The 72089-nt window shown below is 46.6% G+C and overlaps 2 protein-coding genes across 3 annotated transcripts; one reads left to right on the forward strand and one right to left on the reverse strand.

Moving 5' to 3' along the window:
- Nucleotides 1-24509: 24509 nt before the first annotated feature.
- LOC123426233 (putative deoxyribonuclease TATDN1) lies at nucleotides 24510-40137 on the forward strand. Of its 2 annotated transcripts, none has more exons than XM_045110032.1 (12): nucleotides 24510-24607; nucleotides 24771-24791; nucleotides 24905-25005; nucleotides 25130-25187; nucleotides 25293-25336; nucleotides 25441-25521; nucleotides 31235-31305; nucleotides 31377-31487; nucleotides 31689-31771; nucleotides 32022-32238; nucleotides 32751-32834; nucleotides 39918-40137. In XM_045110032.1, the coding sequence occupies exons 1-12, from the start codon at nucleotides 24580-24582 to the stop codon at nucleotides 39997-39999; spliced, it is 981 nt and encodes a 326-aa protein (XP_044965967.1). In that variant the 5' UTR covers nucleotides 24510-24579; the 3' UTR covers nucleotides 40000-40137. The 2 variants fall into 2 exon arrangements, with proteins under 2 accessions (XP_044965967.1, XP_044965968.1); XM_045110033.1 differs by having other exon boundaries at nucleotides 31689-31735.
- Nucleotides 40138-40332: 195 nt separating this feature from the next.
- LOC123426232 (RNA-binding protein CP33, chloroplastic) lies at nucleotides 40333-43692 on the reverse strand. Its single transcript, XM_045110031.1, has 4 exons — nucleotides 43195-43692; nucleotides 42965-43066; nucleotides 42410-42721; nucleotides 40333-40808 (listed from the first exon to the last, which is right to left on the reverse strand). Exons 1-4 carry the CDS (start codon nucleotides 43687-43689, stop codon nucleotides 40602-40604), a joined length of 1116 nt encoding a protein of 371 aa, XP_044965966.1. The 5' UTR covers nucleotides 43690-43692; the 3' UTR covers nucleotides 40333-40601.
- Between the last annotated feature and the right edge of the window lie 28397 nt (nucleotides 43693-72089).

Below are 72089 nucleotides of genomic sequence, written 5' to 3' on the forward strand. Positions count from 1 at the left end.
GTACCTTACATGCGTTTGTATATGTTGTGCTTCCAACTTGCTTATCTTGAGTAATCGAGTATGGGTATGTTGGTTTGCATATCATGTACATGTGAGTCTTGTATTGAGCCTTTTTGCATCTTGTTTATATTTTTTTGTTGGCTCTTGTGAGAGATTAATGGATTATCCCATTGTGGGGGAGTGATGTGCTTTGCACACCTCACAATCCTATAAATGTGTATACATGGGGAATACCACTTAGTTTTGATACTTCAAGATTATCTAGTTTCTATGTGGTATGTCTTACTCATGAGAAATTCAAATTCTATATGGTCCATTAAGTATCTCTTGTTGGTTTTAATTTGCCACTTGTTAATGTTGTTGGTTTATCACATTATGGGGGAGTAATATGCTATGTGCATATTACAAACCTAGAAAATGTGTACATTTGACGTGTTGCCACTTACTGTTGATATTGTAAATTATCTTGTTCCTAGGTGGCATGTTAGCTCCACAAGTGTCATTTGCTTGTGTTTTATGGGTAAAGATGATATTGGATATATTTGTGATCTACCAATGAGTATCACTTCGAAAATACTTCTTGTCCTTGACAATTGGTATTCCCATCATGTGATAGGAATTGCTAATCATCTTTACATTGGATTTTTTGTTTCGTTTGTCTTCCTTGCCTCTTATGAATCTATTTTAACATGTCTTGTGTTTTTATAGATATAGAGAAAGTGATGATCCCATCGTGTGCATTTTGTATTCAAATGCAAATTCTATATAATGCACATCCCTTGGGGGAGCTATCCTATTTTCTTTAGAACACTCTCTTTATTCACCCATCAGAAAATCTTTTGATCCCCATCAAGTGTGTGTTGATGGGAGGCAAGTCTTGCTCTTTATGATGCTTTGTGCCATCATGAAAATTTGTCGAGGGCTTGGTTTGTTGGAACCTAGCTCTCTTTTGGAAACTAGATACCTCGTGTTTGTTTTCCTTCAATTGGTTTCTTGTTGCCTTCTATTTGGCATGTGTCAATGGATATCTCATTCCTTGAGGTATCTTTTAATTGATATCCTTCAAGTGATAGTTATTTTTGTTTTAGGATCTTATTATCACTTGATACCTTGTATTTTGGTGACTTATCAACTTTGTGTTGAGTTGATTCTTGAGAGTCTTGAGCATGCGTATCTAGCTACTATATACAACTTCTTTTGCTTGCTTTCCTTCTTTGACCCAATATATAGGGGAAACTCCACCTTGTCATAAATTGGCTAAAGTGTGCATGAAATTCAAATTCATATCTATATGCACATATGTATGTGGAGTTTGTCCTATGTATTGCTGGTTTTCTAACTCTTTGGTCCCAATGAGTTTGGGCACCATTTTGTTTGTTTTGCTGTTCCAGGAACAACTGGAGATGCATTGGATGCTCGGCTCACCTATAAGGAAGGTGTTGAGACCATGTGATTATTGGAGCCAAGTTAGGATGATCAAAGAACAACTATCTACTACATCAATCCAATGTTGTCTCGGTAACAAGTATCCACTTCATGCATTCTTTTCTTGCAAAGGCCCCAACCTGTCTTTTCTTTTCCAGGTTGCATCATAGCATGAATCTCTTGATTCGTTCTTGTAGTACTTGTTTGCTTTCTCAAAGCATCCGAACGATGATGTCTTACTACTAGTTGGGATGTCTTTGATGTTCGTATGTTGGAAGTTCATATTATACAATAAGAAAATATTAGGCCATGTGTTATGCTTCCAAGCAAAAGATCTCATTGATATATTTATGACTTCCTTTTTGGATATCTAGTTTGTTCCTTCTTGTAACCATTTTGTGTGTATATCCTTCTTTGTGGATATATATCATCATGATTGTCTTCTACTTAGAATCTTTTACACATAAGAGAAGTTACATCTCTAATTGATATCATCTTTTCTTTCACGTCCATCGTTACATTTCCTTTTTCAGTTTTTTGTGGCTTCGTGAAAAGATTTGTTTTGAGTGCGTAGCTTATTTTCCTACATCTTGATGCACTCTTTGGCCATGAAGATTATTTTTCCTCATGCTTGTCTTGATGAGGGTTTTGCCATTTCAATTAGTATCCCTCCTCTTGATAAGGTTCTTACTTCCTATCTTCACAATGGGTTGCCACAAGCGTTGGTTCTTATTTTCTTTATTAGTAAGCTTGTGAACCCATTTTCTAGTATGTGTGTGTGGGAATGATATGTCTTGCACTTTGTATCTCATTTCATCAAGACTATGTTGATGAGTAATGCTCATCCTTATCTTAGTCTTCTCAAGTGCTTTGCCATGACTCACACATATTACTTTGGTTGAGCCTATTCTTAAGTTGCTTCTTTTACATGTTGCTCAACCATTTGTTTTGTGCAATCGATATGCTTATTGTCTCATCTATCTTCTTGCACTCGTTGTGGGTTTTTATTAATTTTGGGGGAGCAACGATCCTATTTTGTGCACCTGTATCAAATACAAAAATCTCATATTAGTGCACAAATCATGGGGAGCTTCTCTAGTTTTTGATAAAACACTTTGTTGCCTTTATCATAATATCTTCTATTCATGTGGTTCGAAGGACCATATGATTGTTTGTTCCATCAGGAATCTTTTGATTGCTTGCCTCTATTTTTGTATGTCTTTGTGGCATATGATCCTTTTATTTGCAATCTTTGGGTCCTCAATATAGTTTGTTTCCCTCCAACTACTTATTAAAGTATTTTTATATTTCTCTGCACTCATTTGCTGAGAAGTACACACCTTTTGGAGGACCACCTACTATATTGACTTTCTAAACTTTTTGTCCATTTTGGCAATCGATGCCAACGGGGGAGAAGTTTAGAGAGTTTACTTTGGATATGTTTAGAGGGTTTTGCTTTTATTGCGTAAACATTTACGTCTTCACGCATGCATTATTACCTTGTATGTGTGCGCTTGGTTATGCTTATTTCTTATATAAACTCTCTTGAAGTGGTTGTCTTCAATTACCAAAATGGGGGAGATTCTTAGAGCATATATCTCCATATGTGGTTTTGGTAATTGATGACAATTCCTATGGACTAATGGTTGCCTTAAGTTATATTTATAGGATTTGTCCATAGGCACTTCTTGAAGTCCATCTGTTGGGTTCAAGGAGTTAATATGATGACCAAGATGGTATTCAAGGTATTATCCAAAGAATGGTCATAGAGACACTAGGTTGATCAAGATCTTAGACAAAGAGTAAATCAAGATGATCAACACACAAAGCGTATAAGATGTACCGAGAGGGATCAAGTGATCCCATGGTATGGTAAGCATTGTACATTACGTGTTTGTGTACTAACCCATGGTCTTTGTGAGAGTCCTATGTGGGGGTTAGGTGTGCTTCCATGGGCTTGCGTCAAAAGGAAGATCTCATACAACCCATGAAGGATGACGTCAAGTGGCGATCGTCATCAAGATTGTGGTGTGCAAGTTCAAGTGGATCATCATGAATATATCATTGAAACTATTGTTAATGATCATGTGTTGATAAGGACAAGCTCGTGTGCTAACAAGGACAAGATCAAGATAAGCATTCATGAGCACTACATGCTTGATTCTTGTGGATGTTCACATGGTGGACAAATGAAGATGAATACATAAGCTAGGCTTTCCACATTGTGTATGGGAGAGCTACTTGAAGACTTCATCATGTCTTGCTTTCAAATTGAGCCAAGAAGGAACAACAACATCAAGCTCAAGTGAAAGGGCTAACTCAAAGGTATCGGTTCCTTTGACGTTAGTTGTGCGGAGTGATGATCAGCGAATAAAAGTATACACTCAAGTATGGATCATCAGTACCCCTTTTATGATTCTTGAGTCTTTAGGGATCCCACACTATTAAGAGGGGATCACAGGTTTTGCGATGAACTTGCTCAAACTACATCTCCACTCTTCTGCTCAGACCACATCTCCACTGCTCTGTTGTTCTCTGAAAATAGAACCAGTGCCTCGGACATCCGGCTTCCTCCGGACGTCCGAGGGCCGGACGACCGACTGCTTCAGAAATCCGGAATCCTAAACCAGAGAAATTAGAGCCATATAACTCGGACTTCCGGGTCCCTCCGGACGTCCGAGGCCCGGATATCCGACCAGCTTCGGAATTCCGGAACTATGAACCAGAGAAACTTGAGCCATATAACTCGGACTTCCGGCTCCCTCCGGACGTCCGAGGGCCGGTCAAGGGTCGGACGACCGACAGGCTTCGGAAATCCGGAGCCGTGCACCACAAGAACATGATCTCTATAACTCGGATTTCCGGCTCCCTCCGGAAGTCCGAGGGCCGGACGTCCGTCCCCTTTCGGAAATCCGGAACCTCCCACCAGAAGAAGTTGAGTCGAATAACTCAGATTTCCGGCCTTCTCCGAACGTCCGGTCGCTGTTCAATTCACAGTGTTTCCAGTCATAGCTACAGCCATCGGACGACCGACCCTTATCGGACGTCCGACCCCTTGCGAACGCCCGAACTTCCGAGAACTGTCGGACGTCCGGACCCTGTGTGACTTAAAGTGTCTCCAACGGTTGTTTTTCTCTCCCCACTATAAATACCCCTCTCCCACTTCGTGAGAGGGGGCCCAACACAGCCTTATCCTCATAAGAACACACTTCTACCTCACACACATTTGCTCACACCAAATCTTAGATCCCAAGAGCATTTGTGAGGCCCTTTGAGAGTTGTTCCAATCAAAAGATAGATCGTCTCCCTGTCCTCCTCTCAACCCAAGCTATTTAAGATTTGAGCAAGTTTTGAGCATTCCCCGTGATCTTGTTACTCTTGGAGGTTGGAGACTCCTAGGCGGTAGGAGTTCTTCGGAGAGGAATCAATCTGTGTGATTACCCCCCGGAAAAGTTTGTGAGGGTTTGGAAGCCACCTCAAAGGCTTACCACTAGTGGTTGAGAAACGCCTTCGTGGTGTTATCTCAAAGGGAGAATAGGGTGAGCCTTCGTGGCGTTGGTGTGCCTTCGTGGTAACATCCACCTCTCTAACGGTGACTAGCTTCCCTCCAAGGAAGTGAACATCGGGATACATCTTCGTCTCAGTGACCTTGGTTATCCTTAACCCTAACTCCTTACTTGTGGTTTACTTGTGTTACTTGAGCATACATACATTGCATACTGTTTGTGCTCATTATATTGTGTTGGCTATTTCTTGTACAAGATTAATCATTCAAGCATACCCTCTATATCCACACGTTCATACTTGCAGCCTTTGATATATCGTGTGATATAATGTGATCTAGTATCTTGTGTTGTTCACCTACTTGTCGTGTGATATAGCTCAAGTAAGTTTGTGTAACTTACTTGTGCTTGTTAGTAACTGTATTGTGTACATCTTGGTAGATCGTGTTGTTGATACACGTTGCAGTGCCTAGTGCATTTAGGATTTGTGCTTGACAAGTACCCTCTTAGTTTATTTCCTCATTAGTTTCAAGCCAAATCCTAAGAAGTTTTTAAATAGCCTATTCACCCCCCCCCCTCTAGGAGTCACCGAGGTCTTTTCAATTGGTATCAGAGCTAGGTCTCTCTTTAATTAGGTTTCACGACCTAGAGAGTATCGATGTCGACTATTGGATTAGTGCACAATGGCATCTTTGACTTTGATGGCACAAATTATACCCTATGGAGAATTCGTATGCTTCATCACTTTCGGGCCATGGGCCCAAATACTTTACGAATTGTTCTTGTAGGGATTGCCGACAAAAAGGATGATGCATCTTCATCTACTAATGAGATGTATCTTGGTTGTGAGGCTTTTCTTGCCATTCATCGAACCATAAGTCCTGAAGTGTTTAAGTCTATCTCGACTTGCAAGTCAGCTCATGAAGTTTGGACTAAACTTGAAGATATATATGGTGGGTCCAATCTTGATGAAGACGGTATTATGATGAAGGAGTTGGTTCATGAGCTCTTCACTCTTTACGATCTTAAAGAGTCCACCACTACTTCCATATCCGATTGCTTGCACACCTCAGCATCTTCAATCTCACAAGGTAATGACATGGTGAGTGAAGAAATATATGTTGATGAAAATGTCATAGCCTCTATGGACACGAGCATATCTAGCACCACACATAGTGTAAATTATTGTGCTGATAGGTCATGCATTTCACCTAAAGATCCCTCGACAAATGTCTGTGGTGATATGCCTGCTTCCTCGTGTCCTCTTGATCAAAATATCTTGTTTCTCCCTAGTTGCTCTATGACTAATCATTTAGGGGAAATCAAGAAATATGAAGTACCTTTGACTAATGAAGAATCTGATTCACCAAAAGAATCATCATCAACTCCTCCAGTTCACATGTGCCTCATGGCAAGAGGTAATAATGAGGTATCATCTTCCCTGTGCAATAACGATGATATTTGCGATGAGGATGAGGATGATGATTTGACCGAAAATATCTATGTGATCGGTAAAATTCTTCATAAAGCTAAAAATAACGCTCTTCAAAGATTCCAAGATGTTCTTGCTTACTTTGAAAATTGTAATGATTCACTTAATCATGAACAAGCTAAAAGTGAACAACTTGAACATGAACTTGAGAAGAGTCATCAAGCATGTAGAGACTTAAGATCTTCAAAAGGAGAGACTGAAGTTGCTCATGATAAACTTAAAAAGGATGTTGAGGTCCTTCTCCTTGAATGCAATAATGTCAAGGGAGAGCTCATCAAAACCTCTAAGATCTATGAGGAGCTTCAATCTACTCATGAGAAGTCTCTATTTGCTACTTACTCCTCTCATATTGTTGATGATACTTGTACATCTAACTCTACCTCATTTGAAGTATCAACATTGAAGGAGAATATTGAGCTACGTGCTCAACTTGATTTACTAACTAGCAATTATGGGAAGTTGGAAGAAAACCATGTAATGCTCACAAGCTCTCATGCCGATCCTCTAACATCCTATAATGTGCAAAAGTTAGCTCATGGGGCTATCATCACCAAGGTAACATCAAATAAGCCTCATGTGGACAATGGCACTACTTCTAGTCAAAGTACTATATTTCCATGTGTTAGCCCTCGTAATTCGTCTACTCATAATGTTGCTACCTCGTGTGATGAATTACTTTCCTTGCCTTGTTGCTCTAACAATGAAACTTACACTTCCTATAGTATTTGCATTAAAACTAACCATGCAGAGGAAATCGAAGAGCTCAAGGTCCAAGTCACTTCTTTGAAGAAAGACTTGGAACAGTGTCATGAAGGGATGTCCACACTCAACAACGTCCTGTGTGAGCAAACATCTCCAAATGACAAAAATGATGTTGGAGTAAACTCAAACAAGAACAAGAGTGGCCTAGAACGAGTTAAGAATTCGGCCAAAATCATTTGCTTCAAGTGCAAAGTTAAAGGGCACCATGTTAGATCTTGCCCTTTGAAGACGAAGTCTCAAAGTCACAAGCAACAAGGGAAGCGGACACAAACTCAATCACACACTCAGCTACAAGTTGAAGGAAGGCCTCTTCCCAATAAGACCCAAGCCAACACTCCCCAAGGTGAGAAATCAACTGGGAAGAAAACAAAGGGTAGATGTTGCTACTTATGTCGTGAGAAGGGTCACGTCACTTCGTCTTGCACGAGAGGTAACTTATCCAACCCAATCACTATTGATCATATCTATTCCCTTGGGAAGGATAAGGTTGGTAATGTGTTTTCCAAGTTTGTTGGTACTCAAAATGGTGTCAAGAAAAGAACCATTTGGGTTGCCAAGCCTATTGTGATTAACCTCTTAGGACCCAACGTAGTTGGGGACCAACAAGCTCAAACTTGATCAATAGGTGACTATGGAGGACATTAGAGACTTGGATACATAATGAAGAATTAAGGGATCTTCATCATTCATATTATCTCAAGCCAAGTCATTTGGATTATCGAGTTTCTATCTTATATCCAATGTGCCTCCTTACGGTAACTTATACTTAAATTGTTTACATTGTTAGGTGCTCGCCCCTTTGCATGTTCTGGTTTTGTACCTTACATGCGTTTGTATATGTTGTGCTTCCAACTTGCTTATCTTGAGTAATCGAGTATGGGTATGTTGGTTTGCATATCATGTACATGTGAGTCTTGTATTGAGCCTTTTTGCATCTTGTTTATATTTTTTTGTTGGCTCTTGTGAGAGATTAATGGATTATCCCATTGTGGGGGAGTGATGTGCTTTGCACACCTCACAATCCTATAAATGTGTATACATGGGGAATACCACTTAGTTTTGATACTTCAAGATTATCTAGTTTCTATGTGGTATGTCTTACTCATGAGAAATTCAAATTCTATATGGTCCATTAAGTATCTCTTGTTGGTTTTAATTTGCCACTTGTTAATGTTGTTGGTTTATCACATTATGGGGGAGTAATATGCTATGTGCATATTACAAACCTAGAAAATGTGTACATTTGACGTGTTGCCACTTACTGTTGATATTGTAAATTATCTTGTTCCTAGGTGGCATGTTAGCTCCACAAGTGTCATTTGCTTGCGTTTTATGGGTAAAGATGATCTTGGATATATTTGCTTGCGTTTTATGGGTAAAGATGATCTTGCATGTAGAGACTTAAGATCTTCAAAAGGAGAGACTGAAGTTGCTCATGATAAACTTAAAAAGGATGTTGAGGTCCTTCTCCTTGAATGCAATAATGTCAAGGGAGAGCTCATCAAAACCTCTAATATCTATGAGGAGCTTCAATCTACTCATGAGAAGTCTCTATTTGCTACTTACTCCTCTCATATTGTTGATGATACTTGTACATCTAACTCTACCTCATTTGAAGTATCAACATTGAAGGAGAATATTGAGCTTGTTAGTAATTGTATTGTGTCCATCTTGGTAGATCGTGTTGTTGATACACGTTGCAGTGCCTAGTGCATTTAGGATTTGTGCTTGACAAGTACCCTCTTAGTTTATTTCCGCATTAGTTTCAAGCCAAATCCGAAGAAGTTTTTAAATAGCCTATTCACCCCCCCCCCCTCTAGGCGTCATCGAGGTCTTTTCACCGTTGACATGTGTTATCTGAAATCTTAGTACACATGGTTATTCCTTTGCGGTACTATCATCAATCACCAAAATTACTTAGGCATAAACTATGCCCCCAACAATCTCCCCCTTTTTGGTGGATTGATGACAATACCGGATTTGCACAGAGAATAATATGAGAACAAAAAGATAGAGATATATGAAAGTAAAGAGCATATGACTCACATCATATGATGTAAATAAATCTCACATAAGTTCATGTCTCACGAAAGATAGCAAAATAGAAGCAAACCAAGTTCGAAGCAAAACACGAAAGATAAGCAAGGCTAAGCAAAGTTCAACTCTCAAAGCAAATCCAGCTCCTAGACTCTCTCCCCCTTTGGCACAAGACACCAAAAAGGATCACACCTAACGCCACAGGTGGTTACTCCTCATTCTCAGCATCGTCAGACTCGTCCGTACCCTCCGGATCGTCCTGCTCCTCTTCATTGTCCTCTTCCTCCTCAGCGCCAGACCACTGGTAACCTTGAGCCCGCATCCAAGCAGCCTCTGGAGTGATGTCGTCCTCTGATCCGCTAGAGATGTCCACATCAAGTGTCTCTGGTGGTTCTCCTTCTGAGCCACGTGCGTCTGATACTAGCCCTTAGCCTGCATACAGAAGAGAGTCTTCATCTTATCCTGCAGCTTCATGGCCCAAGATGGCATGGCAGAAGAGCGGGATTGAGAGGCGGTCCCTATGTCAGCAGCAGTCTCTGTGTCAGTGTCCATGTGCTGAGAGGAAGTTGATGGGTTGGCCCATTTGTCCTTGACGCGAAGCTTGACAGGATCGTGCACAATGTAGTCAGCCTGAATGTATAACTCCTCCTGCGGATGGGTGTCTTGCCACTTTTGACGGATATAAGCAAACAAGTAGGGCCCGTAGATGGGAACCTTGCGCATCATGATGCAGTTCCAGAGCTCAGTGAACATCACATCAGAAATATCAAGAGGAGCAGACTCCTTAGTCATAGCCTCCTCACATAGCAGTAGCATCTCAGCCAGAGAGCCATGTACCTCGTCAAAGTTGCCAATGCGAGGAAAGAGGGTGTTGCGGAAGATCCGATGCATGATGTCCAGATGCCTGGGGAGCACACCCTTCTTCACATAGAGTAGCTGCAATCTGTCCTTGGCGGAGGCCCTATCGGTGGAAGCTGCAGCGTGAGGACGCGACCCAAGTGGAGTGTCAGCTCCCTGGAAATCAACCTTGAGGAATGCCATGAATTCACGCCAGGAACCGGTCATCTTCTGAGTCCCAGTCATCCACACCATGGAGCGCTCGTCATCAGGAGAGAAGTGAACCGTGACATAGAACTGGGCAACAACATTGGGGTCAAAGTCTGTCTTGAAAGAGATGATTTCCTTGATGCCCGGTTTGTCAATCAGAGAGAGAGCATCGCCAAAGTAGTCCATGTTCCGCTGAAGGTGAGCCAGGTCAATCCACTAAACGGGGACAAAGTTCTTCTTGAAATGGTTGATGATATCACGGTAAATCCTGCAGTGATCCCTTATCCACACATGCTCGATATTCTTGATCATAGCCCGCTCTTGGAGATAGTGGTTTTGGGTGCGGAACCGCAAAAAATCCTTAGGGGGCATGGTGCGAACGTTGAGCCCCTTGTCCTTGTGAGCGGTCTTCTTGAAGGACTGCTTTTTGGGTTACAGACCTGAAGTGGCGGAGCCCTCTGGAGCCTCTGGGTTGCGATAATGCTTTGACTGTGTGTCCCGTGGGGGGTTCGAGCGGTGAGCACCGCCTGTGACACAAAACACACACCGAAAAAGAGCGACAAAAAGAGTCAAGGCAATGAACAAGAGAGGGCAGAAAAGTAAACACACATTGCCAAGCACATGAAAAGAATACACAGAGAATCCTCCTGGCGGTAGTACCGCTACCCCTGGCGGTAGTACCGCCGGGGTCCTGGCGGTAGTACCGCTGGGGTTTGATTTTTCAGATCTGAAATATGAATAGAACCCATAGAGAGGGCTACATGGATTTGATGAGGGTCATGGGTTGTGGAAGAACACTAAGAACTCCACCATAGCCCTAATCACATGAGGATCACAAGTACCATCTAAATAAGCACATGCCTAGTCATGAGAGAGCAGGTTTTAGATCTAATCCAAACATAGTCCAACTGCTTGATCTAAAACATGTAAATCCTAGGGCATGGCAAAATAAAAAGCACAGATTCATAGGACCTACACTCCCCTTGAACATCTCCTTCATGCCATCCAAGAACAAGGCACAATATCAAAAACATGGATCCAAACCACCAATGCTCCTAACCCTAAAGCAAGAACAACAATCAAAAGAAGAAGGGGAGGAGCTTTACCGGGATCCATGGCACTTGGAGGAGGAAGGAGAAGTGGGGCAAACCCTCCAACTCAATGGAGAGAAGGGGCTCCACGAATAGAGATCGAAATCGGGGGAGTTCGAGGTTGGGGAGGGAGGAGCCACGAGGAAGAAGGAGGAGGCAGAAAAATGGGCTCCCCCTCCTTTATATAGCCCAAGAGGTACGGGCCAGCGGTAGTACCGCTGTGGTCCCGACGGTAGTACCGCTACCTGGCGGTAGTACCGCTGGCTGCAGCGGTAGTACCACTGGGGTCCTGGCGGTAGTACCGCTCCCCCTGGCGGTAGTATCGCTCCCCCTGAGACAACCCTAAAAATGTCCTAGTTAGGTCGTGGTAGATTGGGATCCTGGCGGTAGTACCGCTATCCCTAGCGGTAGTACCGTTGGGGTCCTGGCGGTAGTACCGCTACCCCTGGCGGTAGTACCGCTACCCCTGGCGGTAGTACCGCTGGGGTCCTGGCGGTAGTATCGCTACCCCTGGCGGTAGTACCGCTGCAAATGTCACCACGGAGCCTAGGATAAGAGAAGAACGTGGGCAAATGACAAGTGAGTGGAAAAGAAGATATCACGAGCAAGATATACTGACTTGTCATTTTATATCCTTCCTGCTATGTGAGAGAACGGTGGGGGGGCGGTGGTCGAGGCCACCTATGTTTGAGATAGAGGTATGACACCGCGAAGAATTATCCTTGGGTTCATGACCAATGCTCGTCTTTGAAGCACAAGTGCCATTTGACAATGGCCAAAGTGAAAGACTAGATCGATTTATGCATAATGGGGGGAGGAAAAGTTCATTGAGAGAACAACACTCCTCCTATGTCCATGCCTACATCTAGACAAAGATATAATGCATAGTGAGGTGCAACGTGCCTAGCTTCAATCCACATTACTTGAATCAATGATATTTAGCTCATGCCTTAACTCCCGGAACCTTGCTTCATCTAGGGGCTTAGTGAAAATATCTGCAAGTTGCTCTTCAGTGTGGATGAAATGAACCTCAATATCACCTAGCTTGATATGTTCACGAATGAAGTGATGGCGAATATCAATATGCTTGGTTTTTCTATGATGAACTGGGTTGAGGGAAATCTTGATAGCACTTTGATTGTCACATAGAAGAGGCACTTTGTCACAAGTGACACCGTAATCCTTTAAAGTTTGCCTCATCCATAGCAATTTTGCACAACAACTTGCAGCTGCCACATACTCAGCTTCGGTGGATGATAGAGAGACGCAATTCTGCTTCTTTGAAGACCAACTTACCAATGAGCGACCAAGGAATTGGCATCCTCCAAAAGTTGACTTCCTCTCCACACAATCTCCTGCCCAATCTGAGTCAGAATAGCCAACTAGATTGAAGTTTGCTCCTTTGGGATACCAAAGGCCAAAGTTTGGGGTATGAGCCAAATATCGAAAGATTCACTTAACAGCCATATAATGACTTTCTTTTGGTGCGGATTGAAACCGTGCACATATCCCTACACTCAACATAATATCCGGTCTAGATGCACAAAGGTAAAGGAGGGATCCAATCATGGAGCGATATACCTTTTGATCCACTGCTTTACCATTGGGATCACTGTCAAGCTTGCATCTTGTTGGCATGGGGAACTTGACCGGTTTGACATCTTCAAGCTCGAACCGTTTGAGCATGTCTTGAGTGTACTTGGCTTGTTTGATGAAGGTCCCTTCTAGGCCTTGTTTAATCTCGAACCCGAGGAAGAACTTCAACTCTCCCATCATGGACATCTCAAATTTCTCAGTCATTAGTGCACCAAATTCTTCATTGAAGGAAATGTTAGGAGAGCCAAAGATAATATCATCCACATACAGTTGGCATATGAGCAAATCCCCTTTAACCCTCTTAGTAAAAAGAGTGGGATCTATCTTCCCAATTTCAAACCCACGATCTTGTAACAACTCAGTAAGATATTCATACCACGCACGTGGGGCTTGTTTAAGGCCATAGAGTGCCTTATTAAGTTTGTACACATGATTGGGGAGCTTGGGATGATCGAATCCCGGGGGCTGTTTGACATAGACCAACTCATTTAACGGACCATTAAGAAAGGCACTTTTCACATCCATTTGTTGTAATTTGAAGTTATGATGAGAAGCAAATGCAAGCAACAAGCGAATAGATTCCAGACGAGCAACAGGGGCAAAGGTTTCACCGTAGTCGATACCCTCGACTTGGGAGTAGCCTTGAGCCACCAATCTTGCCTTGTTTCGAATCACAATCCCATTGGCATCTTGCTTGTTCTTGAATATCCATTTGGTCCCGATGACATTATGTTCCTCCGTTGGCCTTGGCACTAAATCCCACACTTGGTTGCACTCGAAGTTGTTAAGTTCTTCATGCATGGCCATAAGCCAATCCTCATCATCAAGCGCTTCCTGTACCTATTGAGGTTCACAATACGAAACAAACGCGTGATGCTCACAATAATTCCAAATCTGTTGACGGGTGGATACTCCCCTTTTTAAACTGCCAAGTACGTTCTTCATAAGATGTGACTTGACTCTCAGCTTGTTCGCAACCTTGGCTGCTCGACGCTCCAAGAGTTCTTCATTGGATAGCGGGGGAGCATCGACTTGTTTACTTTGCTTGCCCTTGCGTCTTGAGCCTCCCTTGGCACCGACTTTTTGTGCTGCAGAAGGGAATTGTGAGACAGTATCCTGATCATCTTGACTTTCGACTTGAGCAGGTTCACTAGTTTGATCTTGTATTTGTGGTTGCTCTTGATCTTGATCTTGTGCTTTTACTTGGTCTGGATCTCGTGGTTGCACTTGATCTTGATCATGAGCCGATTCGGAGTCTTGGGTGAGTGCTTGAATATCATGAGACACATAATCGTTGTTGGGCAATTTATCTTGACCTTGAGCTTGTTCATTTTGTTGAGAGTCTTCTCTTTGTTCATCGGAAGCGTGTGGGGCTTGTGGAGGTGATGGATCCACTTGAGTAGAGCATTGTCCTTCTCCTTCGGCCACAAGGGGTTCCTCAATGGGGAGTATTTGACCAATTCTCATTCTTCTTATGGCTTGGGGAGGAATTTCATCACCTATATCACAAAGACCACTTTGATCCACTTGGGAGCCATTATTTTCATCAAACTCCACGTTACACGTCTCCTCAATGAGTCCGGTGGATTTGTTGAGGACACGGTAAGCATGAGAGTTTGTAGCATAACCAACAAAGATGCCCTCATGAGCTCTAGAATCAAATTTAGCTAAACGTGCACCTTTCTTGAGAATGAAACACTTACAACCGAATACCCGGAAGTACTTGAGATTGGGTTTGTTTCCAGTTAGAATCTCATAAGGGGTCTTGTTCAAGCCTTTGCGGATATAGAGCCGATTGGACGCATGACATGATGTGTTGATGGCCTCTGCCCAAAAGTTATATGGAGATTTGAATTCCGCCATCATTGTTCTTGCAGCGTCTATCAAGGTCCGGTTCTTCCTTTCTGCCACGCCGATTTGTTGAGGGGTATATGGTGCTGAATATTGATGTTTTATTCCCTCATCACCTAGAAACTCATCCAAGGTGTAGTTCTTGAACTCGGTGCCGTTGTCACTTCTAATCATCAAGATCTTTGCTTCATGTTGACGTTGAGCTTCATTAGCAAAGTTGATGATAGCTTGTTGAGTTTCACTCTTCCTTTTGAAGAAATATACCCAGGTGTATCTTGAGTAGTCGTCAACAATCACCAAGCAGTACTTTCTGCCTCCAAGACTATCAAATGATGGAGGGCCAAACAGATCCATATGGAGGAGCTCCAATGGCCTCTTAGTGTAGATGAGAGTCGTTGGACGATGAGCAGTTTCATGAATCTTTCCTTCAATGCACGCACTGCAAACACGATCTTTAGCAAAACTCACATTTGTTAGTCCACGGATATGGTCCCCTGTTAGAAGACTTTGCAAAGATCTCATATTGACATGAGCTAAACAGCGATGCCAAAGCCAGCCCACATCAACTTTAGCCATTAAACACGTCGCGGTCTTAGTGGGTCGCTTTGAGAAGTTCACCACATAAAGACCATTTTCGACATATCCAACATAGGCTACTTTAAGAGTCTTGCTCCACATGAGGACCACAATATCAAGATTAAAGAATGTGGAAAAACCCATAATTGCAAGTTGACGAACCGAAAGTAAATTGTAGGCAAGTGACTCAACAAGCATGACCTTCTCAATGGATAAATATTGAGAGACGACCACCTTATCAAATCCCAATACCTTTGACGAGGATGCATCGGCGAATTGGACATGGGTGGGCATAGATGGAGAAGGATGCACATCCACCACTAAGTCCTTGCTTCCGGTCATATGATTTGTTGCTCCACTATCGAGCAACCATGACACCCCACCGGAAGCAAACTCCTGCAATAGATCAAGGCTTGGCTTTAGGTAACCATTTTTTAATGGGTCCTTTCATGTTAGAGACAAGGGTCTTAGGAACCCAGATAGCCCATTCAATGCACTCATCGTAGGAACCAACAAATCTGGCATAAACATGCCCATCACTAGCACGACATAAGACATAAGAAGAATTGAGTTTGTCGGCTGTGTTAGTAGGAATGGTGTTGCCCTTCTTATGGTTTCCATAGTCCATCTTGTTCCTGTTCACCTTCTGAGTCCCCTCACCCTCTTTGACAAAGATGTCCATGAGGGTAGGAGATCGTTTGTTCCTGTTTCTCCTTTTACCTTTTGACTTGGAGGTAAGTCCAAGTCCCTCCTTCCCTACAACACCTTTTTGAGTGCTCAAGAGATCGTTCAGGCTCTTCTCACCTTGTATGCATGCCACAAGGCCCTTCTCAAGTTTCTCCTTTAACTTGGCATTTTCCTTCACAAGATGTACATGCTCACAACAGGGATTAGTTGCACAAGCATTATCAATTAACACAAAGGGAGGACAAGTAGAGATCTCCTTGGTAAGCTTTGCTTGGAGTTGATCATGAGACTCTTTTAGAGAGAAATGAACACCTTTCAAGACCTTGTGGGCCTTGTCAAGTGTGTCAAACTCCACTTTGAGTCTGTCATGGCCAACCCCAAGAGCATGCTTTTCAGACTTAAGCATACGAGTAAGAATGACATCATGATCAAGTTTCTTTTGCATTTTAGCGCAGTCATCGTTATATGACTCCTCAAGAGCCAAACGAAGAGTGCGCTCCTTTTCTAGAGCAATAGATAATTCAGCAATTTCATCGGCATAGTCACGACTGTGTCCGTGAAGCTCAGAGATGGTCTCCTCATGAGACTCAATGAGGTCAGTGGCCTCACCCAGTTGTTCCAAGAGAGCAACAAAGTGCTTCTTGGATTCTCCCTTAATAGTGCACAAAAACTTGTCAAGATCATGCTCATTAAGTTCCCCAACATCACTATCATCAACACAATTTAACAATGAAGGAGCAGTAGCGATGTTGGTCTTAATGATGGGAGTTACCTGATTGATACCTTTTGCCATGAGGCACTTGGTGATGTGGTTCTCGTTTGGGGCGTTGAAGAGAGACACCTTCTGGGAAGAGGTAGTGGCAATAGCAACAGTTGTCGTTGCCACTGCATCATCATCATCATCATCATCGGAAGGGTACTCTTCAAGGGCCACCATCCCTTTTGGGTGGGGTTTCTTCACAAAGTTGTTCTTGATTGGAAATGATTTGGTTTTGTCTTTGCGAATGAGCTTGCCCCCGTTGTCTTCCCTTTTCTCATAGGGACATTCAGCCACGAAGTGGCTCACGTTACCACAGTTATAACATGTCCTCACTCGTTGCTTGGGTTTGAAACCACTCGAGTTGTTCTTGGTGAAGGTGGGTCTTGAGTTCCTCTTGTTGCCCCAGAATTGCCTTGACGCAAGAGCCATGTGCTCACGATAGGCATACTTTGTGTCTTCAGGGCAGCTCTCCTCTTCCTCATCCTCTTCTTCTTCTTCAAACATTGCTTTTGCTTTTAGTGCAAGGTTGGGTGAAGTTGTCTTTGAGCGAACACGAGCAAGTGCATTGTCGGCTGTTTCGTTCATGATTGACATTGCAATGAATTCATCCAACACCTCACTGGAAGACAAGGAGTGGAAGTCTGGCCGCTGACGAATGACAGATGACATGGCTTTGTTGAAAGGCATGATGGCTTTGAGAAACTTGCGCTTGACCCATGTATCATCCACATCCTTGCTCCCATGATCCTTGAGTGCCACAGCAATAGCAGTCACCCTTCGATAGAGATCACGAGGGTCCTCGTCTTCCTTCATCACAAACTCATCGGCCTTATCAAGGATCACTTCATAGTTGGATCGTTGAATGCTTGAGCTTCCCTTGTACAACACCATAATATGCTCCCAACAATCTTTGGCCAAAGTGAAGGGACGCAAGTGAGGAAGATCTTTAGGTGGCACTGCAGACTGGAGAATAAACAAGGCGGAGTGATTGTATTGATTGTCTGCATCTTCTCTTGGAGTGAGGTTGCTTGGATCATGGGGATAATATCCTTGCTCGATGATTCTCCACAAGTTGGTTGAGCTGTGATTCAAATGAGACTTAATAGAAAATACCCAGTTAGCAAAGTCACCTTTCACAAGCTTAGGAGGAGGACCAACAGGATTAAGACGCGGTGCGGGAATGGATCCTCCATAGACCATGGGGGGTGGAACTGAGGCATATGTTCCAGTCCCATCCTTTTCGTGAGATGAGGAAGGTCGCATACCTTTAGCCGCTTCTTTCGAGGAATTGGCCTCCGAATCGGTGTTGGTGGGTTTAACCACTAACGCCGGTTCGGGTGGACTTTTAAATCCCTCAATTAACTCTTTAAGCATGGTCTTGACTTCGTTCGTCAAGGATGTCTTGAGGGCGGCCATAGCCGTATTCAAGCCGTCCCTTGTGACCGAAGTCAAGTCCATGGCCTCGGGTTGTCCATGGTTAATTCCCTCTTCGCCTTCCAAACTCTTCGGGTGGTGAAACCCTTAATAAAGAGACGTGGCTCTGATACCAATTGAAAGGATCGATATGGTCGACTAGAGGGGGGGTGAATAGGCAACAACCACTTTTTAATTAATCTTAGCAAGTTAGGGTAAAGTACATACGGGTTCACAAATATGACAACAATGGGGTGAACCGTAATGAAGCTAGCAACGATAGCTACTAAGACAAGTAAGGGAAAGATAACAACATAAGCATACACAAAGTAAAGGTTAGAGATAACCACAAGTGGAACCAATGAAGACGAGGATGTGTTACTGAAGTTCCTTCCCTTTGACAGGAAGTACGTCTCCGTTGGAGCGGTGTGGAGGCACAATGCTCCCCAATAAGCCACTAAGGCCACCGTATTCTCCTCACGCCCTCGCACGATGCAAGGTACCGTGATTCCACTATAGGTGCCCTTGAAGGCGGCGACCGAACCTTTACAAACAAGGTTGGGGCAAACTCCACACAAAACTTGGAGGCTCCCAACAAGACCACGAAGCTTCACCACAATGGAATGTGGCTTCGAGCTGACCTCAACCGTCTAGGATGCTAAAACACCCAAGAGTAACAAGATCCGCAAGGGATTGTTGGGGGAATCAACTTTTCTCTTGGTGGAAGTGTGGATCTAGGCCTTCTCAACCAATCCCTAAATAATCAACAAGTTTGATTGGCTAGGGAGAGAGATCGGGCACTTTTGAGCTTAGGGAGCAACAATGTAGCTTGGGAGGGGAAGAGATGAAGTTCCACAGCTAGAAGAACCCTTTATATAGTGGGAGGAAAAATCCAACCATTTTCCCACTCACAGCCCGTGCCCAGCGGTACTACCGCTGGCTGCAGCGGTACTACCGCTAGCACTCCAGCGGTACTACCGCTGGCTGCAGCGGTACTACCGCCGGGCCCCTGGTAGTGCATAAGCACTACCATCGCCAAGAAAGTCTTCACAAAAAGGTTCGTCCACGTACAACCGCTAGGCAGGCGGTACTACCGCTGACCAGGGGCGGTACTACCGTCAGCTAGCGGTACTACCGCTGGATGCAGCGGTACTACCGCCAGCACTCCAGCGGTACTACCGCTGGGGGACCCTTTGCAAAGAAGAAGGAAACACTACGGCGGGAGCCACTCCAAAGTTGCCGGCAAGGGGGAAAATATGTGAAGTGTGCGCGTGCAAGATTGATTCCACCCAAACCTCTCCACTACGGTTCCCCTCTTAATAGTACGGCTTTCCTATGACTCAAATAAAGAGAATCGTAGAGAACACCGTGCTTCTGTTCCACGAAAGAGGGGGCGAGTCGTCTTGTGCCGTTGACATGTGTTATCTGAAATCTTAATACACACGGTTAGTCCTTTGCGGTACTGTCATCAATCACCAAAATTACTTAGGCATAAACTATGCCCCAACATACATCAACATCATCGCCCCTCCAATGACTCGTGAGTAGTTCACTTCAGACCTGCGAGTCCATAGTTAGTATCTAGATGGCTTCTTCTCTCTCTTGGACCTTCAATACAAAGTTCTCCATGATCTTCATGGAGATCTATCCGATGTAATCCTCTTTGGCGGTGTGTTTGTCCAGATCCGCTGAATTGTGGATTTGTGATCAGATTATCTATGATATATATTTGAGTCTTTGTTGATTTCTTATATGCATGATTTGATATCCTTGTAAGTCTCTCCGAGTCTTGGGTTTTGTTTGGCCAACTAGATCTATGATTCTTGCAATGGGAGAAGTGCTTGGTTTTGGGTTCATACCGTGTGGTGACCTTTCCCAGTGACAGTAGGGGCAGCAAGGCACGCATCGTGTTGTTGCCATCAAGGGTAACAAGATGGGCTTTGTCGTAGATATGAGATTGTCCATCTACATCATGTCATCGTGCTTAAGGCGTAACTCTGTTCTTTTGGACTTAATACACTAGATGCATGCTGGACAGCGGTCGACGTGTGGAGTAATAGTAGTAGATGCAGAAAGTATCGGTCTACTTGTTTTGGACGTGATGCCTATAGATATAATCATTGCCATAGATGACGTCACAACTTTGCGCGGTTCTATCAGTTGCTCGACAGTAATTTGTTCACCCACCGCCTACTTGCTTTCATGAGAGAAGCCACTAGTGAACACTACGGTCCCCGGGTCTATTCACACCTACCGTTTCCACTTTTGCTTTTACTTTGCTTTGTTACTTTGTTGCTTTCAGTTCTCACTTGGCAAACAATCTATAAGGGATTGACAACCCCTTCATAGCGTTGGGAGCAAGCTTTTTGTGTTTGTGTAGGTACTTGTGATACTCCTTCACTGGATCGATACCTTGGTTCTCAAAACTGAGGGAAATACTTACCACCGCTGTGCTACATCACCCTTTCCGCTTCGAGGGAACACCAACGCAAGGCTCCAAGGCCACGGGAGAATCCTTTGCATAGTTGCCTAGGAAGTCGCTAAAGGCGTAGCCGTAGCAGAAGGATTCCTGGTGCCGTTGCTGAGGAGAATCAAGACAGGAATAGTCTCCCGTCAGCACGCTTGTTTCTGGCGCCGTTGGAAGGTCTTTTGTTGCAGTAGCATCCTCCTCTTCATTCCCACCTCCCTCTTTCCTTTTTTTCCTTTCCTTTGGGTTTTTCACTTGTGGCGCCGTAGCCTTCTTGGGCTGGCTCCACCAGCCCACTAAGAGCTGGTGCACCACCCTAAGGCTACTGGACTCACTCCCGGGTGGGTGGGCCCCTCCCGGTGAACACCCGGAACCCATTCGTCACTCCCGGTACACTGCGGGAAATGCCCGAAACTTTCCGGTGACCAAATGAAACCATCCTATATTTCAATCTTTGTTTCCGGACCATTTCAGAAACCCTCGTGACGTCTGTGATATCATTCGGGCCTCCGAACAACATTCGGTAACCACACATATAACTCAATTATACTAAAACATCATCAAACCTTAAGTGTGCAGACCCTGCGGGTTCGAGAACTATGTAGGCATGACCCGAGACACTCCTCGGTCAATATCCAATAGCGGGACCTGGATGCCCGTATTGGATCCTACATATTCTCCGAAGATCTTATCGGTTGAACCTCAGTGTCAAGGATTCATATAATCCCGTATGTCATTCCCTTTGTCCTTCAGTATGTTACTTGCCCGAGATTTGATCGTCGGTATCCGCATACCTATTTCAATCTCGTTACCGGCAAGTCTCTTTACTCATTCTGTAATACAAGATCCCGTGACTTACACTTAGTCACATTGCTTGCAAGGCTTGTTTGTGATGTTGTATTACCGAGTGGGCCCCGAGATACCTCTCCGTCACACGGAGTGAAAAATCCCAGTCTTGATCCATACTAACTCAATGGACACCTTTGGAGATACCTGTAGAGCACCTTTATAGTTACCTAGTTACGTTGTGACGTTTGATACACACAAGGTATTCCTCCGGTGCCAGTGAGTTATATGATCTCATGGTCATAGGAATAAATACTTGACACGCAGAAAACAATAGCAACAAAGTGACACGATCACATACTACGTTCATAGTTTGGGTCTAGTCCATCACATGATTCTCCTAATGATGTGATCCAGTTATAAAGTGAGAACACTTGCATATAGTCAGAAAACCTTGACTATCCTTGATCAACTGGCTAGCCAACTAGAGGCTTTCTAGGGACATTGATTTGTCTATGTATCCACACATGTATCTATGTTTTCATTCAATACAATTATAACATTGATAATAAAAGATTATCTTGAAACAGGAAATATAATAATAACTATTTTATCATTGCCTCTAGGGCATATTTCCAACACCCCTCCCCGGCAGCCATTGCCCCGCCACCATGCTCTCCAGACCATCTTCCCCGCCATTCTTCGCCGCCATGGAAGTCTCCCAGCCGACGAATCTCGTCAACATGAAGGTAGTGCACACGCAATCTCGTCCGACGGATCTCGTCGCCGGCCATGTCGCCTCCGCCGTCGCCCAAGGCACCAACGCGCCTGCCCGCAAGCGACAAGGTAACATTGTCATGCAGGGCGACAATCCGGCTAGCCCTGCCGGAAAGGAACGCGTGGCGGGTGCTACCGTTGCTGCGGGATCTGCCCGGCCGTCGGCGGGGAAGATGAGCAAGGTTTTGGGCATGAAGCGGAAGAAGGTTCCTACGAATAAGCCTTCGTCCACTCCCTTTGCCCCGACGAGACGTTCCCCGACGGTGCCTTTCAACGACGCTACTTCCACCGCAAGCGAGGTGTTCGATCAAAGGGCCGAAAGGTATGCATCTTCCCTCCCTTATTCTTGCTTTGCTTTTTCGCCATTATGGTACCTCGTGACATGATGTCACTCAATGTAGCGGTGGTCTGAACAATGTCGCTGCCGAGTTCGTGAACTTGTTGGACACTAACGCCATCGACATCGATCAAGCCCCGATCGCTGGTTTTGAATACAATGAATTGGAGGGTGGCGTGGATGAACACGGTGGTGAAGACTAAGTGGAGAAGGTAGATGAGGGGACGTATCAGCAATCGCAAGCAAAAAAAGCGTGAGATCGAAGAACTACACGATCTTGGAACATCAAATCTTGATCAAGGCTTGGAGTTCGGTGTCTATGGATGCTTGCACGGGTGTGTCCCAAACCATCAAGACTATTGGCAAAGAATTGAAGATCAATACTTCCAACTCATGGCCAAGTATCCCAATAGGACAACACGGACCTTTCGGTCACTCCAAGGTCGTTGGGACGTGATCAAACCGATTTGTAGTCGTTGGGTAGCTTGCTTGGAACATGTTCGCAATGCTCCTCCAAGTGGAACCGTGGAATCCGATTATGTGAGTTCATATTCACGTCCCAAGCTCTGCACACCATTTGCATCATGTGAAATGGTTCCATCATTTGACTTTGTTTTTATTGTGTAGGAAAAAATTGCCCTACACCGGTACAAAGTCATGGAAGCTTCCGAAGATAATTTTTTAAAACTAGAGCATCGTTGGGAAATGCTCAAAGATTGTGATAAGTGGAAGTTGATTGACACAGAATCCCCACCGAAGAGAGGTTCACTTACGAACATGGGTGAAGATGAAAATGATGATGGCCCAAGAAACTTGAACAAGCCCAATGGTGGCAAGAAGGCATATGAGAAGATCACAAGGGAACACGAAGCATCGAGCTTGCGGGACAAGATAGATGCCATGGTGCAATCAAATGAGGTGCTGCTAGCGAAGTCTTTGGAGGCAAAGATAGAGATGGCCGAGAAGAAGGCACGAGAGAAGCAAGAGAGGTGGAAATTGGTTAAGGACGTTGAGGAGAGTAGATCATGTGCCGCTGAGAACAAAACCATGACCAACCTTCTTGCCGAAGAGAATAGGATCATGACTTTGAACCGCAATGACATGGACGGCATCAACAAAGAATGGCATGATATGACAAGGAGATAATTCTTGAAGAGAAGGATGCTTGCGTGTTACAATGGCGGCGATGTTTTCTCATCGGGAATTAGAACCAATATCGCCGATGATTTCGGTGCCGGAGTTGGAACAAGTGCCGACGATGGATTTGGGGGAGTCGATGGATTCACGGGCGACGATGACCTCGATGATGCGGAGTGAAGAGCGACCATGATGCATGAAGTCCTTTTGCGTTTGACTTTTAAACCATGCTTTCATTTTGCGCATGAACTACTCCCTCCATCCATATATATAGGGCCTAATGCATTTTTCAAGATTGCCTTTGACTATTGATAAGTTTAATAGTATATGAGATGTATAATGTGAAAATTATATCGTTGAAAGCTCCTTTCGCGTACGAATTTAAAGATATACTTTGTGTAACTTGCATGTCATATATTATTACTCTAACATATGGTCAAAATTAGCCTCGAAAAATGCATTAGATCCTCTATATATGGATAGTGGGAGTATGTTTTATTGTTTAAATTCGAACTCATTTCTCGGAATCGCTTTCTAATTCGCTTATTGGAAGATTTTTTGGTTTGCGGGTCGACGCGGCGGCGCCCGAACAGACCCCGCATTGCTGACCCGTAAAAAAAAATCTGCTGAAATATCTTTTTTAGTGTCTGTTTTGCGGGATCTAACTCTGTCTAGGTCCGCGCCGAGCCGTAAAATCATTTTTTCGCAAATACTTTTTGCGGATTGGTTTTATACTGGGTTTGGTAGACATGTTGTTATTGCTCTATCCATAAAGAGAGACTTATTGCTCCATCGCCGACACCGCCTGACCTCTTCCTCTTCGCGACCGGCGGCCATGGCGTCCAACACCGTCAAGCTCATCGGCAAGTGCTCTGCTCCTCCCACCTTTACCCTTAAAAAAACACTAAAATCTCTCTTTGCTCTCCCGTACATCTTTTCTCTGATTCAGAGGTCTGCTGCTCTTACCCAAACTGACTGCTCACCCCCTCCTCTGATCTTCTACCCCGTCTCCGGCTCGGCCACCAGACATTGCAGTGAACTTCACCGGTAGTACCTGCTCCCTCCACTCGTAAAACTTTAGAGCTGACAACATCTTTGTTCTTGATGAGTTACTGATTCACCTTTTGTGTCATGCTGCTGCTGCTGCTGCTGCTGCGAAGATGGCATGTTTAAGGGCATCTACCACGGCAAGCAGTGCCACTCTGCCGACCTCCCCGGCGTCCTCGCGCGAGCCTGGGCTGCCGGCGTCCACCGCATCATTGTATAACCACCTGTCTGCTCTGCTCTGCTCTGCTCTGTTGTGTGCCTCCTGTTTCTTCTGCTCCGGTTGATTTGTCTGAATTTCGCATGCTATCAGCACGACTCATCATTTGGTCCCACATCAGGTCACCGGAGGGTCTCTGAAGGAGTCTAGGGAAGCGCTTGAGATCGCCGAGACCGATGGTATGCCCGGCTGCTATGGTGGTGTATATTGGCTGACTGGTGCAGGCACAGTGTTTGATGGAATGCGCCTGAGGATTTTTTTTTGTGCGTGTGTACGAAATGCAGGGAGGCTGTTTTGCACCGTGGGAGTCCACCCGACGAGATGCGGGGTAATATTGGAATATATTTCTTGCTTTGGTCGTGACTGATTTTGAGATGGACATGTGCATTTGTGCTTTGGTTGTCTACGTTTACTACTTTTTTGATGGTTTAGGAGTTTGAGGAGAGTGGAGACCCAGAAGGGCATTTTCAGGCGCTCTTGGCTTTGGCAAAGGAGGGCATCGAGAAGGGCAAGGTGTGCAATTTACAGAGTGCTTCAACTGCACAGCAAAAGGATAGGCATATGCTCTAGTGATGGACTTTCTCGTTGTTGGAATTATGTGTCCGACAACTATATTCAAATTACTTGGAATTGTTAATATCCGGAATACCTCATTTTAGGAATTATACACGGAATTACTTTACATGTTCAGCATGGAATTATTACTTGTTGGAACGTACTTTAGTATTATATGCTTAAGGAAGCTGGTCGATTATCACTGGGAACACGATATACAATGTATATTGGAAAGCCAACCCGGGTACACTGATAGTTGGAAGGAACTAGATCGATGGTTAGATTGACTATGACCTACATGATTAATCATTTAGATTAATTATGGCGGACAACTCACATGTGCGTGTCCTGGGACATAACAAATACATGTAGTTTTCAATTAAAGGTGGATTATATTGTGATCGTTAATTGCATCTGAACTGTATTTGGAAACAATTTTGTTTAAACTTGGAAGTTTATCTGCATACAGACTAGGACTCTGGAATTAGCACTATAAGTAGGTCCCACCCTCTAGCCTCAAATTGCATTTTGAGCGGCACCACCGATAAGGCAGAGGAACAGAGGGTAGGCCTAAACCCTATAATAAGTTTCTAACACTCGTAACCTTTGGATACCCTTATCTTTGCTTACAAACAATAGGATCCTGAGAATCTTGTCAATTAGGAAGGATCCCAACTCATTCATTGCTTACTAAAATATTGAATATCATTAAGTATCCTTATATGTGCTGATGTCCTTCTGTGGCATCCGTTATATGATGATATACCAATATGGTTAACAAGCTCACAATCTGATAATCTTCCGTTGCAAAGGTAATCAAATTAATTCCATGAAGATATGATCCTTTGTGCAATGAGAAATTCAGTAGTTATTCTTTGCAAAAGAAAGAGAAATTCAGTAGATATTGTTAGAGTTATAATATAAGTCATGTACCCTTTTGTATTTATCCCGATATATAAGGGGTTTCCTGCATATAGTCCATCACCTGTACATGTATATATACTGGCCTATGGCCTCATGGGAATACAAGTTGCATATTCCTAACATGGTATTAGAGCTAGGTTAATTTTTGCACGTCGCAACTCGTGCCATTGACCCGCTCCGCGCCGCCACGCTCCTCCGTGGCCGATGCTCGGTTGCCGCCTGCTCATCCATCCCGCAGGATCGGTTCCTCTCCTTCCTGGTCGTCGCTTCAGTCCTCCAGTCCTTCGCTCGAGGCAGGTTCCAGATCGCAGGCGGGTTCCAGATCGTGAGGCTGTTGTTTCAGATCGTGAGGCTGGTTCCAGATCGTGAGGCTGTTGTTTCAGGTCTGCATCACCTACTGCCGACCAGATCGAGGCTCCTGTTGCCAGATCGAGGCTCCTGTTGCCTGCTGTTGACCAGAGCGAGGCTCCTGTTACCGACTCGATCTGCAGCACCTACTGCCGACCAGATCAAGGCTCCTGTTGCCGACTCGATCTGCAGCACCTACTGCCGACCAGATCGGACCTGCTCCTTCTCCCGCAGCTTCCGCTTCTCCACCTCGGATCTGCTCCCGCCGGCTGCGTTAGGCTCCTCCTCGTCTTGACACTGTCCTTCCAGATCGGATTGGTTGACCAAAAAAATTAAAAAAAAAGGTCTACACTAGCACGCAACGTTGCAGTCCCTTGTTTCCCGTGACTGACGGCTGTGTTGGTAGTTCTTCTGCTGCTCCAGCAAGCTCTACATATGGTGATTGTCGCTCTACACCGACTCCTCTCGCGACTTTCATCGGTGCATGTCGCTCTTCTTCGACACCTCTCGCGACTTTCACTGGTTGTCCTGGTGCCTATGACTCCATGGACCGCTCTTCATCCACGCGTCTTTCCTTGGCGCTTGGTGCTTGTCTGCACACGGCCTCGTCTTCTCCACTGATCTTTGCAGACGATACTGGACATGCTACACCGCCATATTTAGCGGCTTCCACAGGTGGTGGTGGTCGCTTCTCTCCTCGTGCCATTACACCGCCTACTTCAGCTGTGTACTTCACCGAGGACGAGATTGCGCGACTTCGCGCCCTGCTGCTTGCCTTCGACTCTCCGTTATCGGGTGTGTGTACATCGGCATCTTCAGTTGCGCCCCTGACTGAGCAGGAGATTGGACGATTTCAATGTCTGCTAGCTCCATCTGTTGTTTCTTCAATAACAGGTTTTGTTGGTTCTTGTTGGTTCTGCTACGGACTCTTCTGGCATTGTGAGACCACCTTCTACACACGCAGGTACATCTCCGTGGGTTCTTGATACTGGAGCATCTTTTCATATGACTCCTGATTCATCCACTCTGTCATCTACTCGACCTCTTGATTCTCCTGTTCATGTTCTTACTGCTGATGGTACTTCTCTCCCGGTTACCGGCCGAGGCACTCTTAGCACTTCATCTTTTCATGTTCCCGATGTTGCTCATGTTCCTCGGCTTACCATGCAGCTCCTTTCTGGTGGCCAGATTGTTGACTCTGATTATCGGGTCATCCTTGACTTTGACTCATGTTCAGTTCTGGACCGTCACACTGGTGCTCTTCTTGGTGCTGGCCCCCGGCGCCATGACTCTCAGGGTCTCTGGGAGCTTGACTGGCTTCACCTTCCATCCGCTGCCACCGCAACCAGTTTCTCCTCCTCTGTTGCCTTGTCTACCAGCTCTTTTCAAGAGTGGCATCATCGTCTGGGTCATTTATGTGGCTCCCGTCTTTCATCCTTATTTCGACGTGGTCTTTTTGGATCCGTCTTGGGTGGTGTGTCTTTAGACTGTCAGGGCTGCCGGCTTGGTAAACAGGTTCAGTTACCTTATCCTCATAGCGAGACTGTGTCTCAGCGTCCTTTTGACCTTGTCCACTCGGATGTTTGGGGTCCAGCTCCCTTTTCCTTGAAGGGAGGCCATCGCTACTATATTATCTTTATAGATGATTTCTCTCGATACACGTGGATCTATTTTATGTCTTCTCGTAGTGAGGTATTATCTATCTATAAGCGTTTTGCTGCCATGGTTCACACTCAGTTCTCTACGCCTATTCGTGTGTTCCGTGCTGACTCTGCTGGAGAGTATATCTCCAAGATGTTGCGTGGATTTCTCGCTGAGCAGGGTACACTTGCTCAGTTCTCTTGTCCTGGTGCTCATGCTCAGAATGGTATAGCTGAGCGCAAGCATCGTCACCTTCTTGAGACGGCTCGTGCGATGATGATTGCTGCCTCTCTCCCGCCTCATTTCTGGGCTGAGGCTGTCTCCACCTCCACCTATCTCATCAATCTACAACCTCTACTGCTCTACAGGGTGGTGTTCCTTTTGAGCGTCTTTTTGATCGTTCTCCCGATTATTCGATGCTTCGCCTGTTTGGTTGTGTTTGCTATGTTCTTCTTGCCCCTCGCGAACGCACCAAACTGACCGCTTACTCTGTTGAGTGTGTCTTCTTAGGCTACAGTGATGAGCATAAGGGCTATCGTTGTTGGGATCCTATCAGTCGTCGGATGCGTAATGTGACTTTTGATGAGTCTCGTCCCTTCTACCCACGCCCATCTTCCTCGACCTTTTCAGTGGAGGATATCTCTTTCCTCATTTTTCCTGATACACCTCCCACCCCCGTCGCGCCTTTGCCTATTCGTTCCGCTCCCTCTGCTTCTCCACCTCTTGTCGATTTGCTACCACCATCTCCCACGGTTTCTTCTCCTGGCATGTCACCGGATTCTGCACCTTCATCTCCGGTGACTTCTACGTCTTCACCCCCCGATTCTACCTTGGCGATCCCCCCTTGCATTGTTCCATCTTTTCCTCAGTGTTACACTCGTCGTTCACATCATGTGGATGCCTCTGCAGAGGTGTCGTCATCCTCATCTCAGCTTCCCTATGCCTTGCGTTCTCGCCCTCGTTCGCCTGTTGATCGCCTTGGATTTCCCACCGTTGATGCTGCTGTTCTTGAGCCGACTTCCTATCGTGAGGCTGTTGTTCATCCTGAATGGCAGTTTGCGATGGCAGAGGAGATTGCTGCTCTTGAACGCACTGGTACGTGGGATCTTGTTTCCCTTCCTCCCGGAGTCCGTCCTATCACTTGTAAGTGGATTTACAAGGTTAAGACTCGCTCCAATGGTTCTCTTGACCGTCATAAAGCTCGTCTTGTGGCTCGTGGTTTTCAGCAGGAGCATGGTCGTGATTATGACGAGACTTTTGCTCCTGTGGCCCATATGACCACTGTTCGTACACTTCTTGCCGTGGCCTCTGCACGCCATTGGTCTATATCTCAGCTTGATGTTAAGAATGCCTTTCTTAATGGTGAGCTGTGTGAGGAGGTGTACATGCAGCCACCACCTGGGTATTCTGTTCCTGATGGCATGGTATGTCGTCTTCGTCGCTCTCTCTATGGCCTTAAGCAAGCCCCTCGTGCTTGGTTTGAGCGTTTTGCCTCTGTGGTGACTGCCGCTGGTTTTTCAGCGAGTGCTCATGATCCAGCATTGTTTATTCACCTTTCTCCTCGTGGTCGGACTCTTCTTCTTCTCTATGTTGATGACATGGTCATCACTGGGGATGACCCCAAGTATATTGCCTTTGTAAAGGCCCGTCTTAGTGAGCAGTTTCTTATGTCTGATCTTGGACCTCTTCGCTACTTTCTTGGGATTGAAGTCTCTTCTACCTCTGACGACTTTTTTATATCCCAGGAAAAGTATATCCAGTATCTTCTTGCTCGTGCTGCTCTTACTGACGAGCGCATTGTTGAGACTCCTATGAAGCTCAATGTTCACCTCCGTGCTACTGATGGTGATCCCTTGCCTAACCCGACGCGTTATCGTCATCTTGTTGGCAGTCTTGTCTATCTAGCTGTCACTCGTCCGGATATCTCTTATCCGGTTCATATTCTGAGTCAGTTCGTCTCTGCTCCCACATCGGTTCACTATAGTCATCTCCTTCGTATTCTCCGATATCTTCGGGGCACGATCTCTCACCGCCTATTCTTTCCTCGCTCCAGTTCTTTACAGCTTTAGGCCTATTCGGATGCTACGTGGGCTAGTGATCCTTCAGATCGCCGTTCACTTTCTGCTTACTGTGTTTTTCTTGGTGGTTCTCTCATTGCCTGGAAGACGAAGAAACAGATTGCAGTTTCCCGTTCGAGTGCAGAGGCTGAGTTGCGACCGATGGCCCTTTTGACGGCAGAGGTGACTTGGTTACGGTGGTTACTTCAGGATTTTGGTGTTTCTGTCACTACACCGACTCTGCTCTTATCTGACAGTACAGGTGCTATTAGCATTGCGCGCGATCCTGTGAAGCATGAGCTCACCAAGCATATTGGTGTTGATGCTTTCTATGTGCGCGTTGGTGTGCAGGATTAGGTCATTGCTCTTCAGTGTGTGCCTTCCGAGTTACAGTTGACGGATTTCCTGACGAAGGCCCAGACTAGAGCACAACATGACTTTTATCTCTCCAAACTCAGTGTTGTTCATCCACCATGAGTTTGAGGGGGGGTGTTAGAGTTATAATATAAGTCATGTACCCTTTTGTATTTATCCCGATATATAAGGGGTTTCCTGCATATAGTCCATCACCTGTACATGTATATATACTGGCCTATGGCCTCAAGGGAATACAAGTTGCATATTCCTAACAGATATACCATGCCCTTTTCTGCTCTTTGGACACTATACTTGCAACCTCTAAGTGGATTCAGCTTCTGCAGGTTGTGGCAGTTGGCGAATGTGGTTTGGATTATGACAGACTTCAGTTCTGTCCTTCAGATATACAGAAGAAGTACGGTCCTGCACAATCGCAAAAACAAACCGACAATTACTCGGCATTTTCTGAATGATTTTTCATTTTAGGTACTTTGAGAAACAATTCGAATTGGCTGAAGCAGTAAAACTACCAATGTTTCTTCACATGCGTGCTGCTGGTGAAGACTTCTCTGAAATGTTATCGCAAAATCTGTACAGGTAATGTTTATTCTTTAGACCAAAATGACAAAACACAGTTGATGATCATGGTAAAAAAAACACTGTTGCGTACCCTTCTGTTCTGAGATCAGAAGAAAACAGTCGATGGATTATTATGTTTAATTGTATCCCTTCGTGAATTCAATCATTACATGGTTATTTCCTATATTTATTTCTGTGAACTACGTTTCTGTTTCGTAGGTTCCCAGGTGGGGTTACACATTCCTTCACTGGTACTGCAGAAGAACGTGAGAAGCTTCTTTCTATCGAGAATATGTTTATAGGTCATCTCCCTCCCTTGGTCTCACAAAACTGCATGTGACGCAACATAATAACTGTAGAACTTCAGAACCACAAACATTCTTTCATTAGTGGCAAAAGCTATTTAGATTGGCTTAATGGCTTTTATGATGGAAAACCTCTATCTGGGCAATGTCACTTGAAATTAAATTAGCATATGATATTTTTTCTTTTATTGCAATAACTCTGATGTCTTGTAGTTTGTAAATCATAATTCTTCATGGACCACTTCAGGTATTAACGGCTGCTCTTTGAAGACTATTGAAAATCTAGAGATTGTACGAGGCATTCCTGCAGAGAGGATGATGATAGAGACAGATTCTCCTTATTGTGACATTAAAAATACTCATGCTGGAATCCAGTTTGTAAAGTCGATCTGGCCATCCAAGAAGAAAGAGAAGTACGAACCTGGTATAACAGTTAAGGGTCGCAATGAGCCTTGTTTAGTAAGGTATGTGGAAGCAATTGTGCATAATCTGCAACAAAATTCTTGATAAAGCAAATGTTTGGACTGATGTCCAAGCTTCAACTTCGTATGACAAGTTTACTTGCACCTGGAATTCTTATTTGCTTTTGCTTCACCAAATACAGCATTAGTTTTCTGAAGTACACCAATCCTTATCCTATTTCTGTTCGAAACAATAAACTAGTAAATTAGATATTACGTGTGCTTGAAATGATGTCTTTAGCACTGAAGTTCTGACCACTTGAAATTCAGTTTTCTGCCATGCAGCAAATTGTTTGTTTAGCCTTGTGCCTTCATGTAGAACGAAACTATTCTTTGTTGTTCTGCTCTTTTACTAGGATGTTTGAAGCATTTTACGACATCTCATTACCATGATCTGTCATCAACCGTTGGTGGACTGGAAATTGACTTCTCTTTTTCTTTTGCTGTGCTAAATATTTGCACGTGACTCTTACCTCCAGAAATTTTTGACAAAAATAGAGATTTCTCCATTACAGGCAAGTCCTTGAGGTAGTGGCTGGATGCAAAGGTATTGCCGATATAGAGGGCTTAAGTAAAACTCTTTACCACAACACATGCAGGTGAGCCGTCACTAACTACTACTCCCTCCGTTCCTAAATATAAGTCTTTTTAGAGATTGCACTATGGACTACATACGGTGTAGAAGTTTGCGGTAAGCATCGTGCTCTGTTGGGAGCCGCGCCTTCGTGTTATATAGCAGGGGCTTATCCCTGATACGCATACAGGTAGTTGAGAGGATTACAACTTGAGATACAAGAAAGGATCTAATGAGAGGATAGAGATGACAGCTAGCTACGGTTACAAGATTTCCTATAGCTAACAACCATCCTTGACCGGCCCAAATTATCTCCTTCTGTCAACTAACTATGATGGTTTAACATCCTCCCTTAATCACTACTTTCTTAAGTTGAGATTACGTTTGAACTCTTCAAAGCCTTTGGTGGGCAATGCCTTGGTGAAGCCATCTGCAACCTGATCTTTGGAGTGAATAAAGCGGATTTCCAGTTGTCTGTTTGCTACTCTTTCTCTAACAAAATAAAAATCAATCTCGATATGTTTAGTTCGTGCATGAAAGATAGGATTTGCAGACAGATATGTAGCTCCAAGATTGTCACACAATAAACAAGGAGTTTGGGTGCATTTTACCCCAAGTTTTCCCAACATGGATTGTACCCATATAATTTTTGCAGTTGCATTTGCCAAGGCCTTGTATTCTGCTTCTGTACTTGACCTGGACACAGTGGCTTGTTTCCTTGCACACCAAGATATGAGATTAGGTCCAAAGAAGATCGCAAATCCACCAGTGGGCCGTCTATCATCAAGGCATCCTGCCCAATCCGAGCCAGAAAAAAGCACTCACAAGTATAGATGATGACTTACTGAAAGTAAGGTCAACATTCATAGTATCTTTCACATATCTGACTATGCGTTTGGCAGCCGTCCAATGGACAGTTATGGGTGCATGAAGAAACTGGCACACTTTGTTAACATCAAAGGAAATATCAGGTCTTGTAAGTGTCAAGTACTGAAGTGCACCTACCAGGCTTCTGTATCTGGTGCTATCTTGATTCAAAAGCTCTCCTTCTGCTAGAAATAACTTTTCTGTACTGGACAAAGGGGTTGGTAATGATTTGCATCCCTGTAACCCAACTCTTCTTACAAGATCTGTTGCATATTTTCTCGAGAGAGATGAAAACCATCCTCATGTTTCTTTACCTCAATACCCAGAAAGAAGTGCAAGTCTCCTAGATCTTTGAGAGCAAATTCAGCACTTAGATCTTTTAGGAGTCTTGTTACTGCTTCATTGGATGAGCTAGTGACAATGATATCATCAACATAAATAAGCACAAAAATTGAGGTGTTTGACTTATTGTAAATAAACAATGAGGTGTCAGACTTTGAAGGAACAAAGCCAAGTGATTGAAGCTTTTGACTTAATCTTGAGTACCATGCCCTGGGAGCTTGTTTCAGTCCATACAAAGCTTTATCAAGCCTGCATACATAATTAGGGGCATTCTTAATTTCAAAACCGGGTGGCTGTTTCATTTAGACCTCCTCTTACAGAACACCATAAAGGAACGCATTCTGCACATTCAGTTGCCTGAGACTCCATCCCCGGAAACAACTATGGACAGAACAAGGCGAATTGTAGCAGCTTTAACAACATGACTAAAGTGTCCTCATAGTCTATGCCATAACGTTGTTTAAAACCTTTTATAACGAGTCTTGCCTTATAACGATCAATAGTGCCATCAGATTTTCTTTTGATCCTGAACACCCACTTGCAGTCAATGAGATTTTTACCTTGACGGGGGGAACTAGATGCCATGTCTTGTTCCGCTGGAGTGCCATGTATTCTTCTTCCATGGCTTTCTTCCACCGTACATCATTGAGTGCTTCGTGAAGGGTGTTGGGTTCACCTGTTGAACATGCCAAACCGAATTTAGTTTTATAATTAGTGCGTTGAATTACACCTTGTTGGAGATGTGTGCGCGGTGCTGTCACAGACGAGGTTGCAGGAGGTGATGGTGTAGAAGATCCTCCCGCAGCATCAGCAGCCGAGTCTGCCGACCCGCCTGGTGCAGATGGGTTTTAGGTGACGCGACGGGCAAAGGGAGAGAGTCCCACGGGCTCCCGAGGCGCTGAATATCCGGACTCCCTGGCCTCATCATGACGCACGCCAGGATCCGCGTCGGATCACGCACCGGGCCTGCCAGGATCTGCGCCGAGTCCAGGGCGCTGCAGGACCTCCGAGTCCGTGCTGGTCGGCTGACGCGAGCGGCGCACGCAGACCAGGCTTGGCGGAAGACCGAGTCACATCCAGCCACGTGCCGGACGAAGGTGTGTCTGGCGCAGAGCCAGACTCAGGTGGCGCTGCAAATCCCGAGGCAGATCGCCTGTCAGGAGCCAGCGACGACGACCCCGAGGTAGATATGTCCCCCGGGTGTGGACACATAAAATGCCGTTCGGTGAACGAGTTTTCTGCATAGTTTTGGCCGCTGGGTGCACCGTTTTCTTGGCTGTTTTGTCCTGCATCATCACTTAACTAACGCAAGACATCAGTATGAGGGTTAGTCAGCAGTTGATCATCAGAATTATTATCCCCTTGCTCAAAATTGGTAAGATGAGATGGCAAAAGGAGTATTTCTTGGCGAAGCAAGGCACCGGTGTTTGGGTGTAGATCAGCAAAAGGGGATTTTGTTTCATCAAAAACAACATCGGACCGATGGAGACATCAAGGCATTTTACACCTTTGTGAAGAGAGCTATAGCCAAGAAAGACACACTGCTTAGAACGGAACATGAGCTTGCAATTGTTGTATGGTCGAAGATTGGGCCAACATGCACATCCAAAAACACGAAGTTACGTGTAATCAGGCTTGGTGTGGAGAAGTCTTTCTATGGGAGTTTCATTATTGATCACATGACTAGGAAGCATGTTATTGATATGAACAGTAGTAAGAAAAGCTTCATCCCAGAATTTGAGGGGCATGGAGGCACCGGCTAAGAGGGAAAGACCAACTTCAACAATGTGTCTGTGTTTGCGTTCAGCAGACCCATTTTGTTGATGAGAGTGAGGGCATGACACGTGATGTGATATGCCAAGTGTTTGGAAGAAGGTATTTAATTTTTTCATACTCCCCTCCCCAATCGGATTGGACAACAATGATCTTATTATCAAATTTGCGTTCAACGAGTGCTTGAAAATTGTGAAAGACTTGAAAAATGTCGGATCTTTTCTCGAGGAGATAGATCCAAGAGTATTTGCTATAGTCATCAATGAAGCTCACATAATAAGTATGTCTACCAACAGAACTAGGGGAAGGACCCCAAACATCAGAAAAAATGAGCTGCAATGGTTTTGTAGGCACACTAGTAGATATGGGATAGGGCAATTGATGACTTTTAGCCCTTTGACAAGAATCACAAGCTGTTTCAAGATTACGCTCACCAACATTCAGTAGCTTATTTTTCCTAAGCACTCGTTCTACTAAATGAAAAGATGCATGTCCTAATCGATCGTGCCACCTAGATGAAGATAGTTTGGTGACACCATAAGCTCTTTTATTGGATCTCCCAAGCTTGGGAATCAATGGGTAAAGCCCTCGAACGCATCTACCTCGATAGAGAGTTTTCTTCGTGACCTGATCCTTGATGAAAAAGAAAAATGGGTGAAACTCAAGGTAAACATTGTTGTCAATGGCAATGCGATGAACGGATAGGAGATTTATAGATGCACTAGGTACATGCAGATTTTTTCTAAGATGGAATTTTCGATGAGGTTTTTTTATAACTGAATGACCAACATGCTGAATCCTCATACCTGCCCCGTTTGCGGCGTGGATCTGTTCTTGGCCTTGATACTTCTTCCTCATCGTTACCTTTTCCAACTCACTGGTGATGTGGTTGGTAGCACCACTGTCGACGTACCAGTTGGTGTCGACTCCATAGGATGCTTCTGCTCTGCCAGCTACTTTCTCATCTTGAGATGAGTCCTCGTCCTCCTCAAACCTGTACCAACAATCTTTGGTAGTGTGTCCCATCTAGCCGCAGATCTGGCAACAAACCGCACCAGGACGTGAGTGTTGGGGAACGTAGTAATTTCAAAAAATTTCCTACGTCATGCAAGGATCTATCTATGGAGAAACCAACAACGCGCAAAGGAGTAGAGCATCTTCATACCTTTGAAGATCGCTAAGCAGAAGCGTTGCTAGAACGCGGTTGATGGAGTCGTACTCGCAGCGATTCAGATCGCGGTGGATTGCGATCTATGCACCGAACGTCGGTGCCTCCGCGTTCAACACACATGCAGCCCGGTGACGTCGCCAACGCCTTGATCCAACAAGGAGGGAGGAGAGGTTGAGGGAGAGCTCTGGCAGCACGACGACGTGGTGACGGTGGAGCTACACAGTTCTCTGGCAGGGCTTCGCCAAGGACCGCGGAGGACAAGGAGGAGTGGAGGTAGGGTTGCGTCGAGAGAGAGAGAATTCTTGTCTCAAATCTGCCCAAACCCCCCACGATATATAGGAGGAGAGGGAGGAGGGTACCCACCCTTAGGGTTTCCCACCCTAAGGGTGCGGCAGCCCTAGATGGCCCTTGGGGCGGCGGCCAAGGTGGTGGAGGCGCCCTAGGGTTGGGCTTTGAGGCCCAAAGTGGCCTCCCACGCCTAGGGTTTGCCCCCTCCTCCCCTTGCCGCGCCTTCGGTTGCTTGTGGTGGCGCACTAGCCCACATATGGGCTGGTTCCCACTCACTCTTAGCCCATGTAGCAACTTGGGGCTGGTGGCCCTTGCCGGTGGACCCCCGGAACCCTTCCGGTGGTCCCGGTACATTACCGGTGTGGCCCGAAACACTTCCGGTGACCAAATCCTCACTTTCTATATATGGATCTTTACCTTCGGACTATTCCGGAACTCCTCGTGACGTCCGGGATCTCATCCGGGACTCCGAACAACCTTCGGTAACCACGTACACTATTTCCCTATAACCCTAGCGTCATCGAACCTTAAGTGTGTAGACCCTACGGGTTCGGGAAGCATGCAGACATGACCGAGACACCTCTCCGGTCAATAACCAACAGCGAGGTCTGGATATCCATGTTGGTTCCCGCATGTTCCTCGATGATCTCATCGGATGAACCACGATGTCGGGGATTCAATCAATCCCGTATGCAATTCCCTTGTTCAATCTCGTTACGGGCAAGTCTCTTTACTTGTTCCGTAACACATCATCTCGTGGCTACTCCTTAGTCACACTGAGCTCATTATGATGATGGATTACCGAGTGGGCCCAGAGATACCTCTCCGTCACACGGAGTGACAAATCCCAGTCTCGATTCGTATAACCCAACAAACACTTTCAGAGATACGTATAGTGCACCTTTATAATCACCCAATTACGTTGTGATGTTTGATACACCCAAAGCACTCCTACGGTATCCGGGAGTTGCACAATCTCATGGTCTAAGAAAATGATACTTGACATTAGAAAAGCTTTAGCAGACGAACAACACGATCTAGTGCTATGCTTAGGATTGGGTCTTGTCCATCACATCATTCCCCAATGATGTGATCCCGTTATCAATGACGTCCAATGTCCATGATCATCTATTGATCAACGAGCTAGCCAACTGGAGGCTCACTAGGGACACATTGTGATCTATACATTCACACATGTATTACGGTTTCCGGTTAATACAATTATAGCATGAATAATGCACAATTATCATGAATGAGGAAGTATAATAATAACCACTTTATTATTGCCTCTAGGGCATATTTCCAACAGTGAGTTGTTGTTGGAGCCGTTCCGGCGACTCCTGTTGTTGTTGGAGGAGGGTCGCCCGGTGTTACCGCCGCCGCCGCGAGGTTTAGGGCTGTTTTGCCCTTGTGCCGTGGTAAGTCACGATACTTTGAGGAGCCGCCGCCGTGGCCATGAGCTGCGTTGGCGGAGGACTTGAAGCCGCCGCCATTGCCCGAGCCGTGGAAGAGGGCCACCCTCTGATCAAAATTGCTCATCATGGCAAAAAGATCGGTGTGGTGCGTGCGTCAAGAGCAGACACGAGCGACTGGTACTCCATGTCCAGCATAGCGAGGATGTAGGACACCAGCTCACCATCCTTGATTGGTTTTTGTGCGGCGGCGAGCTCATCGGCAAGAGCACGCATGTGCGCGAAGTAAGCTTCCGTCGATTGTTGCCCCTTCTATGCGTTCGTCAGGGCGATACGCACGTTGTTGACGCGGGCTATGGACTGCGATGAGAACATGTTTGCAAGTCCAGTCCAGAGATCATGTGCATGGGCAATAGAGGTTACGTGCACTAGGATCTCTTTCGACAGATTGTTAAGCAGATATCCGAGTACCTGTTGGTCCTCCCGGACCCAGACTTGATGGAAAGGGTTTGGCGACATTTCTTCCTTCCCGTCTTTGTCCTTGGTGGCGACCACCGGGACGGGTTCCAGCACGGTTCCATCGGCGTAGCCGAAGAACCCCGCACCTCGGAGCTGGGGCGTGATCTGGGCACGCCAGAGCAAGCAGTTGCTTCGGGTGAGCCTCTCCATGATCTGACCACTAAGGTCGTCCTGGGAGGCGCTGGAGGAGGACATGACAAAGCTCTTTGGGCGGAGATTGAAAGATGGATGTGATGGAAAAGACTAGGCTCTGTATACCATGTAGAAGTTTGCGGTAAGCGTCGCGCTCTGTTCGGAGCCGCGCCTTTGTGTTATATAGCAGGGGCTTATCCCTGATACGCATACAGGTAATTGAGAGGATTACAACTTGAGATACAAGAAATGATCTAATGAGAGGATAGAGATGACAGCTAGCTAGGGTTACAAGATTTCCTATAGCTAACAACCATCCGTGACGGGCACAAGTTATCTCCTCCGTGTCAACTAACTATGATGGTTTAACATACGAAACAAAATGGATGAATCTACACTCTAAAATATGTTTATATACATCAGTATGTAGTTCGTAGTGCGATCTCTAAAAAGACTTATATTTAGAAATGGAGGGAGTAGGAAACATCATACGCCCCCTCTAAACACTCTAATATAACTAGGTTTTCTAATGTTAGACAGCTTTGCTACTGGTGTTATTTCCAGCTTTTATACGCTATCATTAAGAGATCTTTCTATCTTGCAGGCTCTTCTTCCCTCATGACATAGATGTTTCTGCAGATGCACAGCTTGAGAGTGGTGGTGTTACTGCAGAACAGAATAGCTGATAATGCAGAGCGAATTGTTTTGAAATATTTCATTTTACTTGCTCTTCGGTTTCGTGGTGTCTATGAAATATTTATGGTGTCCTAAAATTCTTGTAATTTGACAAGCTTCAGTTTGAAATGGCATCGTATGTTTGTGTCCGTAGAGATTGAAATACAGATAGGATTTATTTCCACTGTACATATCTGTCAAAATGGATAACCCGTAATAATTCAAACCGCCTTTTGTGTGGCAACAATTCCACAGATAAAGGAGCTAAGAGCCCAAAAGCAAAACTGAGAGTAGCCAACACCCTGGGTATCATTCCAATTTATTTCACGGAAAGGCACAACCCATTAGTCAATCTAGTACTCTATATTATACAGTACAATATACAAAACATCTCTACTGAATTCAACATGTTTTCATGAAGCACTTTGGATCCAGATATTTCTGCAACATATATTACAAGAGTCTAATAATAATCTAATGTGCGTAGCTGGAACCCACTTTTGCGTCAAAATTTTCGCTCAGACCAGCACATCTTGAATTCGAACGGCAGAATTTTGTGAACCGGTGCCCCAAGCTTACAACTGAATCATCTCTACCTGTCTATTAGTTTTTACTAATAGCTGGCAGTTGCCTGTAAGTTGCTCTTTTCCATCTCGCCTCCAAATTGTCCTGAAGTACTAGTGTTATTGTCGACCTGTGGCTCAGCCTCAGATCCACGTGAGGCTGTTTTTTCTTGCTGTGACTGCGCTGTGCTAGGAGTTGATCCAGCTGGAGGGTTCTGTGCTGCCAGACTAAGTCGGAGTGGCCTCCCATCCAGTTCCTGCATTGCCATGAGACATGTCAACCGACCACTTTTTTCACTGATGGATCCATGTGGATGTGGTCAAATTGAACATGTTTGAGAGATCATAGGGTACCCATTTGTGCATAAAGTATGGTTATCCATGCATATACTACACAGATAAGTTATATTTGGTTCAAACATGATTATTGACCTATCAGTACTAGCAAAAGGGCCCGTGCGTTGCAATAGGAGAAAAAAATATCACACGCTTTTAATTTTGTTATAATCATTTTGATTTATTAAAATAATAAGCTAACTAACTAATGTAGTCAGTTCTATCATATTTTTTGAGAAATCAACCCATCCATTGTTAATTCCACCATGACGAGAAATTGAACGGGACGAGCAAAGCAAAACAAAGAGGCTACGTGAATTGATCAATGGACTGTTATCTTATTTCACTCATGGAGTAGAGAATGTGGGATCAGATGACAAACTGAAGGTGGTGTTCCATTCTCTGTCTTCACAACAATACAATATTACATTCAATACATTCATTCATCAGCAAACAAATTCCCACAAAACAAAATTTCTTGCCGGTGCTTGGCACACGGTTGGAGGCATGGGGAGGGGATCTCACTAGATGATGAGTTCCTGCCAAGGAGGGGATACGATGAGGGGAGCAAGGGTTAGGCGCCTCTATCATGCCATAAGGAGTCACTGTTGCCGCGCCATAACCTCGGAGTTCCCCGTGTGAGCCATGGAGGCCCGCCTCCACCTGCAAGTACTTCGCTCCGCCGCGTCGCCGCCGTTCTTCATCCAGTCACTGTAGCTGTCGTGTTGATTTGATCCAGAAGCTGTGATCGAGCGCCGAAACGGGGGCAGCAAGCAGGCAGAGGTACGGCCGCGGAGGCGGATGGGTTGAGATCGACAACAGTGGTGGTTGAGGTAGGCGGCGGCGGCGAGTGGTGTGGCAACGGCCTGGGCACACGCGAGGGTGGACCAGGGTCGACGCGATGCGCTCGAGCGCCGCAACGGGGGCAGTGAGCGGGGAGAGGTACGGCCGCAGAGGTGGGTGGGTTGAGATCGGCAGCCGTGGCGGTTGAGGTCGGCCGCGGCGGCGAGTGGTGTGGCGGCGGCCTGGGCACAGGCCAGGGTGGCTCAAGGTCGACGGGAGGAGACGATGCGTACGAGTATAATTTTTGCAGCGATCGTTTTTCCTTTTACGTTGTAGATAAATGATGGAGCGCGGGTTGAATAACAAAAATTACAGAGGCTTTTTTATAAAAATGCCGTGGTGGGTTTTTCGACGGAAGCAATAGGCTCTTTATTATTATTATTAGGTGTAGATTGACTAATTTTTCTCTATGAAATACTCCCTCCGTCCCAAATTAAGTGATTCAACTTTGTATTAAGTTTGTACTAAAGTTAGTATAAAGTAGAGTGACTTAGTTTGAGATGAAGGAAGTACTACAAACTATAACAAAGTAACATACTGGTGACCCTGTTTCTACATTTCATAATTCAGTTTTCAATTACTTGCTGTTTTGTTCTACTTATGCTATTATACCATGGTAATCCAGTGAAGTGGTGGATGTGGTGGGTATTTTGGTTCTAAGGTTGCAAGAAAGACATACCACTCCGTCCATGGCCTGCAAGGCAGCCTTTGCATCTTGTATGGTGTGGAAGGAGACAAAGCCAAACCCCCTCGAACGACCGGTGTCACGCTCGAAGATTACCCTGGCACCAACCAAGCCAGGCTGCCCTTCAAATGCCGTCTTGAGTGCGTCAGCCCGCACACCCCAACCCAGGTTGCCGGCGTAAACCTTGTATGTCCCATCGTCAACAACACGCAAGCTAGTCCTTGCAACCGCTGCCGATGCCACTGCCCTTTCTCCTCCTCGCGGCACTTCCGGGAAATTCACCCTGACTGTCCTCCCTCCCAGCAGCTGCATTGACACATGCATTCATGGCCAAGAACAAGAACAAGAACAAGCTCAAGCTTTCATGTGGAATGGAGAAGAAGCTGCATTGACACATGCATTCATGGCCAAAAACAAGAACAAGAACAAGCTCAAGCTTTCATGTGGAATGGAGAAGAAGCTGCATTGACACATGCATTCATGGCCAAGAACAAGAACATGCTTTCATGTGGAGTGGAGAAGAATTGGTTCAACTAGTGCGGAACTCACGGCTCCGTTGAACATCTGGACGGCCTTGGCAGCCTCCTCGGCGGTGGCCATGGTGACAAAGGCGAAGCCGCGGCTCCGGTCGGTGATTTTGTCATAGATTATCTGCAGGAGCGCAATCATCAAACCGTGGACAGGAATTCATACGCGCCCGGAAGACAGAGACAGGCACAAATTGAAGATAAGACTTGGATTGCATTTCGCGTGCTTTGAGTTTGATCTTTGATGAGTACCTGGACATCGTCGACGCTGCCGGCCTCGGAGAACGCTGCAGTGAGCTCAGCGGCGGTGAAGGTGTAGGGCAGGTTGCCGACGTAGATTCGCCCGGGCTCTTGTCCAAGTGCCGGCCGGTTTCTCGGAGGATAGTAACCGCGAACTGCCTCGACCTCGGGCTCTGCCTCCTCGCCCTCTTCCTCCACGTACTCCTCAGAGTAATACTCTCCGTCAGAAGAGAACTCTTGGCCGGAAGCGGCGGAGGCGGAGGCGGGCAGGAGAATGGGGTGGCTACGGTGGGAGGAGAAGAGGCGGAGCCCGATGCAGTGTCCCTGGAAGTTGTTGAGATTGAAGTGAGAAGGAGGGAGTGGGATGGCGGCGGCAGTCGCGGTGGGGTGAAGGAAAGAGCGGAAGGCGACGACGGCGGTGGCCATGGCCGTGGAGGAGCGAGGAGCTTTGGTGCTGTGGTGTGTCAGTGTTCGGTCTCTTTCCTTATCCTCTACTCCTGCAGCCATATTATGCCGGGTAGGGGCTTAAACAGGCCAATACTTATCGTCTGGGCTCACCTAGTCCGGGCCTTGAGAAACTCCGGCCCACTAAAGACCCCCTCTCCGTGTCCGAACACACCAATTCTTTCTCACCAAGCGGCGGCGGCGGCGGCACCGTCACCGTCACCAATTCTTCTTCTTCCTCCGCAAGAAGCAGAGGCCGCCGCCCCGAGACCCCAAACACTTCCTTTCCTCACCGAATCCAAATCTCGTGCGAGAAATTTTGCAATGGCGTCGGCAGCGTCCGAAGTCGATCCCGACGTCGTTGAGGAGTCGTCTAGCGCCGGAGGCAGCCGAGAGGAGGCGGCCGCGGCGGTCGAGACAGAGCCGGCGGATGGGGAGGAAGAAGGGGAGTGCGGGTTCTGCCTGTACATGAAAGGTGGAGGTTGCAAGGAGGCGTTCGTGTCGTGGGAGGAGTGCGTGCAGGCGGCGGAGAAGGAGGGCTCCGACATGCTCGACCGCTGCTCCCAAGCCACCGCCGACCTCAAAAAGTGCATGGACGCCCACGCCGACTACTACGCCCCCGTGCTCCAGGCTGAGCAGACCGTCTCCGACCAAGCCGAAGCCGCCATCGCTGCTGCCACCGCCGATACAAACAAGAACCCCTCCCCGGACACTGATGAGACCAAGATGGAAGAAGCTCCTGTCGAGTCTGCCGCCATCGCTGCCGATGAGAAGGAGGTGGTGGTCGAGCAGGCTACTTCCTCCACGGCCGCCGAGGGGGTGAAGAAGGAAGAGGCAATCGTCCACAAGGCAGAGTCCTTGTCTTTGGGTAACTAACAACTGGGGGATTAGATTTAGATTTTTCAGCTCGTGGTAGCTTTTTGTTCAGTATGAGTTATGATCTGATTGAGGCGCATGAGGTTAGTTTTTATCCCCCTGTGGGGAAATAAGGTTCCTTTTCCAATAACTGTTGGCCATGATACCGAATTTACTGAAGAATTTCTGGATGCTTTTTATATGATACACCCTCTGTAAGTCTTTTTAGAAAATCCACTACATAGACATCAGGGACGAAGCTAGAAAAAATATTTACTGGGGTCATGTCTATAATACCGGAATTATCTTAATAAATAAATAGTGTTTAGTAATGAATTAATGAAAGATTTACTAATATCATTGGGGTCAATTGACCCCAATGCCTACAAGGCAGCTACGTCCCTGATAGACATACTTTAGAGTATGGATTCATTCATTTTTCTTCGTATGTAGTCCCTAGTGAAATCTCTACAAAGACATATATTTAGGAATGGAGGGAGTAGGTTACATACTCATCATCTTTGTGTTTGATGCATTGACATTGTATCTCTCGAACTACTCCTGGTGACTACGATGACGACAAGATACACAATTTGCTTTAGAATTTCTTGATACTTTTAGATTACATATGGGTTACATATTCACCATGTTTGTTGCCTGATGCATTTCCATTATAACGTTGGTCAAGTCATGGTGACTGCGATTGTCTAATAAAGTAGCCTTCGATTGCATTGGATTTGACATGCTGAGCAAGTTTGAAATAGGTTTCAGCTGGTTACTTTCATTGACATCAATATGGTTTGCCTGCATTTACCATTAAATTTAGGATTTTAGACTTAAATCAACCTTTTCTTTGTGTCAAAAGATGGCAGATCTTGTAACTAGTCACTTCGCCAACGCAATAGTAAGAAACCTGGAATGTTATATGGCCAAACTCCCCAAAATAATCAGTTGCATGAACAAAACAGCAGTTATTTACATAGACTTCTTATATATGTGAGTTCTTTTTTCTGAATAATTGTTGAACATGATATAGTTTGCTGAATTTTTATCTGATGCCTTTATATAATATGTGTGTCGCTTGATTGATTGACATTGTATCTCTGGTTAAGTCATCATGGCAAGATACTCCCAGTGACTGATGTCTAGTACATCGTCTCTGAGTTGTAGTACATCGTCTCTGAGTTGTATGGGGAGTTTGAAATAAGTTACAGTTGATTGTTGTCATTGATATCTGTATATATCTTCGTTCCATTATTGTGAATGAACAAAACAGCGATTATTTAAATACTGCTGATATGTAATGTGATATTATTTTCTTCCGGAATTGTTGTTTTAGCTTTCTAGTTACTAGTTTGACCTGAGGCTTGTTGATCGCATGGGCTATAGGATGACTAATACAGGTGATGCAAGAGAAGGACCGTCGCAGGAGTAAGGAGTGAAATAAATTTATTGACATTGTGTTTGATTGGATTAACTGGTCTACTATGTTCGCTAATGGGTGTAATTACGTCATGCTTGCTTAACTTCAGGTTTTTATCTGTCAGTAGTTTGTAGTTTTATTTGGTTTACAAATGTTACACTATATGTGGATTGCCTAGCCCTTTCCATCAGTTCGGACTTTTGGTTGCGTTGGCTAGTGCATGAAGCTTAACATGGTATCGGAGCTAAGGTCTTAAGTTCAAGTCCGGGCTTTCGCAATTTATTAAAAAATGCTGGTAGCCCCCCTTTATGTCCACGTAGAGGCCTCTTGAGTCATACGTGAGCTTCGCACGTCATCACTCTCTTCCGGTTACATGTGTTGACTTGTCTTCCCCGTCACACGTGAGAGGGGGTGTTACACTATATGTGGATTGCCTAGCCCTTTTTCATCAGTTCGGATTTTTGGTTGCGTTAGCTAGTGCATGAAGAAGATCATAATGTGGTTAATCCAAGGTTCAAAGACACGGGTTACCTAATTGGTACCATGATCATTTTGGGTTTGTTGGTGATTTGATGTGTTATAACCTTACCATATGCCATGACCATGTTGTAATTGTTGCTATTTTGGCCTATTCCTAGGTCTGTCGCTTGATTGCTTCAGGTGGAGTGTTATTTTCTTCAGTAGCTTCAGATGAAATACTCTTTAACATTTTTACTCTGGAAAATCCATGCTTGGATTCAGTCAGGTCCACTCTTTCTCTGGTTCATCTGGTAATGGAGCCATTTGGATATGTATGTACTTTTACCAGGAACACTTTTGCCCGATGTATTTATGTACATAATTACTGCTTTAATGCACTCATGGTGGACAATTTGTTGCTCGCTCAACTGAAACCTTTGAATCCGCCTGCTGCTCCTCATTGTGCTTTAAGGTCAATCACAGTGAAATCAATGAAATCCATGGGATCAGGTCCTCATGTATTCTACAGAATGAAAATTGTGCTGCAAATGGAATCTCGGGTGATTGGACACATGAATGTAATAGAGTACTGTGAAACCCCCCCTCTAATGTGAAGTGTTACAACCGGATGGATGGTTTTTGAGAATTTTTCTTTTAAATAAAGAGCAGATCTGAAATTTAGTTATACTCTTTTCATAGAGTTCACATATACTATAGTGTCCAAAATTTCGGAATTCCCTGATGGTTGTTTACTCCTCTCAATTGGTTGCTGTGCGTGCTTTAACTTCTAGTATAAGGCAAATTGCAGAAGTTTGAGACCGTGGAGATCGTTTTTGAATAAATGGCGTGTGGCCATAAACAGTAACTGTATGAAGCACAATAAGTTCTAAGAAACGTAACCTGTCTCCATGCGCAATTTCTCAATTTTCTTAATCATTTCCTCTCAAAGGTAGCGCATCCCTGCAAGAAATATTAGATGTGCAATACTTGTTGGAAATATAAGTAATTTATCATATAATTTTATTAACACAAATAGTAGATAAATCATGACTACCATAGCAAATAAGACGAGGCATGGAATCAGACAGAGAGTATGTAAACAACATCTGAAGTAATGAGTATGAATAGAACATATTTAGAGAGTATGAATGGAACATATTTAGAACGGAAACTAGAACAAGAAATTATGACATAATCTCAAACAAAAAAGAACATGAACACATACTGAGTTCAGCATTAGCATTGGGATTAGCGTTGATGTTGTCACCGGCCATGTCGTTGAAGAGGTTGTCGGCGTCGGGAAAGAAGTTGTCGTTTCAGAAGTGGTCGCGACCATTCGTGGTGTTCGTGAGGAAGAAGTCGGTAGTCCGTAGAGCGCTCCCAAAAAACCTTATCACCCTTCTTCCGTACAGGACTCAAAGTGGCAGAGCTTCGGAGGCCTACTGTCCTGACCTGCGGTGCACGCCGTAAGTCGGGATGGGGAAGAACCTAGCAGCAACTCAGAGTTTGGAACACGATGGCGTGACGAAGATGATGTTCTGATGTGTCCCTTTGGAGGGGAACGACCTCTCTTTTATAGACACAAGAGAAGGAGACGAATAGGCTACGACATGAGGTGAAGCAAAAGAGGAAGACGAAATGAACAGGCAACAACCGAAGGGTGCAACATTCGTATTCAATCTCCATTACAACAAACTTTTCAGCTTTCGAGTGATCTTTTGTACACCAGTCGTGCATGACAAAAATTTAGACAACGGCTCCGCTCATTTCCGCAACCCACGGTGCGTCATGAAGATGCATGGCATGGCGAGGCGGGCGACAGAGGAGGAGCGCGCATGAATGTCTCTCTTGTTCTCATCATCATACATGTGGAGAAACAACCTTCCTCACAAGGAGGTGCCTAACTCCTACTAGGTGAGCAGTATTGGACTAAACTTTAGTCCCACCTCTTGCCTTGCATGAATGGGCCAACTGGGCCTCTGGGGTTTATTAGGAATTCTGAAAATGCTATTGGGCTAGACCATAAGTAGACTAAATTCCAACAATAATCCACCAGATCCCAGAGGCACACAAAATTTGCCTTTAGTTCCAAAACTTTGTTTATATACCGGTACTACAGTGAAGACTCTAAGTTGAACTTTCACCTAGAACTCTATGCTACACTTGTAAGCAACTTGAATAGTGGACTAGGCCTTGAACTGCAAGTTTTCTGTGAATCTAGCTTCACACAAAGTGATATAGGGCACACCCGTGGGTGTCAATCTTTCATAAATTGCAGGGGATTCCTCAAGAACACGGGGAAGAACGAGGAGAAATCACAAGGGAAACACTCAATAACAAGACCAACCACACATCCACTAGACTCACCACACACAAGATCCACAAGGGTACATGAACAACAAAGGAAAGTAAGATACATGGTAGAGTTCATCCCAAATCCCATTGGAAGATGGGGCATTGAATCCACTAGGGGATCTTCCCTCATAAGGGGCCTTGGCATCCACTATGTAGTCTTCTCACATGGAGGCATCTCCATGGGAGGAGGTAGTAGATGGAGCTAAGCTCAACAAAATATGTCTATGCATTGGCTAACCCTAAAACGGAGGTGTGAGACAAGTATTTATAGTCTAAGGCATGAAAGGGTAAGTGAGAGGGGGAGAGGGATACATGGTCTTCGGGCCCGAGTGGTTACACGCACGCAGACCGGAAGTTTCGGGGTAGGTCCGGGCATGTTCCGAGGTACCTAGAGAGTTGGCACACTCTCAGGTGCGCTGAGGCCGAAAGTTCTGGACAGGTCAGAAGGTCCGGGGCCGGGAGGTTCCGGGCGAGGTCCGGACAGGGTCCGGGCTATCCATAGAGTTGGCGTGCCTCGGAGCTGCTCTGGTCGCCGGAGGCCGGAAGGTCCGGGCCTTCCATAAGTCGTCCTTGCTTCTTCTTCCAAGCTTCCAAGCTTCCCTCGCGGATGGTGTAGTCGTACGTATGTGTTGGCACTCCTCCTCATCATCTGTGAAGATCCGGCAATACCTATGCATGCACAAGAGAGAAGTGTCAAGTAGTATATCATCCTCGAAGGCACAAGCTGACACGTGTAAAGGAGAAGATTCACCTTTGTATGTATGAAGTAGATGTAGCACGTGTCACTTGGCAAAGGGGCTCTTGCCATGGTGATGTCCGTGGGATGCTCCGTATCATCCCCTCCCCCTTGGGAAAGATTCGTCCTCTGATCAAAATTCAAATCACCATGGGAAGGAGATGGCGTTGCCATGCAGAAGTGGATGATCACCAAGCGTTGATCATCATCAAGCTCTAAATGGGCGCTCTCCAATGTCTCACGTCTAGTAATTTCTGCGAAAGGAGCAAATACGACAAACACTTGGAAAAACAAACATGGTTAGCGTTAGAGCAAAACCAAGCATTCAAGTGGTGAATCATCGAACAAGTGTTATCATCATGCATATCATATGGTGTGACAAAGGATTGTGGCATGCCATGTAAGCATATAAATTGAGCACACATGATGCAATCATGGAAACAAGTATGCAAGGGTGAGGTAGGGATGCAAATATGTGTGACTATGTAACAAGCATCTACCTCATGATCATAGCATATATGCACAAAGCAATCAAGAAAAGGTCTATGGTAGGCATACGAATCATTCACAACACCAAATAAAATGAAGTGTCTAAACACATGGAGCAATCCAAAGTGCAAGACAATCCAAGCATAATGTGCACATGGTGTAGTGAAGATGGAGTGGCACTCAACACAATAGAAAGAGCAAGTGGTCATCATGTGTGAGGCACTCAAGTCAAGCATGTAGCAAGCAATGTGGCATGGCAAAAATGAAGAATGAACATTGTTGCAACCAAGTATATGATAAGAGCGAACAATCCACAAGTCGGATGCAACACACAAGGTATATATATCATGAGGCATGGCAATGTGACAATCATGAAGAAAAGCAATATCACTAACATGTGTGCAAGTAAGTGGTCCAAGATGACCAATATATGTCATGGTACAAGAAACACAAGTAGGATGAGCCACAATATCCATGGTCAAGAAGGATGTCACCTCGAAAGCGTGACCTTGTGCGTCCGTCACAATGCCGATGCTCAAGCAAGTGCGATGTAGAAACGCTTCAAAGTAGCATGGCTCTCTCTCAAGAGCTCGAATGGTCAACTCACGTGATGTGGAAGTTGACATGTAGTTGAAGCATCCTAAACATATAAACAACAAAGGAAACAATGTATGTGCATGGTAGACAAATTCATCATCCATCATGATGGTTCTCTTCTCTTGCACATAACCGTTAGGAGCACAAGAACATGAATAATATGATGCAACAATGGCAATATTCATGACACTAGACATATGGTGCAAGGAAGGAAGACAAGCATGCCTCACGTGATAAATGTCAAAATCTCCAATAATATGAGAGAAAGCTATGGGGGCAATCTCATTAGCAAGATTAAAAGCATTGTTGCACTCAATGCATGGAAATAGCAAGAAAGAGGCAACATATGGAGACACGTGACAATATGCAAAATCGCTCATGTGCGAAGCAAGGCAATGGTTGTCATCAACTGCATGAAATGAGCAAGTATTAATCATCGATGATGCAACATAAGCAAGCATAGTGATCATGTCGTGCAAACTAGTAGTGCGAAGATGCAACATACTAGAGGAAATCATGGCAATCATGTCATGTGAGCAAATCATTGGCATAGACAATGAACATGACATATCGTAAGCACGAAAACAATATGATCAATATATCATTATAGGCATGGGGCACAAAGCAAACATGGAAATAACGAGTAATATCTCCACCAAGCTTGCAAATACACATACAAATACGAGAATAAAGTGTCATGTGCAATGCAAGGCATGGGTCACAAATGCATGGCAAGGGCATAGAAATGAGCATATCATGCAAAGTGAACATGGCAATATGGGCATAACATGTGTAATGGACAATAAGTCATAACCATATGAGAGCCATGTAGAAGAAATGCGCGAAGTATTTGCGCAAAGAGGATGGGTGGAGGGTAAGCACTCCATGGTGGCGCACGCCTTTGTTGCTCTATAGAGCTTGTTTCGTCAACTCGTGCGCTTACGAGGTTGATGAAGAATCATGTGTACCTACTATAACAGCCCGGAACCAACACTCCAAAAGATTTCCCTTTAATTCCATTGTCGTCACGTGATTCGTTTGGTTGTGGAATTCATCATCACATCATGCATGTCGGGGCGATAATTCTCCCGGGTAGGCTCAAGGAGACGACTCAAGATTTCAAAACATCGGGGTGGCTAACGCCCCTTGGTCATGCTACTCTGGCTGGCTCCCCACTCCGTCTGGCTCCCAGTTGGCCGGCTCCAGGGTTGGCTGATTCCACGACCCTCGGTCCGGCTCGCTCCTTGACCCAGGTGGCTCCCCGTTCCAACTGGCTCCCCAGTCCGGCTAGCTCCGAGTTGGCCAGTTTCCAGTTGGCCGGCTCCAAGGTCGGCCGACTCCCAGTTGGCCGGCTCCAAGGTTGGTCGGCTCCAAGATTGGTCGACACCCCGGTCCGACTAGATTCCCGGTCCGGCTGGCTCCCTGGTCCGCCTGGCTCCTATTTGGCCGGATTGAATGTTAGCCGGCTCCAAGGGTGGCCGACTCGAATGTTAGCTGGCTCCCCAGTTGACCGACTCCCAGTCAGCTGGCTCCCCAGTTGGCCGGCTCCAATGTTGGTTGACTCCCTAGTTGGCCGGCTCCCAGCTGACCGACTCCAAGGTTGGTCGGCTCCCCATTGGCCGGCTCCAATGTTAGCCGGCTTCCTAGTTAGCGAGCTCTCCGGTCCGGCTGCTCGAGCTGGCTCCCCGTACGGTTCCCCGACTGCGCCCCGTCCGGCTTCTCCAGCTGGCCAGCTACGACAAGTCAACCACAGCGTGAAGACACTATAGCCTAGCTCTCAAGCTACCTTCAGCTTGAGATATAAGCTATCCACTATAGCTTACATCTCAAGCCACCCAGTCATGCCTATATAAAGGTGATAACCCACAAGTGTAGGGGATCGCAACAATTTTTGAGGGTAGAGTATTCAACCCAAATTTATTGATTCGACACAAAGGGAAGCGAAAGAATATTCTCAAGTATTAGCAGCTGAGTTTGTCACTTTCAACCACACCTGAAAGATTACTGTCTGCAAGCAAAGTATCAGTAGCACAGTAGTATGATAGCAACGGTGTCAGACAAAGATCTGTTGACGGCAGACTATTCCTAACTGTTGTATAAATGGTGCCAGTAAATAGCACGTGGACGGGGAACTATTCTTCCCAGGCAACGGCTCCAGAAAAATCTTGCAACAAGTAACAGCAAAGTAGCGAGTAACAGCAGTAGCAAGGAACATCAGTAGCAAGGAACAACAGTAGTGACAGCAGCAGCAGCAGTAGTAGCAGCAAAGTAACGTAGCAAGGACCAGTAGTAAAAGACTCGTAGGCAGTGGATCGGTGATGGATGAGTATGACAGATGTGATTCATCATGTAACATCTATAACACGAAGAGATATGTAACTAGCTCCCGTTCGTCAATCTAATGTAGGCATGTATTCCTTATGTAGTCATACATGCTTAGGGAAAAGAACTTGCATGACATCTATTGTCCATCCCTCCCATGGCAGCGGGATCCTAATGGAAACTATGGGATATTAAGGTTCTCCTTTTAGTAAAGAACCGGACCAACGCATTAACACTTGGTGAATACATGAACTCCTCATACTATGGTCATCTCCGGGAGTGGTTACGGCTATTGTCACTCCGGAGTTGCCGGGTCATAACACATAGTAGGTGACTACAACTTGCAAGATAGGATCTAAAACACACATATATTGGCGACAACATAATAGGTTCAGATCTGAAATCATGGCACTCGGGCCCTAGTGACAAGCATTAAGCATGGCAAAGTAGTAGCAACATCAATCTCAGAACATAGTGGATACTAGGGATCAATCCCCGTCAAAACTAACTTGATCACATGATAGATCTCATCCAACTCATCACCGTCCAGCAAGCCTACGATGAGATTACTCACGAACGGTGAAGAGCATCATGGAATTGTCAATGGAGGAAGGTTGATGATGACGATGGCGACGATTTCCCCTCTCCGGAGCCCAAAACGGACTCCAGATCTGCCCTCCAGATGAAGAACAGGAGGTGGCGGCGCCTCTGTATCGTAAAACGCGATGAATCCTTCTCTTTGATTTTTTTTCGGGCGAGACGGAATAAATAGAGCTGAGTTTGGAGGCGGTGGTGCCACGTGGGCCCCACAAGCCCTCACGGCGCGACCTAGGGGTGGCCGCGGCCCAGGGGCTTGTGGCCCACCGGCACACCCCCTCCGGTGGATCTTTGCGCAGGTATTTTTCATTTATTCCAGAAAAATTCTCCGTAAATTTTCAGGACATTCCGAGAACTTCTATTTTTGCACAAAAACAACACCATGGCAATTCTGCTGAAAACAACGTTAGTCCGGGTTAGCTCCATTCAAATCATGCAAGTTAGAGTCCAAAACAAGGGCAAAAGAGTTCGGAAAAGTAGATAGGACGGAGACGTATCAACTCCCCCAAGCTTAAAGCCTTGCTTGTCCTCAAGCAATTCAGTTGACAAACTGAAAGAGACAAAAGAAAAACTTTGACGAACTTTGTTTGATCTTGTTGTTGCAACTATGTCTAACTCACAACCAGAATTTCAACAAGATCACAAGCAAACCACATAAGCAAATGGCATCTAGGTCTCACGGTAAACTCATATCAATGGCATAATCAACTAGCGAGCAAATAATAATAAGCCTCAAATGTCAACACTTCAATCAAAACAACATGAAGCAGTACGAATAGATGGTATCTCGCTAGCTCTTTCTCAGACCGCAAAACATAAATGCAGAGCACCTTCAAAGACCAAGGGCTGACTAAACATTGTAATTCAAGGCAATGAAGATCCAGTCACAATCATACTCAACACAGTTAAAAGCAAAGCATAAAAATGACAGAGGTGCTCTCTAATTGGTGCTTTTGTAAGAGGAGGATGGCTCAACAGGAACATAAATAGACAGGCCCTTCACAGAGGGATGCATTGATTTGCAGAGGTGCTAGAGCTCAAGCTTTTAAAACAGAGATAATAATTTTGGGTGGCATGCTTTCATTGCCAACGCAATGACTGAGAGTTCTCAACATCTTCCACGCTACACATGCTATAGGCGGTTCCCAAACAGAAAAGTAAAGTTTTGACTCCCCTACCACCAATCAATCACACTCCACGGCTAGCCGAATCCTCGGGTACCGTGCATACCAACATCAATCCTGGGGGAGTTTTGTTTGCAATTATCTTTTCGATTTGAGCATGGAACTGGGAATTCCAATTACCGGCCCCTTTCTCATGAATGATAGTGAATAAACACATATCGAGGATAACACGCCTAGCATGGAAGATACCAATAGCCCCCTGTCACCACATGAGCGGTTCGGGCATGCAAAACAGATTATTTCTTGAAGATTTAGAGAGTGGCACATGCAAATTTACTTGGAACGGTAGGTAGATACCACATATAGGTAGGTATGGTGGACTCATATGGAACAACTTTGGGTTTATGGAAGTGGATGCACAAGCAGTATTCCCTCTTAGTACAAGTGAGGGCTAGCAAAATACTGGGAAGCGGCCAACTAGAGAGCGACAACAGTCATCAAAATGCATTGAGATTAACTATCATTGAGTGCAAGCATGAGTAGGACATAAATCACCATGAACATGAACATCATAGAGGCTATGTTGATTTTGTTTCAACTACATGCTTGAACATGGGCCAAGTCAAGCCACTTGAAACATTCAAAGGGGGATACCATCCTATCATACTACAACACAATCATCTCAACATTCATGTGGGCATCCAAGACAAACCATTATAAGCTCCTAGCTAAGTAAGCATGGCATAAGCAACTATGATCTCTAAGTTGTCATTGCAAACATGTTTCTCTCACAGCAAAGCTGAATCAGGCATAAAGTCATATTTACAAAAACAAAATAGATCGAGTTCATACCAGCTTTTCCAGGCCCAGTCACTTCATCATATATCGTCATTATTGCCTTTCACTTGCACGACCGAACGATGTGAACAATAATAAGAGTACTCGTGCATTGGACTACGCTGGAATCTGCAGGCAAACACAAAGGAGAAGACAAAGTAATATGGCTCTTTGACAACTAAACAGGTATGCATGCGAGAGCCACTAAACATTGTAACCAATATGTTCTACCTTGGCCCAAAGAAAAAGAAAACTATCTACACGGGAAAGCTCCCAACAAGCAAAAGAAGAAAAATAAAATCTTTTTGGTTGTTCTCAAACTAGACAGACACACGAAAATAAAACTAGAAAAAGAAAATAAACTAGCATGGATGATATAGTGGCAAAGTGTGAACACCGGCTAACAAAGTGAAAGCATAAGCAAGAATGTAAAGTCGGTGAGAACACGTACTCCCCCAAGCTTAGGCTTTTGGCCTAAGTTGGTCTACTCCCAAGGATGGTCCTGGCAAAACCCAAAATCATAATGGGGGTTATACGGGAGCGCTGCAGCCACTGCGTGAATAGCTGCCTCACGGAGACGAGCAGTCTTTGCCTCCCTCTCATACTCCTCTGCCTCTCCTCTGGTTATGTAATATCTCCGTTTTATCTGAAAGTCAAAGAAGGCAGGAGCAGGAAGGGTAATATGGAAAACACGTTGCCGGTTAAATATAAAACGGTATAGGAGGGATTCGTCATCCCTCTCAAGGAACTGGTAGCATGTCAAAGCGACGCGGCCAAGGAAAGCTATATGGAGCGGGGGATCTCCTTCGCGGATGGGTACTCCAAGAAAATTTGCTATGCGAGTGGCATAGATCCAACCAAAGAAATCCCCTTCATTAGCATTCTTATTCAGCCTCCTTGCTATTATAGCTCCTATGTTGAAGCTTTTATCACCCGTCACTGCGCTCTTAAGGATACCAAGGTCGGGTGCGCAGAGGTGACAATGCTCAGTCTTGCCATTAATGCATCTGCCTATGAAGAGGGCAAAGTAATGCAAGGCAGGAAAATGAATACTCCCCATGGTAGCTTGCGTAATGTCTCTAGTTTCTCCAACAGTAATACCAGAGCAAAAATCTCTAACCGAAGATTTAGGAGGATCATTGAGGCTACCCCAAATAGGCATTTTGCAAATTCTATTGAAATCCTCTAAGTCCATGGTAACGATTTATCATAGAGATCAAACAATACCGATGTCTCACGGCCGACTGAAAATTTGAATCTACGAACAAAAGAGGCAGTGAGAGCAACATACTGTTCACATTTATCGGAGATGAATTCTTCGAGTCCGACGTTGTGAACAAGTGCATCAAACTCATCTTTGAAACCTGCCTCAATCATAAATTCATCAGAAGGCCATTCACATGGTTGTACCTGCGCGTACATTGGTTGGTAAGGATCAGGCTCCCGAATCGCAAGACGGGGACCTCTCTTGCTTGGGGAACCACCATGAAAGTTTCTCCTAAACATCTTCCTTTTCTGAAATTTTCAGTGACCCAAAGGAAAAGTGAACAAGGCTCAACTAAACTAGTAGCAACTACTCCCACAAGTTCCTAGAGGCCATATTACGCATCAAAACTACTTGAGACCAGCTAAAATCAGCATGCAAAGCTCAAGAACATGGTCACCAAGGCAGCAAAAATACGCGGAGTATAAGGCACTAGAGCAAAAACTAATTGGACCAATGGAGGAGTCACTTACCAAGAAGTAATTTCCCCAAAACAGTTCGGAGAATGGTGATTTGAGCAAAGAGATTGAAAATTCTAGCAAGAGGAGCAAGAACACGGGTTTGAGCTGCGAAATGATTTTTTTCTGGAGGTAGGAGAACCAGATGAGAGCAAGAATGAGTGGAGGGGGTGCCTGTGGGCCCCACAAGCTCGGGTGGCGCGGCCAGGGGGGTGCCCGCGCCCCAAGGGCTTGTGGCCCACTGGTGCAGCCCCCAGACAAGCTCTTTGTCTCAGAATTTTTCAAAAATTCCAGAAAAAATCATACTTGATTTTCAGGACGTTCGGAGAACTTTTATTTTTGGGGTACTTTTCTACCGGACGCTAAAATAGTAAACAGGGAAAACTAAACTAAACCTATCATTTTTCTTCTAAGCAACCTAAAGTGAAAGCTTGGAATAGAGGTTTGTGACTCCTCGATTCATCCATCTCATGGTCATCAAAAGAAATCCGCCAGTGAGGTTGATCAAGCCTCTTTGAAAAACCTTTTCGAATCGCAAAAAAGAATGGAGAATTTTCGAATAGTCACTAGCTCACCTCAATGGGGATGTGTATCTCCTCAACAAGCAAATCATACTTCATCTTGACACGAGGAATAGGGCATTCAAAGCTCCCAATAAGAATCGATGAAGTCTTTTCGATAGCATTGATGGAATGTACTCGATATTGTTTCTTCCGAAAGTGCACCGTATGCTCATTAATGTTGACATGGAAAGTGACATTACCTTTGTTGCAATCTATAACAGCCCCTGCAGTGTTTAAAAAGGGTCTTCCGAGGATGACTGCCATGGCATCGTCCTCAGGAATATCCAAGATAACAAAGTCTGTTAAGATGGCGACGTTAGCAACCACAACAGGCACATCCTCGCAAATGCCGATAGGGAAAGCAGTTGATTTGTCGGCCATTTGCAGAGAGATTTCAGTGGGTGTCAACTTATCGAGTTCAAGTCTACGATAAAGAGAGAGAGAGGCATAACACTAACACCGGCTCCAAGGTCGCATAAAGCAGTTCTAACGTAGTTACCTTTAATGGAGCAAGGTATAGTGGGCACACCGGGATCACCTAGTTTCTTAGGAGTTCCACCCTTGAAGGTATAATTAGCAAGCATGGTGGAAATCTCAACCTCAGGTATCCTCCTCTTATTAGTCACAATATCCTTCATGTACTTAGCATACAGAGACATTTTGAGCATATCTGTCAAACACATTTGCTGAAAGACATGTCTGATCATTTCAACAAATTGCTCAAAATCCTCATCATCCTTTTTCTTGGATGGTTTGGGAGAAAAGGGCATAGGTTTCTGAACCCATGGTTCCCTTTCTTTACCATGCTTCCTAGTAGTGAAGTCATTCTTATCGTATCTTCTATTCTTAGGCTGTGGGTTATCAAGATCAACAGGTTCAATCTCCACATCCTTATCGTTGCTAAGTTGAGCATCAACATGAACATCACTATTGATATTATCATTAGGCTCATGTTCATCACCAGATTGTGTTTCAACATTAGAGACAGAGGCATCATTTGGACTCTCAGGGGTAGCAGCAACAGGGTTGCTAGCGTGCAGGTTCCTATCATCTTTCTTCTTCTTTCTAGGATGACTAGGTGCATCAGTGCTAACTCCTTGAGAATCTTGTTCAATCCTCTTCGGATGACCCTCAGGATACAGAGGTTCCTGAGTCATTCTACCGCCTCTAGTAACGACTCTGACAGAATTGTCATTCAACTCATTGAGCAAGTCATTTTGAGCTTTAAGTACTTTTTCTACTTGAGTAGTAACCATAGATGCATGTTTACTCAGAAGCTTAAGATCATTGACATTTCTGTCCACACAAGCACTTAAATGACTAAGCATACGAGCATTCTGTTCCAATTGTCTGCTAACATAATCATTGAAACTCTGTTGTTTGGCAACAAAGTTATCAAATTCATCCAGGCATAAGCTAGCAGGTATATCAAAAGGAATATCACTCTCATCAAACCTACGCAGAGAATTTACTTCTACTACATGTATCGGGTTATCAAGACCATGGAGCTCTTCGATAGGTGGTAGATTTTTGACATCTTCAGATTTAATGCCTTTCTCTCACATAGATTTCTTGGCTTCTTGCATATCTTCAGGACTGAGGAATAGAATACCTCTTTTCTTTGGAGTTGGCTTAGGAGGTGGTTCGGGAATAGTCCAAGCATTCTCATTGCACAAGATGTTATTTATTAGAATCTCAGCTTGTTCTACAGTTCGTTCCCTAAAAACACAACCAACACAACTATCTAGGTGGTCTTTGGAAGCATCGGCGAGTCCATTATAGAAGATATCAAGTATTTCATTCTTCTCAAGAGGGTGATCAGGCAAAGCATTCAATAGTTGGATGAGCCTCCCCCAAGCTTGTGGGAGACTCTCTTCTTCAGCTTGAGCAAAGTTGTATATTTCCTGCAAGGCAGCTTGCTTCTTATGGGCAGGGAAATATTTTTCAGAGAAGTAGTAGACCATATCTTGGGGGCTACGCACACAACCAGGAGCAAGAGAAGCGAACCAAGTCTTAGCATCATCCTTTAGCGAGAAAGGAAACAGCTTGAGGATATAGTAGTGGCGGATCTTTTCCTCACTAGTGAATAGGGTGGCTATATCGTGCAATTTGGTAAGATGGGCTACAACCGTTTCAGACTCATAACCGTGAAAAGGATCAGATTCTACTAGAGTGATTAACTCAGGGCGACAGAGAATTCATAATCCTTATCGGTCACAAAGATAGGCGAAGTAGCAAACTTCGGGTCGTATTTCATCCTAGCGTTCAGAGATTTTTCTTTCCACTTGCACAGTAGTTTCTCAACATCATAGCTATCCTTACACGCAAGAAAATCCTCAGCTATCTCTCCCTCCATAACATAGCGCGTATCAGGCATAACAGGCAATTCAGGCATAGTAGCAGGTTCTACTTCAATAGTATCAACAGTTTCAGAAGTACCATCACGTCTAGCAGCAACTCTAGCAATTTGTGCATCAAGGAATGCACCTAGTGGCAAAGAAGTATCAGGCATAGCATCATCAGGCAAAGCAGTATCAAGCATATCATCATCAGGCATAATATCAAGCATAGCATCATCAAGCATAGTATCAAGCATAGCATCATCAAGCACATGCGACATATCAAGATTTCTAGCAGGAGGCGATGTCGCAAACTTACTCATAACTGAAGGTGAATCAAGTGTAGAGCTAGATGGCAGTTCCTTACATCTCCTCGTAGTGGAAGGCAAGATTTTAGTTCTTGGATCTTTCAGATTCCTCATAGCGACCAGCATACGTCAATCCCAAGTGACTCAGAGAATATAGCTGTGCTTCCCTGGCAACGGCGCTAGAAAATAGTCTTGATAACCCACAAGTGTAGGGGATCGCAACAGTTTTCGAGGGTAGAGTATTCAACCCAAATTTATTGATTCGACACAAAGGGAAGCGAAAGAATATTCTCAAGTATTAGCAGCTGAGTTTGTCAATTTCAACCACACCTGAAAGATTAGTGTCTGCAAGCAAAGTATCAGTAGCAAAGTAGTATGATAGCAACGGTGTCAGAAAAAGATCTGTTGACGGCAGACTATTCCTAACTGTTGTATCAATGGCGCCAGTAAATAGCACGTGGAAGGGGAACTATTCTTCCTAGTCAACGGCTCCAGAAAAGTCTTGCAACAAGTAACAACAAAGTATCAAGTAACAGCAGTAGCAAGGAACAACAGTAGCAAGGAACATCAGTAGTGACAGCAGCAGCAGTAGCAGCAGCAAAGTAACGTAGCAAGGACCAGTAGTAAAAGACTCGTAGGCAGTGGATCGATGATGGATGAGTATGACGGATGTGATTCATCATGTAACAGCTATAACACAGAGAGATATGTAACTAGCTCCCGTTCGTCAATCTAATGTAGGCATGTATCCGTATGTAGTCATATGTGCTTAGGGAAAAGAACTTGCATGCCATCTATTGTCCATCCCTCCCGTGGCAGCGGGGTCCTAATGGAAACTACGGGATATTAAGGTTCTCCTTTTAATAAAGAACCGGACCAACGCATTAACACTTGGTGAATACATGAACTCCTCATACTATGGTCATCTCCGGGAGTGGTTACAGCTATTGTCACTCCGGGGTTGCCGGGTCATAACACATAGTAGGTGACTACAACTTGCAAGATAGGATCTAAAACACACATATATTGGCGACAACATAATAGGTCCAGATCTGAAATCATAACACTCGGGTCGTAGTGACAAGCATTAAGCATGGCAAAGTAGTAGCAACATCAATCTCAGAACATAGTGGATACTAGGGATCAATCCCCGTCAAAACTAACTCGATTACATGATAGATCTCATCCTACTCATCACCGTCCAACAAGCCTACGATGAGATTACTCACGAACGGTGAAGAGCATCATGGAATTGTCGATGGAGGAAGGTTGATGATGACGATGGCGACGATTTCCCCTCTCCGGAGCCCAAAACGGACTCCAGATCTGCCCTCCAGAAGAAGAACAGGAGGTGGCGGCGCCTCCGTATCATAAAACGCGATGAATCCTTCTCTCTGATTTTTTTCCGGGCGAGACGGAATAAATAGAGCTGAGTTTGGGGGCGGTGGTGCCACGTGGGCCCCACAAGCCCTCACAGCGCGGCCTAGTGGGGTGGCCGCGGCCCAGGGGCTTGTGGCCCACTAGCACACCCCCTCCGGTGGATCTTTGCGCAGGTATTTTTCATTTATTCCAGAAAAATTCTCCGTAAATTTTCAGGACATTCCGAGAACTTCTATTTCTGAACAAAAACAACACCATGGCAATTCTGCTGAAAACAACGTTAGTCCGGGTTAGTTCCATTCAAATCATGCAAGTTAGAGCCCAAAACAAGGGCAAAAGAGTTCGAAAAAGTAGATACGACGGAGACGTATCAAAAGGGCACCATGCCCACTCATTGAGGGGACATGCTCTGTCACTGGCTCACTCTCTCCCATTCTCTCTCTCTCACGCATGAGGCATGAGGGAAGAGCTCTCACAGCTCCCTCTTCATACTCTAATACAGCTCTAGGAGCAACTCTACACTACAACTAGTTAAACTACATATATATTATCAGACATGCAAGATTAGGGGTGTTATCTCCACGCGAGGGCCCCGAACAGGGGTAAACAACCGCGTGCTACTATCCTATCCTGTCCCGGATCTTCCACGACATGCTTGCTCTCACCTAATTAGCCACCCCTAGAATCTGTTGTGAGAAAACAATGAAAATTGGTGCCCACCATGGGGCAAGCTGCTCGTAGAATTATGGTCTGGGTCGGACATTTGTCGCCACCACCACCGCGGTGTCGCCATCGTCGCAAGTTCCCGGAGGCTCAGCTCCACCCCTGTGAGCGCCGCACCTCTTCGGCCCCTAATGCATCCGCACGCCTGTTGCGCCCACCTGGTTCCCGCGCGCCCGCCTGCGCCGATGAGGACTGTGCTCGACCTGTTGATCTCCCCGATCCGACTGTTCAGCGCGGCCTCACCACCGGCCTTGACGCCGTCCACATTGCACTCTTCTCCAACACACCGTATGTCGGTAGCGTCGGCGGGTTATCGCCATGGCACGCCACGTCGACCACTTCTGGCTCCTCCTCTCTCGGCGTCTATGTGGGGAGGAGCCAGACCCCAACCACAATGTCATTCCTGCTGCCTCTCTCGTACGAGCGGCACGGAAGCCCCCGAAGAAGCTTGAGAGCATATCGCACCCAAAGTCGACCGTCGGGCGCTCGCGCTCAATGCTGTCCTCGACCACGACCTCACTACCACCTGCCATGGTTGCTGCCATGCAGCTGGTCATGTCGCCCCCGTGCTCGGGCGCGGGCCATCCCTGACAGGTCGCCACGCTACTTCGCCCGCGCTGTCCTCCACCATGACCTGCGCCTCTCCCCTGCGCGTACGCTCATGCGTGGCTTCGTCGTTACCACCCGTGACCTCGCCCGCACTACCGTCCGGCCGCTGTCCTCCCACTGCTCGCGTCCCCCGCGTCGCCGCCTGGCCATCCTCGTCACTTCGGGCCACCAGCGCCGTCTCCATCCTCATGACGGCTCTACCACGCATGTCCGCGTCGTTACTCTGCTCCACCTCCCGTGCGTCTTCGCGGCCGCGCGCTGGCTCCGGCCTCCTGCGTGCGGCGGCCCCGCCCACGCCGGCTCCATCACAAGCCTTGCCACCACTTCTCTGGCCTCCCGCCGCACCCATGCTCTCCCGCGGTCGACCCTGCTCCGGCTGCGCCCGCGCTGGTCGCGCCTCTCCGCTTCGCCCACATCATGCCCCGTGTCGGCTCCACCCCGTGCCGGCTGGTTCGCACGCGCGTCAACAAGACCACACACGGGCTTCTTGCCGGTGCCGTCGTCCTCGTCTACGTCCAGACACCCTGGTGGAACAGCTCCATCGGGGCCGGCCAAGTCCTCGTCGCGTCTCCTGCAGCGCGCACGAGCAACACCGCGTGCCCGCACGATGCATCACCTTGCCCGCACGTGGCGGCCTGTCCCCTCCTCTCTAATGCATGCACACGTGGCCGCGTGCTATGCTAACCATAGAACCAAAGCCCCTCGAGCAGCGCTGCTGCCCCACGCCTCCACGCGCTCCCACGGCCGGCTCCCGCCCCACGCACCCGCGCCGCTCGACCGCACGTGTGTGGCCCTGCTCCTCCATAACATTGCTACGCCCGCCCGCCTCCCACTGGCCAAGGCTGGCTCCGGCCCACGCCTGCCCACACCAGCTAGCCTCCCCCAGCCGGCGCCGGATACGCCCCGCGTGCCCCCAGCCTGTTGCAACAAAAAGGAAGAGGGTTGGCTTCCCGAAGAAAAAGAGTTGCTGCCGACTGAAAAAATGTACGGTCGTCTGCCCACAACGGGCTAACAAGAAAACGAAGAGGAGAAGAAAAGACGCCAGCTCGTTCGCCCGCCCGCGTCCTCGGACGGCTGGCCCACATCGCTGCTCGGCCAGTTGGCACCCGCCCGTGTCGCCACTTGGACGGCTGGGGCGCTTGCCCGCGTAGGCGTCCGACCAGCTGGCCCGCTGGCTCGCCTGCGTTGCCGTCTCGCCGGCTGGCTTGCTCACCTACTTCGACATCGGGCTAGCCTTAGATGCCCATCCGCTTCGACATCAGGTCAGTACGATCCGACCGGCTGGCACACCCACCGGTGCCAAAGGCTCGGCGGCTACACCCAGCGGGTGCTCTCCGGTTGCAAAAATCCACGACGGCTGCAAGCCGCGCCGGCCGTCATCGACAACTACCACCTCACCGGCATAAAAAAAGCAATGTGAGCTCTTCAACCGCATATCCTCGTGCCGCACACAAAAAAGGATTACCCCGAACGACCCTCGGGGGCCATCCCCACATTTGTTTCAGCTACTTTACTATTCATCCCGACATAAAATAGTCTCGCCCGGGGCCGTCCGCTTGGCCCGATACGTTTGTTTCCATGGGACGGCTTAGTAGCGTGTATGGTATCGAAGGCCCACCCTTTGTCTCAGCTACAGACTGCACCGCGGCTGTCCGGCTAGCAGGAGCAAAAGATGGTGGTCACCACACGCGAAAAACATCCTGGGAGAAAATGGCTTGGCCGACCCGCTCGTTTTATTTGTGAGTATCTGCTCGTAAAGTCTGAGTACTGTACGCTCCATTCCATGGCTCACTCTTCGCCTCAGCTACAGACTGGCTCCCGGTTGTGCGGCTAGCAAGAGAAAAAGCAAAAGAGCAGAGAGAACATCAAAAACACTGAAGGGGGCTCTGATGAAACCGAGTTGGCACCCCATGCACAAAGCTTGTACTACGAGACCCAAATGATTGATATATCTTTGCCAACTAACTATGTATTTTGGACGACGATTTCCATGGGGAACCACCTCACTTGGAGGCCTCGGTTTGGCCGGCTCCAAGGCGGGCTGACTTCAAGGTCTGCCGGCTCCACGGTTGTCTGGCTCTGCGACCCCCGGTCCAGCTGGCTCCTCGGCCCGGCTCGCTCTCCGCTCCACCTGGCTCCCCAGTCCGGCTGGCTTCCAGTTGGTCGGCTCCAATGTTGGCCGACTCCAAGGTTTGTCGGCTCCCAGTTGGCCGGCTCGTAGTTGGCCGGCTCCCAGTTTGGCCAGCTCCAAGATTGGCCGACTCCCCAGTCAAGCTGGCTTCCCAGTTGGCTGGCTCCCTGTTGATTGACTCCAAGGTTAGCCGACTCCAAGGTTGGCCGACTCCAAGTTTGACCAGCTCCAGGGTTGGCTGGCTCCATGACCCCTGGTCCGGCTGGCTCCAAGTAGGCCAACTTCTAGTTGGCCGGCTCCAAGGTTGCCCGGCTCCCAAGTTGGCCGACTCCCCTGTTAGGCTTCTCTAGCTGGCCAGCTGCATGGAGTCCTTGACGGACTCCGCGTCCGACAACACCACGAGCCCATCAGTTGGCGGACTTCACGTCCGCGCTCGAAAGGGCCTCGCGCCCTTCAGTCGGCGGACTCCGCATCCGCACCCGACATATTCGACGCCATCGTCTACTCCAGCAACAGCAAAGGCCCTCCGGCCGACTCTTCGAGTCGCCCGGAGGCTACACCCAACGGGTGCGCTTGCGCGCCCCCGTTGCAAACAACCAGCCGGCGGACGACGTGTCCACGCCCGGCACGGCCCTGCGCCGACCATCCGAGGGACTCCACACCCATGCACGGGGTGCCTCGCGCCCATCAGCCGGCGACCCTGCATTCGCGCACGGCAGGGCCCCACGCCCATAAGTCGGCAGACTCCACGTTCGCGCCCGACATCTTCAACGACACCGTCTGCTTCAGCAACAGCAAAGACCCACCGTCCGACTCTTCGAGCCACTCTGGAAGCAAGCCACGTTGGCCGCATGCTGCTGCCAATCGTCACCGTCGAATTATGCTACGACAATAGTGAAAACCCTCTGCCTGACTCTCCAAGTCACCCGGAGGCTCAGAGGCTACTTCAAGTGGCAGAACCCATGGGTAGGCTCAAGGAGACAACTCAACATATCACAACATTGGGGTGGCTAACGCCCCTTGGTCCTGCTACTCCGGCTTGCTCCCTTCTTCGGCTCACTCCCTAGTCGGACTGGCTCCCAGTTAGCCAGCTCCAGGGTTGGCCGACTCCATGACCCCGGTCCGGCTCGCTCCTCGATCCGGCTGGCTCCCCAGTCCAGCTTGCTTCCAAGTCGAGCTGGCTCCCAGTCTCGCTGGCTCCAATTGGCTGGCTCCAATGTTGTCCGGCTCCAAAGTCGGCCGGCTCCCAGTAGGTCGGCTCCAAGACTGGCCGACACCCCAGATTGGCTGGCTTCCCGGTCCGACTGGCTCCCACTTGGCCAGCTCAAAGGTTGGCTAACTCCAATGTTGATCGGCTCCCAATCGGCTCGCTCCGAGGTTAGTCGGCTCCCAGTTGTCCGTCTAGCAGTTGGCTGGCTCCAATGTTGGTCGGCTCGCAGTTGGCCGGCTCCAAGGTTGGTCGCCTCCTAGTTGGCCGGCTCCCAGCTGGCCGACTCCAATTAGCCGGCTCCCTGGTTCGGCTGCTCGAGATGGCTCCCCGTCCGGATCGCCGGCTGGACCCCCGTCCGGCTCCTCCAGCTAGTCAGCTATGAGAAGTCAACCACATCGTGAAGACAGTGTAGCCTAGTTCTGAAGCTACCTTCAGCTTGAGATGTAAGCTCCCCAATGTAGCTTACAACTCAAGAGACACACTCATGCCTATACAAAGGGCATCCTGCCCACCCATTGAGGGGCCATGCTCTCTCACGGGCTCACTCTTTCCCATTCTCTCTCTCTCAAACGCATAAGGCAAGAGGTCGTGGAGCAACTCTATACTGCAACCAGATACACTGCATATATATCATCAAACATGTAGGATTAAGGGTGTTACCTCCACACGAGGATCCCGAACCTGGGTAAACCACTGCGTGTTACTACCCTATCCCGTCTTGGATCTTCCACGACAGCCTTGCTCTCACCTCGACTAGCCACCCTCTAGCATCTGTTGTGAGAACCCGACGACAATGCGCATCATCCGCATTGCATCGGCACTCCGTTCCCGCATTTTTCAAAACTTGCATCCATTCATAGTTGCCGGTTTACTCCGTTTTGTCTTTGACCGTTTCGAGACCGACCACACACGCACGCGCCCGTGGTATCATTAAAATATTGTTTTAAAATATGTGTAAAATACTTTCTCGGATTGGGTTGAAAGTTGGCATGCGGTCTTGTTATAGTGTAGGTAGGCCGCCTACCAAATTTCATTGCAATCAAAGTCCATCTGATACGAGAACGGTCGACTATAGTGGCGCCATCATCGATTTATTTGTTAGATGCCTCGGTGTTTTAAAACTCTGCCATGGGCCACATTTCTCCCTCTCATCTTGGCCCAACACCCGCCTATGTAGCCCACTAACCCAGCTAGCCCCCTCTGCTTACGGAGCCGTTCGATCAAGATCGAAGGGTCCAAAAACGTGCAAAATCCCTAAACCTAGCCCCCTTTCCCTATATAAACACCCACACTGCCTAAAAATGGACGAAACCGTAGTCCCTCCTTGTTTTCCATGCCCCTGCACTCAGCCGTCGCCACCCACATCACCCTTCTCCCACCTCCCAACCGTGGCCCGCTCGACCCAAATGTGGCCCACCCCAGGCCCGATCCGGGACGAGCGCCCGCACCACCCCATGCCGACCCGAGCCGCCGTTCGTAGCCACAACAGCTGCCCCCGCGCCTTCGCCTAAGTGCCTTGCCAACCCCGCTGCCGGCAGGAGCACCATCACCGGACTAGCCACCCCTCGCTGGAGCATCCCCATCGCTGCTCAGTGCCACGCCTGTTGGGGAACGTCGCATGGGAAACAAATTTTTGCCTACGCGCATGAAGACCTATGATGGTGATGTCCATCTACGAGAGGAGATTTGGATCTATGTACCCTTGTAGATCGCACAACAGGAAGAGTTAGGAAACGCGGTTGATGTATTGGAACGTCCTCACATCCGTCGATCCGCCCCGCGAACCATCCCACGAACCGTCCCGCGATCCGTCCCACTATCCGCTCCGATCTAGTGCCGAACGGACGACACCTCCGCGTTCAGCACATGTACAGCTCGACGATGATCTCGGCCTTCTTGATCCAGCAAGCAAGACAGAGAAGTAGATGAGTTCTCCGGCAGCGTGACGGCGCTCCGGTGGTGGTGAAGGTTCTACTCCTGCAGGGCTCCACGTGAGCTTCGCAGAAATACGATCTAGAGGTAAAACTATGGTGTCTAGATCTGAGTTTCACGTGGCAAAGTTGTCTCAAATCATCCCTAAATCACCACTATATATAGGAGGGATGGGGAGGGACTTGCCTTGAGGGCCAAGCCTCCAAGGTGCACCGGCCAAGAGGAGGAGGAGGAGTCCTACTCCAATCCTAGTCCAACTAGGATTGGAAAGTGGAGTCCTTCTCTTCCTTCCCACCTTTTCTTTTTTTTCTTTTTTTTTCTCTTATGGCGCATAGGCCTTATTGGGCTGTCCCACCAGCCCACTAAGGGCTGGTGCGCCACCCATAAGTCCTTTGGGCTTCCCCCGGGAGGGTTGCCCCCCTCCCGGTGAACTTCCGGAACCCATTCGTCACTCCTGATACATTCCCGGTAACCAAATGAAGTCATCCTATATAACAATCTTCGTCTCCGGACCATTTCGGAAACCCTCGTGACGTCCGTGATCTCATCCAGTACTCCGAACAACATCCGGTAACCACGCATATAACTCAACCATACTAAAACATCGCCGAACCTTAAGTGTGCAGACCCTGCGGGTTCGAGAACTATGTAGACATGCCCCGAGGTACTCCTCGGTCAATATCCAATAGCTGGACTGTGGGGACCCCGACTTACTAGTCGGGATCGCCGTGCTGAGTGATCCCAGAGATCAATGCTCACCGAACACAGATGCCGAACCGAACACAGATACCGAATAAAAGAGTCTTACATCCAAGTACCAATTATTACAACACATGACCGAAGGGTCAAGTTCACAAGACAGGGCCTAAGGCCAAATCACTCAGATACACTAGTAGCGGAAAACATAGGGGCTAAGCGGGTGCCCATGCCATCAAGCCTACACCGATAGGCATTCTGACTCGGAAGCGTCCTAGTTCGCAGGGGCGTCTCCGAAGACGTACTCATCTCCAAACTTCGGTCCTTCCATGTCTGGTCAATAACATAACCAGTGGCAAGCCAATGAGTACTTTGAATGTACTCACAAACAGCCCATGATATAATCAACGAAAGTGAAGGATAACAATATCATGCATCTTTGGTGTAAGTCATCTAGGTTGAATGATCATGAATATGCATCAAGTTAAGGAATTACTTCTGCAGAACAGGTTACAGATATCAATATATCTGTCGAGGGCTGAACCATCCGGGTTCACCCTATATGCCAAGTCATCGAACTTGGTCATATCATTACTGTCACAGTCACACCTTTCCCACCACAACACACACACACTCACACTTGGTTTATGCGGAAATAACCGGACGTAGTTTAATGAGGATTACCCAACTGTCCTTGACCGTGGACACGGCTATTCGAATAGTTTACACTCTGTAGAGGTAGTACGTTGGACCCATAAGATCCGGGAACTTCCGTGTCATCCACGATTCGCAGTATATAACATACCCGAGGTAAGTACCCGATCAATGGCTTTTCCCTGACGATACTAGACAAAGAGGTCCACTCGATTGGTACCCAGCCCACATGTTGTACGTCTTACGAGCACCAACTCTGGACAATACCAACCATGCGGGGACCAACGGTGTGACTGGAACTCATAAAAATGGCATAGTCGTCCTACCTGGCACGACCCCATCACGAGAGTGACCACACATCACTCCTGCCACTAGTAATGTGGCTCTTTGCTAGCAATGACCAGAGTAATTAACATAGCCCCGTCCCACGAGGGGTAACGCGGTTGTACTGGTAAGGTTGGGACGGTCGACACATCATAAATCCTATCCCATTTCCGAAACCATACTCACACAAATACTTGGTGCATCACTTCACCGAAAGTGACCACCTAACCCATCATCACCCTCGGGCATTAGTGGCACCCGACGGGGTTTTCATAAACTCTTGCTTTATGTCAACACATGCTCATGATAATACTACTTCTATTTTTACTTGTCAACATGGTATTAGCATGACCCTCATGGGGTAGGGTCAAGCTCAATGCATGTGCTCCGGGGGAGCCTTCGGTAAAATCATACCAAATGATTACCGACATTTATGATCATATGCAACGGGAATACTTGCTATCTTAACATGCAAAGTAACATATGCCCAGTCATGGTCAAAGGGCTGCTTGCCTTGGTCAGCTAAGTATCCGGGGTCTTCGAGGTCTTCCGCTCCGATTCCCTTGTCACACGGATTTTCTATCGTTGATAAAACAATAAATAAGAAATAGCTCACCCATAAATAGATCACAAAGTCATTTTAAAAATGTTCTTCATTACTGATAAATCTAAGGTATCATTTTAAGAATATTTGCCTAAATTTTCCTTGAAGGAATATTTTTGAAATCAACCAAAGAGAAGCAAAACTATTTCATTTTAGTCCTTTTTGTTAATGAAAAATAGAATAGTTGTTGAAGAATTTCATCCAAGCATATCATTAAATACTACATAATTTTAGAAGAATAACAGTGGAAAAATTATATTTTTACAATGGTTAAATGTTTTTATAAAAATCTTAGAAAACAGGGTTTAAAAATAAAAGAAAACCGGCAAAAACTCTCGGCTTGGCTCGGCCGAGAGCTGGGCTGGCCCATGGCCAGCCAACAGCCTGCCGAGGCGCGCGCGCCGTCAGGTTTGAACCTGACGTGCGGGGCCCTGCATTCAGTGGCTAAGGACAGCGCGGGGGAGGAGGCTGGGCCACCGACAGGTGGGGCACACATGTCGGGGTCGTCTCCTACCTCTGGCCAGAGAGGAGAAGGAGGACGCCGGCGAGGTTGCCGACGCTCTCATGCCCCAACGAGGACTGGAATGGGTTTGCCTTACTGTCGCCTACCTCCTGGTGGTCGGAACAATGATGGGGAGGCAGGGGTTCGCCGGCGACGAGGAGGCCGTGGCGGAGGAGTTTCGGGAGGTGGTCGAGGGGGTGGCTAGAGACACGGAATTGGTCAAGCGAGTTGGGGGAAAGCTTCCTGGGGTTGAGAGGGTTAGTTTGGAGGGTCGAGGGGTGCAGGAGCCGTTGTGTAGCCGGAGATCGACCGGAGCTCCGAGGCGGTGGGGACTCGGTCGATCTCAAGCACCGGGGCTCTGCTGGTTTGTTGGGGTGGCTAGGGAGGTACTAGTGATCATTGTGAAGCTATCTGAGGGGTGCTGGAGCGAGTGGGAGGGCTATTTATAGGCCCGCGACGGTGAGCAGATTCGGGAGGGCCGATGACTCACCGTGGCGCGCATGGGGGTGCAGAGAGAGGATGGGGTCGAAACCACGGTCTCGAGACGTGGTTTTGTACTACCCGAACTATCTGCAGCCGAGGGAGAGAGAGATGAGTTGAGCATTCGTGGCCGCCCAACCTTGGCCGGTTCTGGTGCGCGCGGGCACGCGTCGCGCGAGCTCTTGCGTGGGAGAGGAGGGCCCCTGAGGCTTGCTCGATGCAGAAGGGTTGTTGGGGAGGAGGTTGGACATCTCGGGGGAGGCTGGAACTGGCCGAGAACGTCGCCCCACCTTGGTGACTCCCTGTAGCGCGCCCAGAGCGCAGTTTTGGCATGCCATGGCATGCTGGCGCGCTCTGAGGCACTTTGGACGTGTCTAGCATGTCCTGGCACTGGCTGGGGGTGTAGCTAGCCGTTTGGTTCTTGTGGGAGCTTCGGCTGGTCAAGGGAGGCAAGTAATACTGGTGCTGTCAGTCATGAACTGAAATCTAAAT

Source organism: Hordeum vulgare, chromosome 2H (genome assembly GCF_904849725.1).
Source record: "Hordeum vulgare subsp. vulgare chromosome 2H, MorexV3_pseudomolecules_assembly, whole genome shotgun sequence".
Taxonomy (NCBI): domain Eukaryota; kingdom Viridiplantae; phylum Streptophyta; class Magnoliopsida; order Poales; family Poaceae; genus Hordeum; species Hordeum vulgare.

Bases quoted from the DNA above. Each gene is read 5' to 3' on its own strand.
- LOC123426233 (XM_045110032.1), top strand. From the start codon at position 24,580: ATGGCGTCCAACACCGTCAAGCTCATCG. The intron at 24,792-24,904 runs GTAGTACCTGCT...GCTGCTGCGAAG, and splicing joins CATTGCAGTGAACTTCACCG to ATGGCATGTTTAAGGGCATC. The intron at 25,188-25,292 runs GTATGCCCGGCT...TACGAAATGCAG, and splicing joins TGAGATCGCCGAGACCGATG to GGAGGCTGTTTTGCACCGTG.
- LOC123426232 (XM_045110031.1), bottom strand. From the start codon at position 43,689: ATGGCTGCAGGAGTAGAGGATAAGGAAAGAGACCGAACACTGACACAC. The intron at 42,722-42,964 runs GTGAGTTCCGCA...GTGTCAATGCAG, and splicing joins TCCAGATGTTCAACGGAGCC to CTGCTGGGAGGGAGGACAGT. The intron at 40,809-42,409 runs GTATGTCTTTCT...ATGGCAATGCAG, and splicing joins TGCAGGCCATGGACGGAGTG to GAACTGGATGGGAGGCCACT.